The sequence below is a fragment of the Capsicum annuum genome, chromosome 10 (genome assembly GCF_002878395.1).
Source record: "Capsicum annuum cultivar UCD-10X-F1 chromosome 10, UCD10Xv1.1, whole genome shotgun sequence".
Classification (NCBI taxonomy): domain Eukaryota; kingdom Viridiplantae; phylum Streptophyta; class Magnoliopsida; order Solanales; family Solanaceae; genus Capsicum; species Capsicum annuum.
In genome coordinates, this window is record NC_061120.1 from 47,179,882 (window position 1) to 47,251,970 (window position 72,089).

At 35.3% G+C, this 72,089-nt stretch overlaps 1 long non-coding RNA gene across 1 annotated transcript; it reads right to left on the reverse strand.

Annotated features, from left to right (window-relative positions):
• Window positions 1-39,525: 39,525 nt before the first annotated feature.
• Window positions 39,526-41,990, reverse strand: LOC124887968. The gene is made up of 2 exons (XR_007045634.1): window positions 41,824-41,990; window positions 39,526-39,986 (listed from the first exon to the last, which is right to left on the reverse strand). It is a non-coding gene; the product is annotated as an uncharacterized LOC124887968 (long non-coding RNA).
• Window positions 41,991-72,089: the final 30,099 nt, after the last annotated feature.

The window sequence follows — 72,089 nt, forward strand, 5'->3', positions numbered from 1 at the left end:
ACCATAGTCATTCATATAAGCTCGATGTATGTCCTCTAACGTCTGAATAGGTCTCTCTGCTTTCCCATCCAATTGCAGGTTAAAAGTAATACTAAGACTCATCCTGGTCCCTAAACATTCTAAAATGACTGCCAAAAGTGGGATAAAAACTGCATACCACATTTGAGATAATAGAAATTGGTACCCCATGAAACTTCACAATCTCATGGAGATATAATGTCGCATAATCCTCAGCCGAGAAGTTTGTCCTTACTAGCAAAAAGTGAGCAGACTTTGTCATCCTATCATGATGACCTAAATTGAAAACTGATTTCGATACCGAGGAAGTCCGGTAACGAAATCCACATTGATCACTTTCCACTTCCATATAGGAAACTCAATTTCTTGATACAATCTTCCAGGCCTTATGAGTTCAACTTTCACTTGTTGACACACCATGCACATGGCCACAAAATTACACACATCCCACTTCATATTGTTCTATCAATACATCTCCTTAAGGTCATGATACATCTTTGTTAAACCAAAATAAACAACATAGCACTACCCATGCTCCTCAGCCAATATCTTTGATAACGCTCAACTTACATGATAATTTAAGTGCAAGGCAGTCGTTGTCAATATATTTACCCAACTAGGAGTCAGGGCCAAATCCACGAGGAACAATGTTAGTGGCGATTGACTAAGTTTGAAATAATAGTTTTTTGCTAAATTCAAACCTAGGGTACAAGATGGTTTGGGGGTTTTCAATGTTTTCTAATGTGAAGGTAATTTTTGGGATTCTAAGGGACTAATTCGAGACTAAGAATAATTAGAGTATAATCAATTAAAATGGATCTTGGGACTATGCTAGGGGAAATTTATTCATGGTAATATGATAATTCATTGCAAATTCTAATCGTTGATGATGTGGTAGGCTAGGCTTAAGGTCTTTGAGGCTAGTTTTTTAACAAAACCTCAAAGATGTCACTCATTGACCTTTTCGAGCACCTAACGAGTGAGTCAATTAAAGCCACCCAATATCTCAACTAGGTATCCCTATTTCTAGGATGCTCGTACTATAGTCAACCTCCTAATCAACCTTATGTATAAGATAGTGAAAAGTTGGCAAGACATACCCATAAATTGTCTACTATTTCTTTAGTTCCCACATCCCTCTTTCAAGGATGATGAGGGTTCCTAAGGTTCACCCAAACCCCTTATCCAAGGATGGTTTGAGCTTTCAAGAGCTTAGGATTTTCAGCCATCAAACCCATTTTAGTATTTGGGCCTTTCACCTACAAATTCCATTCACTTCAACTAAAGAAATAGTAGAACCCATCATCAACCAACTAGAATCTACACAAATATATCACAGACCACATACAATTCTATCCTATTCTAGCATAATCCTAAGAGGTAGATCTAGTAAATCATAATAATAATAAACACAAATAAACCAATATTCCCATCAAAGTTATCCATAGGAAAATAAAGAGAGGGAAAACCACATTTTAGAATCCAATGAATTCTATAATGGGTGATGCCAAATTTACACTTAAAAGTCACTCTAGTGTCTTCTTAGCTCAAGATTAGTACATGTTTTGCTCCAAGCTCCAAGAAATTACAAAAACCCTAAACTAAGGATGGGAGGTAGGGTTGTGGAATGTTGATTTACAGTCAATGATGGAATAAGGGTTTTGAGATCTTTTTATGAGAATTTGGGGTCGGCTATGTGCTTTAACAACTTTGCCCCTTGCTGAAAATTCTGCTATCCCTCGATCGCATGTCGATCTTCTATGATCGCGACTCCGCGATCGCTGAATTCCTCAAGCGATCTCAGGCTGCTGACTTTTTAACTCTCCGCGATCGTGATGGACAATCCGCGATCGAAGTACTTGAGGCCCAATCTGCATAGGTTTTCCAAATTTTGCACTTCTCTTCTCACTTTGATCATCTTTCAGCTCATTTTTCCTCTTTACATCTCAATATTTGTGTACCTATAACACATGGAAATTTGTGCAATTTCATGATATTTTTTCCTCATTCATACCTTCAAAACATATTAATGTATGTACAAATCAAATGTTAGTGAGTGGTAAATTCAACACTCATCAACACCCCCAACTTAAATCTTTGCTTGTCCTTAAGCAACACCACTTCTTACTTTATGAGACTATACAATTGTGAGCCCAGTTGCGCCACCGGATTATCACAATGACTTTGAATTTGATTTGCACCCAATATTTGCACTCATGCATGGGTGAATCTATTTCCACCACTCCCCTTGGTATGAAACACAATTTTAAAGGTGCAAAAGACTTGAAAGGACAACAATGCCACAATTACCCACTCTTTAAAGGAGACTCTCTATCAATAGCACTCTACTAGACTCCTTTAGCCTCTTTGTTCAGAAGATAACACTGTCACCACCTTGAATTACTTACATGTCTCCTTACAAGAAGGAAATCCCACTCACCAATTTGTCTATTAAGAAACAAGGGATATAAGTACAAAACTCACGCTCACAAAGAATCTCTCCATGCGATGAGTATCATAAGATATGCTTGCCCTTATTTTCCATCGCTACTACTATGAACATGCTTGGTCAGAGATCCCGAAGGGCTTTTCAAGCTTATAACATAGATTGGCGGAGGACGGGTGTGGAATTATTTAGGAATGGAGTGAATACACCCTCCTTGACCATCTATATCACTATCACATTATTTAACCAATCTTTTGACCATAGTCCACTATTTTTGTTTGACAAATTGACGCATACCTGCTTTTGTCATCGTTTTCACCCAACTCTTTGAAGGCATGTTCATTTCATTTGTTTCTTAGTCATGCCTTAGCTTCCTTTACTTATTCCTTTCTTTTTTTTACTCTCTTTTTGCTTTATTTGCTTAGCACTTTGGCATCCAATTATTTTCCATGGCCCAAGATTACCTCTTCTAATCAATACTACCCCCAACTTAGGCTTTTGGCCACAAGTAATATTTTATTTAATTTCAATGAGGGTTAGGTTTAAAAGAGGGATAACTTTTGAATAGGCTAAGGTTTCTAATATGGTTGCCAAAGAAAGGTTTGAAGGCTCAAAATGGGTGACTAGGGATACAATTTATGCACGAGAAGGCTATTTAGGCTAAAGTGGGATCCTATATTAACAAAGACGGCCTACGGTCATTTAACCAACCAAGAAATGATCAATATTAGCTTTGAAATACTAACCGAGCAAGTTCTAGATGATATAAGCAAACATGGGATTCAAACAATTACTCTCACTACACACATGACATACAAACTTCTCAAGGAGGTTCAATTGTGCATCTCACTAGAGACAAAAGGGAGTATTAACCAACTTTCATAAGCTAAAGACTCCGGAGTCATAAAAAGAGGTAAAGCATTATCACAAATTTATTCAAGTCCATACCCCTTGATTTTCAAAAAAAATTTATATGGAGGGGGTGTTTATTTTGCATTTACACCATACAAGATTTGCTAATGTTAGGTCAATATCAATCCTTCATCTCATATCTTGGATATTGAAAAGGCAAACCATATGGTTACTCTGACTTCACCATAGGTACAAGGACTATCCCAAATTCTAAAGTACCATAGGAACTTAAATTTCCCTTGCATTTGTAGTTCTGATGCTACGGGTACTCAGACTTCCCTTGCATCTATGACTCAAAACCTAATCATGGCACTTTCCCCTTAAGAATGTCATCACTCAATCTATCATAGGGAAAAGCCCATCATGCATCACCATAATTAAAATAAAACTAAGTAAAACAAGAATCTAAAAATCAAAACAACATGACTAATCCATGAAAATATGGGCACCATTAGAGTGCCCAAGTGTAACATCCCAAAAACAAAATAAAACATCATCCAAACAACATGAAAATCAAAACAACAATATATCAACATAATACAAATCTAGAAACAAACACCCCCGACTGAAGAGATAGCAGTGTCCTCACTCGATAAGCAATAAAGCAAGGGAAAAAGGATGCTCTATGAATCTGTCTCAAGAAGCGCTCTTCTAAAGATTCTGCATTACCTCTACCAGTCTTAGCAACCGACCAATTAGTAGGTCCTCATCATCACTCTCAACCCGAGGAGAAGGAAATCTATTGTAGGGTTTCAGGACCTTCCACAGGCCCTTAACTCCCTTTATATTTTGGTGAAGAAATTATCCCTCTTCTTTATCTTGTCATGAAACTTCTTGAGGCCCCTATGTTATTTTTCCAAGGCTGAATAGGCTCTCTCCAATTTGGAAATTGTGGATTCTTACTTCTTCTACTCTTTCCAGTATATTTCATAGTCCGACCGAGATATATATGAGTGGCGAGCAGTCGAGGACTCTCCTGGTCCCTGAGGCAAACTGGAAACTAGGTGTTTCATCACCCGTAGTTGTCCTGATATCTCATCAAAAGGGTTTGCTGAGGAAGTTCTACAAGAATCTATATCCTCCTGGGTTCCCTTGACCAAGTCTACCTTTATTTTCTTGCTCTGAACAGGGGCACCATCACCCCAAAATTTTAGTGGGAAGATGCGGAGGCCTAGGTGTACCAAGGTATCTATAGCATATTCCTCCACTTCTGCCCTCTTGAATAGCTCAGTGATAAAGGAGAGAAAGAGAAGAAGTGTATATCCATGATTTTTGAAATGACTCAACTCTAAGATCACAATTTTTCCCACATTCAGAGAAATGCCAGATAGGATGAAAGCCACCATCCGAGCTCAAATATCTGCGACTGTAGTCATGTGTGTTCACGGCGATACTTTGCTATGGATAATATTTAGCCAAAGCTTGGCCTCTGCTGTAAAGTCATTTATGAAAATATCTCTTTTGGTGGAAGCCTAGGAAATTTCTTTGCCAGGACATAATATGTTTGCCATCTAGGTCCCTGACTCGCAGACTTTTGCTTGAAACTGAGCCTTGGCTTCATCCGAGAGCCTATATATCCCAATTATCCACTCAGCTCCAAAATGCACTTCCTTTCCCCAAATTGTCATCACTAGGTTTTTGAGAGAAACTACTCTAAGGTTAGCATAAAACTCATGCACCCAACAATCATTAGCATAACAAGGGTCTGGGGAAAAGCATATCCACCCAGTAGTAGTGAGTCTAGCATGGAAACCCAAGAGTTTCTCCTTTACTTTATCTAGGCAAATATACTTTTCGAGGAGTAATTTCATCCTAGTCAAGTCACTATTGACATTTAGTGGTCATGAACCTGGTATTGTCAAAGTCTCCCATTTTCGCGACCTGGTACCTATAAGTAATATAATCTGGACCATCATTAGCATTATCTCACAAAAATCATGCTAGATTAATTAGATAAACTCATGTGGTATTGTTATAGAGGGTTTTGGGGTGATGAATGGGTGTGTAAAAATTTTGGTTTCAGCAGAAAACTGCTCTCAAGTATTGTGATTACGGAGCCTTGGCCGTGATTGCAACGCCGCGAGTGCGGTCATTGAGGCTATGATCACGGTACCTGAGACCATTGTCGACTATTCTGTAACATCAGTCCAAATACCAAATTTTAACCAAAATTTGTGTTCCAAGTCATATAATCATCACGCTTAAGGAACTTACTTAGAATGAGTAATTATACCCTAAAAAGTCAAATTGATTGACAAGAAATTCATTAGGACATTAAATCAAACACATGGTATACACATTTATTTTAATATGTTTAGGCCTAAATTTGGGTTCTCAAGAATTCCCCATTAGTGTGTACACCAACTACAACTGCTAATCACGACAATACTCATAAACAGGCATGGATTTCGTGTTGAAAATATTATTTTAGCCATTTGCCTAACCTAAAAGCTCTAAGCCAATAACAACATTGAAAATAATGCAGTTGAGGCAACATACCGAGTTAGATGATGCGAATGGATTGAAAGGCACACTTGGATACTCAACACAAAGCCAAAATTTGGAGAAAATTTGAGAAATTTTGAAAAGGGTGGGTGTGGGGAGAATGGCAGTCGGATGGTCATTTAAATTGATTCAGCCATGATTTCGGACATGCGGTGATCTGGATCGCGGTAATATGGACCACGATCATGATACTTGAGACCAAATTTTAGGCTCTCTGCACTCACTTGTTCAATTTAAAACATGGTATTTTCACTCTATCCCCTTTTTCGATTTCAATCAACACTGCTCATAAGACCGTAATTGCATGGATTATGCAAAAACAAAAATAAAATATATTCTATCATTCATAAATAAAAGTATACGGGCCACTTTAATGGCATGATGGGTTGCTTCCCATTTTTTGTGGCAAACCACCCCTCCCGTGATCGTTTGTGTTTCCACTTAGAAGATTTGAATCTCTGTCCCAACTTTTGTTCACTATGAGTTGAGCGGCTAAGAGACAAAAGATTCAAACCTTCCAAGGTTAAACTAGATAGGGGTGGGGACATAAAAATGAAACTTCTATCCAGCCACTTTGAAGACTTGAATGTTTACCCAACTTCACACCAAATTTTTGTTTTGGCTCCTTGGGTAAAGGTGGGAACATCAATAGACCACTAGTTGTACATTGGAAATTGAGTTTCTTGGGCTTTGATGGTGGGGTACTCATGTGCTCATTCGCAACATCAAACTCAATATGTAGGGGCGGTGCTCCTTCTCCCCAAAATCTACCATTTGCTCTGGTGGATAGACTTACATCAAATCCACCAAGAATAATGTTGAAAAATAGTTCGAATGAGGTCTGTTCCTTAACTCTGGAGTTGCATCCCTTTTGGCATCCTCACTCTGAGATAGGCTAGAGTCTTCGCAAGATATTTGCTTGCCTTCTTCATTTGGCCCTAGCACCATTTTGTCACTTTTGGAATCTTCCACAAAATGTTGTTTGGTTGGTTGGGAAATCACAGAGGATTCTTCGCTACCATGCTCATCATTGAACACATAACTTGATTTCTCTTCTTGATTCTTCTCCTCTTGGGAAGTAGGCAAGGAGATGGAATTTTCTTCCTTTCCCATTTCCTCTATCTTGGAGATCTCATCTATACATTCCCCCATGGATTGATGTATGTCTTGCATATTCTACCTTTTTGTGGTTACCCGGTCGAAAATAGTTTGAAGCATTGCTTCAAAACTATCAGATTTGGGTTGTTGTTCTTCCCTTATTAGATCATGATACCTGTCAAACTCATATGAAGAACTAGAAATTGGGTTAGCATGACGGGGGGAGGGGAAATTTCGACAATCATTCCAATGTCCATCTCGACCACCACATAAAGAATAACCATACTCCCAATAAGATCGAGATGGTGATTCCATCTCTCTCCAGGGAGCATATCCATAATCTCCTGGAAAGTGGGGTCCATCATATGAACATGGATCGTCAAGATAGGACTTTCACCTACCAAAATCATAGTAGTCCCGAGATGCCATAGAAAAAAGTAAATAAAAACAAAAATCTACCTAACACAAAAAACAAAAGAAAATGACAAACAAATATTTACAAGTTTGAACCAAAGCAAATAAGCTAAAGTTCCAAACTAACTCAATAAGCCAAATTGCTCCCCAGCAACGGCGCCATTTTTTATAACGCTCAACTTACATGTCAATTTAAGTGCAAGCCAATTATTGTCAATATATTTACCCAACTAGGAGTTGGGGTCGAATCCACAAGGAACAATGTGAGTGGCGATTCAGTAAGTCCAAAATAGTAGTTTCTCGCTAAGTTCAAACCTATGGTACAAGATGGTTTGGAGGTTTTCAATGTTTTCTAATATGAAGGTAATTTTGGGGTTTATAAGGGACTAATTCGAGACTAAGAATAATTAGAGTATAATCAATTAAAATGGATCTTGGGACTATGATTTCCAAGGGGCAAGTTATGCATGGGAATATGATAATTCGATGCAAATTCTAATCATTGATGATGTGGTAGGCTAGGTTTAAGGTCCTTGAGGCTAGTTTTTCAACAAAACCTCAAAGATGGAACTCATTGACCCTTTCGAGCACCTACCGAGTGTGTCAGTTAAAGCTACCCAATACCTCAATTGGGCATCCCTATTTCTAGGATGCACGTGTACAGCCAACCTCCTAATCACCCTTATGTCTAAGATAGTGAAAAGTTGGCCAGACATACCCATAAATTGTCTACTATTACATCCCTCTTTCAAGGATAATGAGGGTTCCTAAAGTTCACCCAGACCCCTCTTTTAAGAATGGTTTGAGCATTCAAGAGTTTGGGATTTTCATCCATCAAACCCATTTGAGTGTTTGCAAATTTCACCCACAAAACCCAACTATTTCAACCAAGCGACAGTAGAACCTATCATTAACCAACTAGAATCTACACAAATATATCACAACCCACACATAATTGCATCCTATTCTAGTATAATCCCAAATGGTAGATCTAGCAAATCATAATAATAATAAACACAAATAAACCAATATTCCTATCAAAGTTATCCATAAGAAGATAAAAAGAGGGAAAACCACCCTTTAGAATCCAAAAAATTCATCAATGAGTGATGCCAAATTTATACTTAAAAGTCACTCTAATGTCTTCGTAGCTCAAGATTAGTACATGTCTTTCTCCAAGCTCCAAGAAATTACAAAAATCCTAATTTAAGGATGGGAGGTAGGGTTGTGGAATGTTTATTTACAATCAATGATAGCATAAGGGGTTTGAGCTCTTTTTATGAGAATTTGGGGTCGTGTATATGCTTTTACTACTTTTCCCCAGGCTAAATATCCCGCTGTCCCCCTATCGCGTGTCGATCTGCCGTAATTGTGACTCCGCAATTGCTGAATTCTTCAAGAGATCACAGCCTGCTGACTTCTTAACTTTTCTTGATCACGATGGAAAATCCACGATCGCGGTGCCTGAGGCCCAGTTTGCATAGGTTTTTCAACTTTTGCATGTCTCTTCCCACTTTGATCCTCTTTCAGCTCATTTTGCCTTTTTTTTGTCTCAATATTTGTGTACCTGCAATTTTATGACATTTCGCCTCATTCATACCTTCAAAACATAGTTATAGACAAATCGGATGCTAGTGAGTGGTAATTTCACCACTCATCAATCCTCTCTAGCAAACCATTGACATCGAAAACACATAACCTTCTTTGGTACTACAAGGTACCATCACCACTAATCTCGGTGGCCATTACCTTCTTCCCACCTACATCACCCTTACTCCTCATCAAGATGGGATCTAACATCTGCTTCTCTCTGATTTCAGCACTAAGAGACGACTACATCATCTCCTATACAAATACACCACCATTCTCAGAGTCCAAGAGATGAGCTACAAGGTTAGCCAAATGGTGAATATCCTTCACCAACTCCTGCTTCTCCTTATCCACATGAGTTAGAATTCTCATAGATAACCTGCTAAGAGAATCAACAACCACATTAGATTTACTTGGATGGTAGTGAACACTCATGTCATAATCCTTGAGCAGCTCGAGTCATCTCCTTTGCTTGATATTAAGCTCTTTATGAGCGAACACATATTGCATGGTCTTATGATTAGAAAAGATATCCATATGCCCTCCATACAAATAGTGATGCCAGATTTTCAACATAAACACCGCAGCTAGTAAGTTTAAATCATGAGTTGGATAATTCCCCTCATGCACCTTCAACTACATAGAGGCATAAGCTATCACCTGCCATACTGCATCTTAACAAACCCAAGCCCCACACAGGACACATCATAATAAACAAAAAACCCATCAGTGCCTTCAGGTAAAGTCAAAACTAAAGCCAAAGTTAGCTTATCCTTCAGCTTCTTGAAACTACCCTCACAAGCATCAAACTACAAGAACCTCACCTTCTTTTTAGTCAACTTAGTCAACAGGACAACTATGGGAGAAAAATACTTTACGAACCTCCTGTAGTAACCAGCTAAACCCTAGAAGCTCCAAATGTCAAATGGAGAGAAAAATACTTTACGAACCTCCTGTAGTAACCAGCTAAACCCTAGAAGCTCCAAATGTCAAATGGAGTCGAGGGTCTAGGCCACTTCTTAACCACTGCAACCTTTTGTGGATCTACCATGATCCCTTTAATAGAAATGATATGACCCATAAAAGTGACAAAGTTCAACATAATTCACATTTTGAAATTTGGAATGCTGATTTTTCGGGTCTACAACACCACACAAAGGTGATTGGCATGATCCTCCTCACTCTTAGAGTACACAGGATATCGTCTATGAATACAATGATGAACAAGTCCAGAAACTAATGGAAGACCATATTCATCAAATCCATAAATGTCGTAGGGGCATTATTCAATCCAAAAGACATAACCAGAAACTCAAAATGACCATATCAGGTACGAAAGGTACTCTTAGGGATATCCACCTCCCTAATCTTTAACTGATGATATCTTGATGGGAGATCAGTCTTGGGTAAAAACTTAGTACCCTGCAACTGATCAAACAAATCATCTATCCTTGGAAGAGGGTACTTATTATTTATGATCAAAAAAAATACTAGTGCACCCTATGGAAACAATCTACTAGGACAGATGAAACCCTTATCTAAAAGATTATTTAGTTGTTTCTTAAGATCCTTCAACTCAGCTGGAGCCATCCTATATGAAGGAATAGTAATCGGATGAGTGTTCGAAATAATATCAATTCCAAACTCAATATCTCTACTAAGAGAAACACCACGAAGGTCATCAAGGAACACCTCAAGAAATTCATTCACCACCGGAATAGAATGCAAAAAAGGACCCTCCGAGTTAGAATCTTTAACCCGAGGTAGATAACTGAGACCCCTCTTGGAGATTAATAGCCAATCTCTAAGATACAATATGAACTTTCACTTAGGATCTAAGGAACTCCTCCTAATCAATAACCGGCTCATTAGGGAATTCAAAGAGAACCTTATGGGTTCGATAATCTAGAGACGCATTGCATGAGTGCAACCAATCTATCCCCAATATAACATAAATATCAACCATATCTAATTCAAATAGATCCACCATAGTTTCTTTAATACCTACAGATACCACCCCCTATAGACTCTTCTAGAAATCACAGAGTCACTTACCGAGGATGGAAAAAAAGGTCCAAAACACACTTGAGACCAAAATACACAGCCATAAATGGTGTCACATGTAATGCCCCAAAAGAACCCCATGGATGTCACACGATTCTTAAGACCAAAAATAGCCGTAAGTCAACCCATGATATCTATTTAGCTTGAAACAAACATAAGAAGTGAACTAAAATATATAGGAACTAGAATTTAAATGATTTCATATATTAATAAAAGTTTTTAACTTGGAAATATTTAAACAACTCTTTGAACTTAAAACATAAATAGCCTGACTAGCCTCTACTCATGACTAGAGAGCCATTGGGAATGGCCCCAGTTGACCCGAACACAACTAGAAATCACATAGCTAAAACTCTTCTACTGACGAACAAATATCTTTAAAAACTAGGTCCTTGGACTATGAGGACTCACCAAAAGTCAGGATGTAGGTGATGATACCCGTAGTAAATTGTGTTGCTGGAAACGTGAACCAAAGCCTACATTATAAGATAATATAGCATATAGACATATATGTAAGTCAGTATTTCTAGAATGTACTGAGTATGTGGGGTTGAATGCATAAGTAAAACAATAACTGAATATACATACAATCTTCCACATGATGCATGCTAAGTGTAAATGACTCAACTTGAACTTGAAATAAACAAGAGACTATAAGATCATAAATTTGAATAATGAAACATATGAGTAAACTTTGTGAGTCATAACACTTTGTTTCTAAAAGATTTACTTTTGCTCTATATTATGGGAGATTCTTCTAACCGACATAAGCTATGTGAGCTACCATGGATTCCAATGTCTTACCCATATTGGAAAGAGCTATTTTATCCTTTCCATTAGAATAGAACCTTAATTTAAGTGATCAATGAAATTCATCCATATTGGAAAAAAGCTTAACCTATAGTGGCTTGTAGTATCTAGGAATTTAGGATACACCCATCCGCACTTCTTTCTAGGTGTTAAATACTACTCCCAAAATACTTATATGCTCATACTTTAAGAAATCCACCTTAAAATAGCATAAGGATTTATAGAATGGAAACCAGTTATGTCTTTTTTTACTTTAAATCATAATTAAGATGAACAATTGTATATTTCATATCTTATCTTAGGATCAAAAGATCAAGCTTCTCTATAAATCATGTTATAAAACTTATCAATGGAGCTTAAGAGCAATCTTATTGTAAACTCAGTACTTGTACTTAGGACTTAGAATTCATGATTTATTTCATAGATATTCAAAATAAAATATCATGCTCAATAATCACCTTGAAATCATGCAACAATATCTTGTAAGGATAATGAAATTCAAATCATAATCAGACCTTACAAACATAAATATATGTAAACTTTGATGAACTTAAAGCTTTCAATCACATAGTAGTATCATATTCAAGAACATGGCTATTTAGGTGAACCATAATTCAAAATATGTAAATTAAATCTCAAAACCAGGAACTTTGGGCACAAGGGTGAATGAATAACCTTGTTCATAAACCCCACATACCTGAATTTTCTTGACTTGGGAAGAGAGTTTGAACCTTGACACTAGAAGGATAAATTTGTGTGAAGAACCCTAATCTTGATGTTCTTGAATATGGATGGAGGTAAGTGTTGTCAATTGATTAGAAAGGGGAGGAAAATAATGCCTCTTTGAGGGTTATAGATCGTGGATTGGAGTTATAAGAGGGAAAAAGATTAAAAATCCCTTTAACTGAACATTATAAAAATTGATCGCCAGTCCTCATGACTTAACCATATGACTCATATGGTGAAGGTACGACTATGCCCATCAACTCATAAACTTGGAAGAATCAAGGATGTTATACACTAGTCCACATACAAGTGGTAACATATGACTCGTTGCTTGTCTATATGACTTGGAAACAACCAATTATATCTTGGAAAGAAACTTAGGGAACCTATTTTATTGAACTCATGACTTCACTTCATACGACTCGTATCATGATCACATGAATTATAGGTTCAACTAGAATCTACAACAGACTTCATCTACTCTACACCTCCCTAGGTGCAATTTACCTTACAAGACTTGTATGGAGTGTGTACGACTCAACGAAGTGAGTTGTATGATGAATAGTAGCTTCTAAACACAGGGTATTACAATATCTCCCCTTGGAAACATTCATCCTTGAATATGATTCATCTAGAATTAGGATTTTGACAAGAATCAACACATTCGTACTGAATTTACAATAAAGCTTACAACTACCACAAGGATTCAGTTTCTCACAACATAAAATAAATCATAAAAGCACTTTAATGGACTTAAGGATAAGGAATTTCCTGCAAATAACACTTTACCTTAGGTAGGAATTGAAGTGAAGGAAAAGAGATAAGGATACTTGGTCAGTGTGTATGCTTCAACTTCCCAAGTGGCCTCTTCAACCAGGCGGTTTCTCCAAAGAACTTTTAATGATGCTACTTCCTTATTTCTTAGCCTTTGACCTTACCTATCAAGTATCTCCACAGGAATCTCCTCATGAATCAAGTTATATTTGACCCCAATATTCTCAAGGGGAACTACTAAGGATAGATTTCAAATACACTTCTTAAGCATTAAAACATGAAACACTAGGTGAACTGCAGCTAACTCTGATGAAAGATTTAATTTGTAAGAAACCTCTCTTATACACTTCACTATCTCTTATGGACTAATAAATTGGGGACTAAACTTTCCCTTCTTTCCAAATCTCATAATTCTCTTCATAGTTGACACCTTCAAGAATACCCAATGCCTACTTCAAACTTGAGCTCTCTCCTTCTTACATCAGTATACGATTTATGATGGCTCTGAGTAGGTTTCAGTCTCTCACGAATCCATAACTTCAAGAATAGAGTTAGGCCCAATCAAAGATACTTCATTGACCTCAAACCATCCTATGGGAGACCTGTACCTACGCGTTATCATTATAACTATTATTATAAGCGTACTTAATCAAAGGTAAATAGTCATCCAAACTTTTTTTAAAGTATAAAACACCCGCCCTCAATATGTATTCTGGTGTCTGAATTATCCGTTCAGCCTGACATCGGTCTACGGCTGAAATACAATACTAAGCTTAACATTTGTACCAAGGCCCTTCTGGAAAGACTGCCAAAACTATGAAGTAAACTCTGTTCCTCTGTCTGAAATAATGGATAAGGGTATTCTATGAAGCCTTAATAACTCATGGACATACATTTTGGCATAATCCTCCACGGTATCTAAAGTCTTAGCAGGTAGAAAATGGGTTGATTTAGTTATTCGACCCAAATTGAATCATGTTGATGTCTTGTACGAGCCAACCCTATTATGAAATCCATATTCACTAGTTTCCATTTCCAAGTAGGGATACTAATCTTTTACAACATACCACCCGGCCTCTGGTGTTCAACCTTGACTTACTAACAATTGGGACATTTGGCTACAAACTCGGCTATGTCCCTCTTAATACCATTCCACCAATAAATCTCCCATAAGTCATGGTAAATCTTAGTAGCACTCGAATGAATGGAATACCTCAAACCATGAGCCTCATCTAGTATCCTTTCCCTCAACCCGTATACATTCAAAACACAAAGTCTACCTTGATAGCGAAGTACACTATCTCCCCCTTGGGAGATAACCTCAACCTTTTGTTGCTGGACTACTTCCAATAGTTGATTATGTATTGGATCATTTTGCTGTTTCTCCTTTACTTCAACTACTAAAGATAACTCTGAACCTTTTTGAACTATTACTCTCCCATCATTAGTGTCGAGCAAACATACTCCTAAATAAGTCAACCTATGAACTTTATTTACTAACTCCCATTTTTCTTTCTTCACATGAGACACACTACCCATAGATAGCCTACTCAATGCGTCTGCCACTGCATTAGTCTTGCCCGAATAATTGAGCACATTATGTTGTAATCCTTTAACAACTCCAACCACCTCCTTTAACGATGATTCAACTCCCTTTGAGAAAATATGTACTGAATACTTATGGTCAGTGAAAACATCAACGTGCACACCATAAAAGTAGTGCCTCAAAATTTTCAAGGGAAAAATCACAGCAGCTAACTCCGAGTCATAAGTTGGGTAACCCTTCAAAAAATCTTCTATAATACCAAGTCACGCCCAAAAAACTTTGGATATCAAAATGAGTGATGGGACTAGGCCACTGCTTGATGGCATTAGTCTTTTGAGGATCTACATGAATACCAGTCACTGAAATGACATGTCCAAAGAAGGTAACAAATTCCAACCAAAACTCACATTTACCAAACTTTGCATATAATTGACGGTACTTAAGGGTCTACAGAACTATCCTCAAATGGTCTGCATGTTCTTACTCACTCCTGGAATACACCAATATGTCATCTATAAAGATAATGACAAACATTTCCAAGTACTGATTGAAGACCATGTTCATCAAATCCATGAAAGCTACAGGAGTATTTGTCAGTCCAAACGACATAACCACAAACTCAAAATGGTCATACCTTGTTTGAAAAGCTATTTTTGGAATGTCTTACTCCCTAACTTTCAACTGATGCTATCCTGACCTAATGTCAATCTTGGAGAACCATCGGGCACCCTGAAGCTGATCAAACAAATCATCGATTCTAGGAATGGAATACTTGTTCTTGATGGTAACCTTATTTAGCTGTCTATAATCTATACACATTCTGAGTGTCATGTTTTTGCGCACAAAAAAGACTGGAGCACCCCACAGAGAAATACTGGATTTTATGAAACCTTTTTCTAAGAGGTCCTTAAGTTTCTCCTTTAACTCCTTACGTGTGGCCAGTGCCAAGCGATATGGAGCGATAGAAATGGGATGAGTATCAGGAATAAGATCAATACCGAGTTCTATTTCTCTGTCTAAAGGTATCCCTAGAAAAACTTTGGGGTAAACCCAAGAAACTCGTTAACTATATGGACTGATTGAACTGTTGGGGCTTCAGACTTAGTTTCTTGTACTCAAACTAAATAATAGATACATCCATTTGATACTAAATTTCTGGGCTTAACATAAGAGATGAAATGACCTTTGGGAGATGAAGAACTACCTCCCACTCAAAAACTGCCTTATCAAGTAATCGATACTTCACCACTCGAGTGCAACAATCTATTGATGCATAGCATAAATGGTTCCAATCCATGCCCAGAATGATATCAAAATATACCATATTTAACTCTATTAAGTCCACTAGTGTGACTTTATGGAGGACGATGACAGGACACTTCTTATAGACTAATCTGGAAACAATTGACTCACCCACTGGGGTAGAAATTGAGAAGGGCTTACGGAGATTTTCAGGACCTTCCCTAAAATTTATAGCAACCAATGGAGTTACATAAGAGAGATTTGATCCTTGGTTTAAGAACACATATACATCAAGGTGAAAGGCTCAAAGCATACCCGTGACAATATCTGGTGAACTCTCCTGCTCCTGATGGCATGGTAAAGCATAGAATCAATCATGGCATTAACCCCCACCGATACTAGATAATGCACTCTGTGGATGGACTTGGTGACCTAGCTGAGCTGGTGCATCAGTAACCTAAGTATATGGACGAATATCCCTACTTCCTTGCTTAGTATATAGACACTCCTTGATTCTGTGGCCCAGCTTGCCATAACCATGGCAACCCTATTTTCCAATTAAATACTCACATGGATGGATCGTGCCATACTTTGCACAAGTCGGGTAAGTAGGCCTCCCGACTATACCGTTTTGAGACCTGTAATTTGAATTCCTACCCCACTACTCCTGCCTGGTCCTGGGTGCAGGGGCACTTGCTGAAGATAGCTTGGGCACTGATGAATGACCCTAAAATTGCAAATAGCTTCCCCCTCTAGACTTTTGATGACTATACTCAAAATGTCCAGTTCTAGCCCTCTTGTTTCTCCTTTCTCTTTCCATCAACTTTTCTCCCTCAATTTATTTAGCATGAGTCATCAACTGAGCGATATTCATATCCCCAATCAACATGGAAGTCCTACACTTTTTTACCACCAAATCAGACACCCTAGTAACAAACTTACTCATAAGAGCTCTAGAGTCAGATAACAACTCGGAGCATACTTAGACAACTGAGTGAACTTAAGGTAGTACTCTTTCACTGTCATAGAGCCCTACCCCAGATTCATGCACTCCTCCACTTTAGCCTCATTCATCTTACGTGAAAAGAACCTTTCTAAAAAATCACTCTAGAATACCTGCCAACTCATAGGAACTGCATTCTCAACCCTACCTTCCTTTCACATATTAACTCAATCATAAGCGACATCCTTTAGCCTATACAATTCCAACTCTACACTCTCCTCTTCAGTAACATGCATAATCTGAGTAATCTTTCTTACCTCATCAATAAAGAGTTGAGGATCCTCATCAACCTTTGACCCATGGAACTCAGGTGGATTCATCCTCAAAAAGTCCCAAATACTGCCTGCAACTAAATTACCATTCTAGTGGAGTGAAACTGCTGCCTGTTGGTTTCCAGCAACATTGGCATTCACATCTAGAGAAAATGCTTGAAAGACAGCCTAAAATTCAGCGTGAGACATATTCTCCTTTAGAGGGTCGGCAAGTAAGGGTGGTTTATCACCATTTCTGTAGGCATTGGCTCGGTGAGAAGGAGTATTCTATCATGTAAAAGAACGAGTTAAGGCAGGTAAAGACAACTATAAGCATGATAGATCATGAAAGGAATGATTATTCCTAACTCATTCCATAGCTTCTTGCTCATAAATGTGGTGGGCTTCATATTCATGATCAAGACTCTATGTAACATGGCTCGTCTAACTCTCTAGGACTCTTCAAAATCTTACTCTTTGATACCAAGTTTGTAATGGCCCAAAAGAAGCCCTTGGATGTCACACGGTGCTTAAAACTACAAATAGCCCTAAGCCAACCCATTATATCTATTTAGCTTGAAAAACATATGAGAAGTGAACTAACATGTATGGGAACTTGAAGGTAAATAATTTCATATATTAATAAAAGTTTTTAATTTGGAAATCTATAAACAACTCTTTGAACTTAAAACCTAAACAGTCTGACAAGCCTCTACTCATGACTAGAGAGCCACTAGATAGGCCCCAGCTAACTCGAACACAACTAGAAATTACATAGATAAAATACTTTCACCAACGAACAAATATCTGAGAAACTGGGTCCTCGGACTATGAGGACTCACCAAAAGTCAGGATGTAGGTGATGATGCCCATAGTCATTTATGTTGCTGGAAACGAGCACTTGAACCTACATTATAAGTTAATGTAACACAGACATATATGCAGGTCAGTACTTCTGGAATGTATTGAGTATATGGGGGTGAATGCATCAGTAAAACAATAACTGAATATACCTATAAACATCCAAATAATGCATGTTAACTGTAAAAGAGTCACCTTGAACTTGAAATAAACAAGAGACTACAAGATCATAAATTTGAATAATGAAGCATATGAGTAAACTTTGTGAGTCATAACACTTTGTTTCTAAAAGCATTACTTTTACTCTTTCTTATGGGAGATTTTTCTAACCGGCATAAACCATGTAAGCTACTATGGAGTCCAATGTCTTATCCACGTTGGGGAGAGTTGTTCTATTTTTGCCATCAAAATAGAACCTTAACTTTAGTGATCACTAAACTTCATCCGTATTGGGAAAAATCTTAACCTATGATGACTTGTAGTTTCTAGGAATTTAGGATACACTCATCCGCATTCCTTTCTCGGTGCTAAATACTACACCCAAAATACTTATATGCTCATACTTTAAGAAATCCACCTTAAAATAGCATAAGGGTTTATAGAATGGAAAACAGTTCTACCTCTCTTTACTTTAAACCATAATCAAGATGAATAATTGTAGATTTCATATCTTATCTTAGGATCAAAAGATCAGCTTCTCTTTAAATCATGTTATAAAACTTATCAATAGAGCTTAAGAGCATAATTTTCTTATAAACTCATTAGTTGTACTTAGGACTTAGACTTCATGCTTTATTTCATAGAAATTCATAATAAAAAAATCATGCTCAATAATCACCTTAAAATCTTTAAAAAATATCCAGTCAAAATAATAAAATTCAATCTTAATACAGATCTTACAAGTAAAAACATGAATATATGTAAACCTTGATGCACTTAAAACTTTCAATCACATAGTAGTATCATAACATGGATATTTGGGTATGCACCCTAATTAAAAATAAGTAAATTAAATCTCAAAACCAGGAACTTTGGGCACAAGGCTGAGAGAATAACCTTGTTCATAAACCCCACATACCTAAATTTTCTCGACTTGGGAAAAGAGTCTGAACCTCGAGACTTGAAGGATGAATTTGTGTGAAGAACCCTAATCTTGATGTTCTTGAAGATAGAAGGAGGTAAGTGTTGTTAGTTGATTGAAAAGGGGAGGAAAATAACATTTCTTTGAGTGTTATAGGTCGTGGGTTGGAGGTATAAGAGGGAAAAAGACCAAAAGGTCCTTTAACTAAACATTACAGAAATTAATTGTCAGTTTTCACGGATAAACCATACGACTCGTATGGTGAGGGTACGACTATGCCCATCAACTCATAAGTTTGGCAGAATCAAGGATGGTATACACTGGTTAACATACGAGTGGTAACATTCAACTCGTTACTTGTCTATACGACTTAGAAACAACCAATCGTATCTTGGACATAATCTTAGGGAACCTATTTTGCTGAACTCATGACTTCACTTTATATGACTTATACCATGTTTATATGACTTATAGGGTCAAATCGTATCTACAATAAACTTCATATACTCCATACTACCCTAGGTATGATTTACCTTACATGACTCATATGAAGTGTGTACAACTCAAGAGAGTGAGTCGTATAATGCACAGTAGCTTCCAAACACAGGGTAAAAAATATCACATAAGAGAGAGTAGACCTCGGATCAAGTAAATAGTATACATCATGGGAAAAGAGTTTCAACATACCAGTCACAACATCAGGAGATGCCTTGGACTTCTATTGGGTAGTGAGAAAATAGAGGCGATTTTGACCAGTGTCGGAACTAGATAGTGCACCCTTTGGTGCTGGAGCTGAAGAGGAGGCAATTGGAAACTTGTGTACCCCCGAAGCAACCTTACCTATAGAATAATTTTGGAGCATGAGCCCTGTATGACCACAGTTGAAGCACATGTCCCTTACCTCATCATAAAAACCCCAATACAAACGACCACAAAATATGCAAGAAGGATATGATGGAGCTTACTGAGCCCCACTTGCCTGATATTGGGCACCCTGTGCCTTAAAGTTGTTGCCACTATAGAAACTCTTATCACCCGACAACTTTAGGTAGAGAGCACTAGTCATCGAGTAGGACACAGAATTGCCCCACTTTTTCTTAAACCACTTTCCACCATACCTGCCACTCTGTTGTTGGCCACCACCCTGCTCAAAAAGTCTAGATTTTTTGCCCTGTCTCTCTACTATCTTAGTTTGCTTCCTCTTTTCTTCCTCTACCTGTTGCATGTATACCACTAACCTGAAGATATTTGTGTCCTTGTTCAATAAGGCAACCTTACTCTCCAAATGAAGTCTTAAGACAAATTAAAAGCGAACTTCGTCATTCTATCCCTCATGATAAGAACTAACTCGAGAGCATACCGTGATAACTAGTGAAACTTCAAGGAGTATTCCTTGACTGACATCTAACCTTGTTTCAGATTAACAAACTCTTCCGTTTTTGCCTCCATCAACTCCGAAAAAAGAAGTAGTCTAGAAAAGAATTAGAAAAATCCTACCACAAAGATAACTCAACATTGTTACCCCTTGCCTAATCCCACTCCTCATACTATTGGGATGCCACATATTTCAGCTAATAGGTGGAAAACTCTACATCCTCCACATTAGTAGAATGCATAATACAGAAAATTCTCTCCATCTCATCCTGAAAACCATTAGGATCCACCTCATGAACTGGCCAACCCTTGTGGCCTCAGAAGATGGAGTAACAAGAATATCCCCCTTAGATTGATAATTTACCAACACTGCCAACAAATAAATAGACTGATAAAACTCAGCGTTCGTCATTTCAGCCTAAGGAGATAGAGAGGGACTAGAGGGAATCGGTAGAAATCTATGACAATCAAGAACTGGACCCCTAAATCGGGTATGGACTCCATAAGTAGAGCATGTCTGGACTCCATAAGTAGAGTATGTTCCACTAATATTGCCCTCAGTTGGGGCAGAAGAGTTTGCTTGAGCTTCAGATCATCAAGGAGGCATGATCAAAAAAGCAAACAAATAGGAATTAGAGGAGAATTCAAGACCTTATACCTAAAGCTCAAAAATAGAACACAAGAAAGAGAAACATTCCTAAATGCCTTCTAGCCTCTCCATTATGAGTGTGGCGTGCTACATATCCTAAATAGAGACTCTACTCGACACGGCTTTGTGGAATCACAATTGACCATGAACCTAGGGCTCTAATACCAATCTAACCCAACCCGAACTGAGGCCTAGTCGTGTTGGGTGCCTCAAGCCCAACCAGGACCAGAGACTACCCCAAATACCCAACCATAACCGCCCTACACCCTATGTCGAGTGAATTCCGAACATATAACAAGATAGAACAAGAATAAATTAGAGACATTAATAAAATCCATAACTATAACCAACCAAACATCCAACCAGTATCAACCCCAATGCCAAGGCTAACACTAATACCGACACCTCCCATACCTAAAGTACTGCCATAAAGCCTCTAACCAAAAACAAAGAACATCCGATTAGGATATGCCCCCGACAATAGACAAAACAATAATTCCAAGAAACAAAAAACAATGTAAAGAAGTCCATAGTATGAAATAGAGTCTTCAAGAGTATAGAAGCTCACTATTTCAGTCTGACTCTAAGCTATCCCTGAATCCAAGTTATTGAGCAAGAGGAGTAGTATGGACAGTTCCTGCATCGCGTGGGGATACAATACCTGAAGACAGTTAGTGGAATAAGCGCTAGTATGTACTCAGGAATACAACAACAACAACAACAACAAACCCAGTGTATTCCCGCATAGTAGGGTCCACGGAGAGTAGAGTATACCACTACCTCAGGTGAAGTAGAGAGGCTATTTCTGATAGACCCTCGGCTTAGGACCGACAATAGTATAACAAACACAAAATATATATGCCTATAAACTCGTACAGTATATAAAATTAAACTAACACTGCTAGACACAGGATAATACAAAAAACTATCTATCCTAAACCAAAGACAACACTCAACACCACGAACAAGAAATATCAGACATAAATCTATCAAGGATCCTCTACCCTCTACCCTAATCAGCCCCGTATCCCTCCACCCTAGTCCGTATCCTCCAAACCTTCCTATCAAAGGTTATGTCCTTTGTAAGTTGTACCTTTTACACATCATGCCTATTCACCTCTCTCTAATATTTCTTTGCCCTACCTATACCCCACTTATAACCATCTATAGCCAGTGTCTCACACCTCTGCACTAAAGCATTAGAGCCCCTCCTCATCACGTGACTAAACAAACGTAACCTCACTTTTCGTTTCTTGTTCGCCACCAAAGTCACTCCTACCTTCTCCCAAATAATATCATTCCTCACTCTATCTTTCTTGGTATGTCCACATATCCATCACAGCATCCTCATCTCTGCTACCTTCAATTTTTGGATGTGGGAGTTCTTAACTGGCTAACACTCTGATTCATACAACATAGCCGATTGGACTGCCACTTTGTAGGACTTACCTGTAAGCTGTAGGGGTACCTTCTTATCAAATATAACTCCTAAAGTAAACCTCCATTTAAACCACACTGCCCTAATACGATGCATGACATCCTCATCAATCTCGCCATTGCCCTGAATCATAGGCCCTAGATACTTGAAACTCTCCCTCTTCTGAATGGCCAGAGAGTCCAGCTTTACAACCACATTAGCCTCTTGTGACACATCACTAAACTTACATTCGTGTACTACGTCTTGGTCCTGCTCAACCAAAATCCTTTAGACTCCAAAGTCTATCTCTAAATCTCCAACTTATCATTGACTTCTCTCCGATTATCATCAATCAGACCATATCATCAGCAAATAACATACACCAAGGCACCTCCACTTGAATATGTCCCATCAAAACATCCATCACCAAGGTAAATAAAAAAGGGCTAAGATTCGATCCTAGGTGCAAACCTATCAAAACTAAAAAAGGCTTTGAATCTCTACCTACTATCCTTATACGAGTCTTCGCACCATCATATATGTCCTGAATCAACCTAGTGTATGCCACAGGCACACCTCTAGCCTCCAATCACCTCCACGGAATCTCCCTGGGTACTCTGTCATATTTCTTCTCAAGATCAATAAACACTATGTACAAATTCTTCTCTCTTTCCAAAAATTACTCCACTAATCTCCTCACAGGGTGAATGGCCTCAATAGCCGAGCGACCAGGCCTGAAACTGAACTGATTCTCAGAGATAGTCATGATCCTTCTTAGCCTCAACTCAACCATATTTTCCCAAATCTTCATAATATGACTCAACAGCTTAATACCTCTATAGTTATTGCAACTCCTAATGTCTCTCTTGTTCTTATATAAAGGAATCATCGTACTCTACCTCCAAGCTTCAGGCATCCTCGCCCCCTAAAAATGATGTTAAAAAACCTTGCCAACCACTCCAAACCTACCTCACTGGTGCACTTCCAAAAATCCACTGGAATTTTGTCAGGCCCCATCGCACTGCCCCAACGCATCTTGTGAATAGCCTCCTTGACCTTCTAAACCTTGATTCTCTTACAATACCCATAATTGCAACACTCTTTATATTTCTCCAAGTCCCCTAACACAAAACCTTTGTCCCCTTTATCGTTCAAATAACACACACCAAGGCACCTCCACTTGAATATGTCGCATCAAAACATCCATCACCAAGGCAAATAAAACCCTGGTGCAAGCCTTCAAAACCAAAAAAGGCTATGAATATCCATCTACCATCCTCATACGAGTCTTTGCACCATCATACATGTTCTAAATCAACCTAGTGTACACCACAGGCACACCTCTAACCTCCAATCACCTCCAAAGAATCTCCCTGGGTACTCTGTCATATGCCTTCTCAAGATCAATAAACACCATGTGTAAATCCTTCTTCCTCTCCCAAAGCTACTCTACTAATCTGGTTACAAGGTAAATTGCCTCAGTAGTCGAGCGACCAGGCATGAAACCGAACTGATTCTCAAAGATAGTCAAGATTCTTCTCAGCCTCAACTCAACTACCCTTTCCCAAACCTTCATAGTATGACTCAATAGCTTAATACCTCTATAGTTGTTGCAACTCTCGATTTCTTCGTTGTTCTTATATAGTGCAATCATCGTACTCTACCTCCAAGCTTCAGGTATCCTGGCCCCTAAAATGATATTAAATAACCTTGCCAACCATTCCAAACCTGCCCCACCAGTGCACTTCCAAAAATCTACTGGGATATCATCAGGCATCGTTGCATATCTATGATGTATCCTGCGAATAGCCTACTTGACCTTTTTGACCTCGATTCGCCTACAATAACCATAATTGAGACATTTTTCATATTTCTCCAAGTCCCTCAACACAAAAACTTTGTCCCCCTTCATCGTTCAAATAACATAAACCAAGGCGGCTCCACTTGAATATGTCATATCAAAACATCCATCACCAAGGAAAATAAAAAGGGTTAAGAATTGATCCCTATGCAAGCCTATCAAAACTGGAAAAGGCTCCGAATCTCTACCTATCATCCTCATACGAGTCTTCGCGCCATCATACATGTCCTGAATTGACCTAGTGTTCACCACGGGCACACCTCTAGCCTCCAATCACCTCAACACAATCTCTCTGGATACTCTGTCATATGCCTTCTCAAGATCAATAAACACCATGTGTAAATTCTTCTTCCTCTCCTAAAACTGATCCACTAATCTCCTCACAAGGTGAATGGCCTTAGTATTCGAGCAACCAGGCATAAAACCAAATTGATTCTCAAATATAGTCATGATCCTTCTCAGCCTCAACTCAACCACCCTTTCCCAAATCTTCATAGTATGACTCAACATCTTAATACCTCTATAGTTGTTGCAACTCTGGATGTCTCCCTTATTCTTATATAATGGAATCATCGTACTCTACCTCCAAGATTCAGGCATCCTCGCCCCTCAGAAAAATGATGTTAAACAACCTTGCCAACCACTCTAAACCTGTCCCGCCGATGCACTTCCAAAAATCTAATGGAATTTGGCCAGGCCCCATCGCCCTACCCCGATGCATCCTTTGAATAGCCTTCTTGACCTTCTCAACCTAGATTCGGCTACAATAACTATAATTGCAACATTCTTCATATTTCTCTAAGTCCCCCAACACAAAACCTTCATCCCTCTCATCGTTCAAAAATTTATAAAAATAGGACTGCCACCTCTTCCTAATGAGGGCATCCTCAACCAACACTGTACCATCCTCTCCCTTGATGAACTTCACTTGGTCAAGTTCATGAGCCCTCTGCTCCCTGGCCTTGTCAAGCCTAAACAACTTTTTATCCCTATTTTTATTCTCTAAAGTCGCATACAAGCTCTCATAAGTTGTTGTCTTAGCCGTCATTACCTCTAACTTAGCCTCTCTTCTAGCTAACTTATACTTCTTATTCATCAGTCTCTCATCATCATCCTTTCTCTCAAAAAACTTAGCATACGCCACCTTCTTCAACTTCACCTTCCTTTTAACCTCTTTATTCTATCACTAGTCCCTTTGATGCGTGCTAAATTGACCTCTCGATATACCTAGCACCTCTCTAGCGGTCTCCCTAATGTAATTAGCAGTCGTTTCCTACATACAATCCATATACCCTATACCCTCCTAAGCCCCCATACTTTCAAATTCCCTCCCAACTCTAAAGCACTAGCCAAAGTCAAGATACCCCGCTTAATTCTGGATCGAGCCTCCAAACTTTTTTTTACCTTGATTGATTACCAAGTCCATTACCAACAACCTATGTTTAGTTGAAATATTCTTGCTAGGTATGACTTTACAGTCCTTACATAGTGCTCTATCACCCTTTCTAAGGAGCAAAAATTCTATCTGAGTCATGACCATCGAACTATGAAAAGTAATAAGGTGATTCTCCTACTTTAAAAAGTTTGAATTTGCTATCCACAACCCAAAAACCCTAGAAAAATCCAAAAGAAAAGCTTCTCTTTTATTCCTCTCCTCAAAACAAAAATTGTTTTACACATCATCATAGCCTCTCGACAAAGACCCAATATGCTCATTGAAATCTCCACCCAAGAAAAGTTTCTCAGAGCTCAGAACGGCCCTCACCATCTCATCCAAAACCTCCTAAAAGCCATTATTCAAAATGAAAGTAAATAACCAGATGCAATTACATTCATATATACATATATACCATTCCGAAAAAGAGAACCAGGTTTAGCATGCTTTTAAGACCTTAACCTGGGTTGTGTAACTTGATCATCCTAAAACCTCCATGAGTTATATGGGTCTAGTATTATCCCTTGAATGGACCCTAGTACGTGTAGCCGAACAAACTGGAGATATCATAGGGGTCGGGAATTCTCGTGTACCCTTTGCCCTCTATGATACATAAATACAAGTATAAACTTAGGGGATTTCCATGTACCCTACAAGTATATAGTAACCATGACCAACACTCATGTCAGCAAATATGAGTTTATAGTGTCCGTCCATCAAACTCACACCTTCACGATTAGATATCACAACCCGCCATTATTGCCCAATTAAAACCTTAGCACATAATCAAACCACCAATTCTAGAAATTAATTACCAATACATTATGAAGTGGTTTTGTCATAGCGACTATAGATTGCAAGCAATGTCATTGGCCAACACTTAGGGGATTCCCATGTACGCCACAAGGTTTCTAATTGAATCACAACCATGGCCACCAAGGCCTTTCCAATTCATTTAAAATCAACCAAACTAATTTCAGTTCTATTACCATATTATGAAATGCAAAGATTTCAAGAATAGTCAAACTATGCGACAAAATCATTCTCATTAGCATTTTAACAAATATGTTGAGGGCATATAGTTTCCAAAACCAAAATCAAGTATAAATTGACCATTCCTATGTAACCACATATTCAAACCATGATTATAACATGAAAAACCATAAGAAAATCATGGGAAAACATTATCCAACTGTTGACACCCAATTTTGGCTCGCTCTTTTTCTTTTAATTATATTTTCGATGCTTCTTGGCCTTAAATAATATCTAAAATAAATTTATATTTTTATTTTTATGAAATTTTAAAATTAAAAAAAGAAGATTTATTTTCCTATAATATGGTAAAATATTTTAATTAAATATAAATAATTATTTTAAAATCAAAATTTCAAAAAAAAAAGTCTTTTTAATAATCGCATTCGCATTTTCTATTTTTTTTTCTCATATGATATATTGCGACTATATATTCTCATAATATATATGTCCTTATTATATGTGTATGGGTATATTTTATTATAATCTTATACATAAATTAATGTATATATTATTATCTAATTATATATGTATATTGTTAATATTATAAAAAAATAAAGTTACCAATTATGAAATCAGATACGTATACTAAATTATGTATATAATTTGCATACATTAAATCAAGCATAATTTTTTAGGGTAATAAGAAGTGTCGATAAAATTACTTTTGAAATAAAAAGAGCGTTTGGGTCAGTAATAACTTAGTTTCAATTCTTTATTTTACTCAAACTCAATTTTTATTCACAAATTTCAGTCTAAGAAACACAAATTCTATTAAAAAACACAATCCATCTGATCCATTAATTTATTTAAATCCGAGGGCCATTTTTTTAAAATCACCTTTTTCATAATATATACTCGCTCTGTTTCAAAAAGAATGACCTACTTTGACTTGGCACAAAGTTTAAGAAAATAAAGAAGACTTTTGAATCTTGTGGCCTTAAATTAAAGTTGTGTCAAATGTACCAAAATGCCCTTTAATCTTGTGGTCCTAAACATGCCATGTGGAAAGTTAAAATTAAAGTATTACCAAAAAGGAAAAGAGGTCATTCTTTTTGCAACGGACTAAAAAGAAAAGTAGATCATTCTTTTTTAAACGGAGGGAGTATATATGATTTATTATTTTTTTAATGATCTAATTTAATTTAGACCGTCCGATCTTTTGATCGGACAGATCAAAACCATTCAAAGAACATCTGAGAAAAACATGCTCTTCTCCCTTCCCCAAGAACCAAACACTCTTTCTTTTCTCTTTCTCTCTTACTCCTCTATCCTCCATACCCAAAATAAAAACCTAAACCCTAACAGACCCCTACCAAGACAATCTCCAACTACTTCCGTGCATAACCCATCTCCCCCACCCTAAAAATTTATTGAACTCTCCTTTCTCCTTCTCTTTCCTAATATTTCTCCCTCAAGTTGGAAGCCCTAACATTGCATCACCGCCGTCCCTAGTATGAGCTTGCAATATTCCATCAAATCCATCATCCATCATCCATCAACCTGTGACTACACTCTGAGCAAAATCAAGCATCGTTTTAGTGCAAAAAATTCAAAATTTTCATTCAAATCCACCATGACGGCTCTGAAAAGGTTGAAAACCCAGAGATTTGGGTTTCAAATATGGATCTCTATCGATTCTCATTCTCTTTCTAAAATTTTTATTTCAAATTTGGACTTTCAAGTCTAAATTTTGCCAATAAAGAGGGGTGTTCTTCATCCCCCAAAGAGGAAATAAAGAGAATTGGGGAAAAGCTTGGAAGTAGAGGAAAAAGGCATCAACAAGTCAAAAAGAGAGAAAAATAACAAAAAAAGGGTGAGTTAAAAGGAGTTGAAAGTCGTGAGTTTCAATTGTTGTTTTTAGTCTAAGTTTGAATTTTGGGGTTTGAGTTTGGTGGATGAAATACTTGATGGAAAGCTCTGGTTCGCGGCACAAAATAAGATAGGAACCAATCCTTTCATTTGTTTTTATCTGTCCTTTTTTTGCCTACTCTTGACTGTGTAAATATATGGCTTGATTCAGTTCAATTTTGGATGTGGTGTTGCTGATTATTTTTCACCGATTAAGTTCAAATTTTATTTAGATTTGGGGACTGTTGGAGCAAAATAGATTTAAAACTGTTATTTTTTCTTGTATTCCCCTATTTGGATGTGCATATGTGTATATATGTGTATGTGTTGCTTATCTCATTTGGGTATTATTGTTGACTACCTATAAATCAGATATGGGTTCACTTTAAGTTAATTTGATTTCAATGTAGTTGAATGCTTCTTGTAACGCCAAACATGAGAATTTACAGAAGACTATGTCACCCGTTCGAATTCTATTTTCTCCTTCGGTACTTTTTTTTAGTGTCTTCTTGTTATATTTTGTTAATTAAGGAGTATATGAGCCACCTAGTTTTGTTTTGTATGTGACTAATGGGGATGCCCATCTTTCAAGTTTCTTCAAAGTATGCTTTGCTATAGGTTGACCCAAAAAATGTTTAGGGGTTGATTTAGCTGAGTCACGTGAATTTCCTTTGGTTGGTTATGTTTTAAGGGCATATCGACTATCATTGTACAAATTTTAAATTTTTCTTACTTCATAAAACTTGAGCTTTATAAGTGAGAAAGTTATAGTTTATTTTGCAATACATATATCGAATAAATAACTTTGAATTCCTCGTTGTTTGATGCATTCCAAGTATTGCCGCTCTGTATAGTGCTCTGTATTTTTCCAAAATGATAAATTTCAGGATCATTGATTAAGATTGGGCTATATAAAAATACAAAACTCAAAGTTTGTTCTAATCTCTTTTGGGTTATACCCCGTCTTTGGATAAACTGGGGGGTTATCCTTGTGAGCTTAGCTTGGACCTTTATTGTCATTGTTATCACTTGTGTGTGATGTATTATTGGGGTTTTTGTTCATTATTGGTAGATCAGATAAACGATTTTCATTCCGTTTTCTATTTTTTATTTTCAAATAGGAATCTTCATGTTTAGAAGCCACGTGAAATGAAAGAAAAATCAGTCTTTTAGTTTCACCTTCGGTTACTTCTTTCGTAATCTGTTCTTGATTTTGAAAAGATGAAATTAGATTTGTTTTAAGTAGTGTTACTGATTCTTAATCCCAAAATTAGTTTCTATAATATGGTTTTGTCTTCACTTGCTTTGGTTATTCTTCTAACATTAAGCACATAAATGCATAACCTTGATCTTATATAAAATTGTAAGAAATAAAAAAGAATAAAGGCTTCATACATTAACTGGAAACAAGACAATTAAGAATAATATTTTCCTTTTATATTTTAATCAAACAACAACAACAACAACAACAACAACAACAACAACAACCTCAACAACCACCACAACAACAACAACCACAACCACAACCACAATAACAACAACCACAATAACAACAACAACAACAACTATAACAACAACAACAACAACAACAACCACAACCACAACAGTAACAACAACAACCACAACAACAATAACAACCACAATCACAATAACAACAACAACAACAATCACAACAACCACAACAACAACAACCACAACAACGACAAAAACAATAACCACAATAACAACCACAACAACAAAAACCACAACAACAACCACAATAACAACAACAATAATCACAATAACAACAACAATAACCACAACCACTACAACTATAACAACAACCATAACAACAACCACAATAACAACAACAACCAGCAGCAGCAACAATAACAACAACAACAGATTAATTATATTTAAGTTATATTATTTATTTATTGTTCTTAAAATAATTTAATGTCTTCGAAATTTCTTTAAAAATAGATTAATATCCTTATGTTTTTGCAATTAACATTTTATGACTAACTCATAAAGATAGATTTTTCTTTTGAAAGGGCTTTGGCAATTTTAATATTCAACTATCTTTTTTTTTACTAATTATTCGCCATGAAATATTTTTTTTCTTAATAAAATAAATGTCACAATCCTTTAGGACGAATGAGAATTTTAATACTATTGTGGGATGACGATAAATAGATAAGTTAATATTTAAAAAAAAAAGAGCCTATTCATCAATTTTTGCTTAATCGTCCTAACGTTTTACTTTTATACGTCTTGTCAACACTAATTTTAAGCTCTCAAATTTTGAAGCCCTCCAAAATGCAAGGTATATTCATGTACTTACGCTACCATATAAAAGGTATACTCTACAATTATTATTATTATTTTTATTATCATTACTTTACCATAACTACTATTGATATTATTACTACTATGCTCCATATGGAATTAAAGATCCATCATGTACTACTACATTTAATTTTATCTATTGAAGCCTCACAAGTCAAATAAGTTTTCAAATCTTTTCCATACTTTTCTAAATATATACATATATTCATGATCATTTTAAATAAATTCTTACACCCTTTAAAAGTATATTTTCCTTCGCTTTATTCATGCATTTAGCGTCATATATTCATAAACATGCTTTCTTATATAACTGTAAACTGAATGATATTTAAATACACTTAAAACATACTAATCAACTTTTTACACATGTATTTTGAAGACATATATATTTTGCAATAACTGCGTTACGTTCTTATAAATTGTAGTGACACATTTATATACCTTGGATTTATTTTTCTCAAAATAAAAGAAGGAATTTCTATCACCATTTTATCAAATAACGAAGCAATAATTTTATTTCAAATATTTTTTTAAACTGATTTTAAGGACTATCTTTGGATAGGCTCTGAGGAGTGCCTAACACCTTCCCCCCGAATAATCAAAATCCTTACTCAGAATCTCAAAATATTTTGATAGACCTAAATAGAGTTTTACATAAAAATAATTTCTCCTAATTTTCTTAAAAATTTAGGTGGCGACTCTAAAAAAAATTTTCAAAACCCAAGAGTCACAACATAGCCACCACATGTTGTATGTTATTTTGATTAGTTCGGAATAGGGCGCGACAGAATGACGAATATGTTGGGGATGTATGAACTTAAATTTATACCTTAACATGCTTAGTTTATGATTTTCATGCTCTTATTGTGTTATTTGCTTTACATGTGTTAATATCCTGCTTTGTGTGAAAGGATGCAAACTAAATCCAAACTTGCATTCCTTATTTGTCTGAATAACACTACTTGTTATATCACTTCCAATTTTTCTAGAGAGTCTTGGTCACATATAATTCACACACTGAATACGTGAGGGGTGTACTGTACTCCTCCGAACCTTCTTTAGATTCCTTAGTTTCAGAGTTGGTGCAAATAGGTTGGTGTAACTTCTCGCAGTTATTCAATCCCATTCTCAAAGATTTAGGAAAAATCTTACTCTAGAAATAGGTCATATCGCATACACCTTAAGCGAGACGGTCCAAGGCATGGTCATCACAATTAGGAAACCACCCTTTTGTCAAAGGTTACAAACCTGTTGACATATTTTTGTGTAAAGATTAGTGTGAACGGTCCAAACTAAAACACATAACAGATTTGATATAAATGACATATCATATCCTTTATCCTTTCTTTCAGATGGATACCAACCAAATCATACCAAACATACAAATGATTGCCTCAGTCCCCCAAAGCTTAAAACTCTAGTGGCAAAATATTCGAGTTGTGCATGGAGCTAAAGTCAGAGAACACTTAGGCTCTTTGGTGTTCCTCATAGATATTCAAGCTAACGAAGTGCTCGTAAAGATATTGTTTAAGTTCTGGGATCGGACCACCATGAAACTTGAGTTTACGGACTTCAAAATCACTCCAACTTTGGAAGACAGCAACAACCTCACAAATTCGCCTCTTGAAGAGAGAATACCATTGGCCCCGTCAGCCATGACCGGCAATTGTTTTTTTATACTTTAGGTTTAAGGGCAGACCATGCACCAAGGAGCATAATAGATAGTTGGGTTAACTTGGTCTACTTATTTCAGAAATTTAGATATAAAATGAGCTATGACCATCACCGAGAGGACTTTTCCTATAACAGAGCAAGGTGGGAGAGTGTTCGCCCTATGGCTTTCATACTTGCCTTCGTAGAGATTATGGTCTTCCCTAAAAGAAGGGGATACATCAACATTAACTTGATGCCTTTGGTTTTCACTATGTTAACTAGTTTTAAGAAACATACATTAGTTCTTATGCTACTGGCAAAATTATTTTGGAGCTTTGTTTGATTGCTCAAGAGGGGATGATTTCTTTGGTGGATGCAACTTGTTGCTTCAAGTTTGGTCTGTGGAATATTTTTATCATAGGGCGCAAAATAGAGGCAACTCAGAGAAAGTCCCCGGCATGATACAAAGTCATGAGTAGAGATTGAGATTTTGGGAGGCACCACTAGGACCAGACGAATGGTGGGCTTATCTGACGTACCTCGCAGGAGAATCCATCCAATAGAAGCTTCATTGGATCACAGGAAGAACATTTCTAAGGAGGTACACTAGTTATTTTATTGAGTTTATCGGGTTGGAAGGAATCCAACCATACACTCTATTTAGAGTTCTACATCAATTCAGCAAAGAATAAAACATCCCTTTAAGGTCACACACGGCTCCAGCGGAAGTTACTTATGGAAGACAAGTGACTTGGGACAGAATTAGAAAATAGTAAATGTGGATGAACATAATTTCAGTAGAAATTGGACAAACACTCGGTGCACCTTGAGGTATTACACATGGAAAGTAGAAGGATACCCCATAACGCAACCAAGCTGGGAAAGGATTCCTAGGCTAGTGGACTATGACATAATGTATAGATGGCAAGTGAAATACTACCACATATGTATATCACCACCTCCATGTATTGATAAGTAATTCAAAGATCATTGGATGACATGATTTCTCCAGATGATAATGAGAAAGTTTGTGAAGGCACAAAAGAGGAATCCAGAGACCAATTCGTGAGGAATGAAGATAATCCAGACTTCCCAGATTGGCTGATAAATAAGGAAGATTTCATGGATTACCACTTGGAATTTTTTATGGACCTAGGTGATGATGATGAAGACGGCCCTACATGGCCTTGTATCCCCTTTCTTTGTTGTATTTTCACATTCCTTAAAGAGCCGCATGGCCAGCCCTATTGTATGCTCTTGTGTTCATCCATGTACTTTTCTTTTAAGATTTCGTTGATATATTTTAATGTAACCACTTGAATCCCTTTGTTTAATATAAGTCTCATTAATTCTCAAATCCAAATATGTTCAAATGGATCATTTATTTTCAAATTGATTGCAATGTAGGCCTACCTTTGGCGAAAGGGGCTCTCTATTAGGACACATTTTAGATGCCTCCAACTTAGAGTATATATGTTACATACTTATTACATTTTTCAATATCTCCCAAAATAACATAGTTTCCCTTTTTCTTTTCCTTTCTTTCTTTTCATTTATTTATCCCTCGAAAAAGAAAGTTGATTTATGTCGACTGATAAACTGGCGAAATCCTAATATACCCTTGGTCTAAAGACAAAATGACTAACAAGGATAAGGTCGTGATGATACCAGTTGATGATGCTGAAAGATCTCAAAGGCTACCAGACACCCATAACGACAAGCAGATGGCTAACATGGCATAAGAAATTAAAGTCTTAAAAGAAGAAATACGTCAAATATGGGATCTGACCAAGCTTACAATGGCTAGTTTTCCCACTCAATTTCAGGCTCCAAATGTTGAACTACCCCCGATCTCCCCCGCTAACCTAGTAAATCCACCTTCATATATTCAAGCCTCACTTTCTTCTCAACCTACTGCCGGAGCTGCACCTGATTTTTCATTTCCTACTCAGAGCTTTACCATTCCAGTCCATCCAATAATGCAGCACATACCTGAGGCACATGTCACTTATGAGATACCTATGCCACCTGTATATGCTATTGAAGCTCCTATGTTCCCAACATTTGTCGCTATTAATATTCCATATGAGGTTAATTGGTTTGTGGGATTAGGAAAGTATATCCAATCGAATAAAGAAAGGTCAATAGTAGCCCAGCTCAAAAGTCTAAAGAGGGCATTTAGAAACACACAAGTCACCAGAGGAACTAAAATCTTGAATTATGATGATTTATGCATTCATCCAAACATCGAGACCAATAAGGTAAAAACCACTAAAGTTTGATGTGTTTGATGGAAAGAGTGACCCACATGCACACCTGAGGTCTATTGCAAAAAATTGGTCGGCGTAGGAAGGAATGAGAAGTTAAAAATAAAGTTGTTCATTCAGAGTTTGTCAGGAGAAGGTTTAACTTGGTACACCCGATAAGACCCTCATAAGTGGTGTGAATAGCGGGAAATGGTTAAAGACTTCATGATTAGTTTTAGGTTTAACACCGACATTACCCCAGATAGGTTCTCATTGGCTAACATACAGAAAAAGCCATCACAATTATTTTAAGAATATGCATGGCATTGAAGGACCGAGGCTGCTAGGATCCAGCCTCCACTAGATGAAAGTGAGCTCTCTAAGTATTTTATTTGAGCTCAAGAAGATGTTTATTATAATAAGATGATGTCAATGATGGTTTAAAAGTTTACAGAATTAGTCAAGATGGGGGATTTCATAAAAGAAGGCATCAAGTCAAGAAAGATACAGTCTATGGTTGCACTGCAAGCCATAAGTAAGGCTATATAGTCTAGTTCCATTAGTGGTAATACGAAGAAGAAAGAAGATGTCTCAACCATCACACCATACTACCAACCTAGAAATTCTTCCTACTCTTACCCTAACAACCCCCAAATTATTACTCACATCTCAGTGTATAATACCCAACCATATTACAATCCACCTTGAGCTCCAGTATACCAGAATCTAGCAACATCATATGCCCCATCCAAGCACCAGCTCACCTACTAGACCAGCTTATTTGCCAAGACCACATCCAAATCTTGAAGCCATAAATACCCGCACCTACACACCAATTGTTGAACCTTTGGCCCAGCTATTTGAAAGATTGAGGGCAGTAGGATTTTTGTATCCAATCGAAAGAAAAAACCCTAATACTAACCTCTCAAAATTTTTATGGAAATAAGCAATGCGCTTATCACTTGGGAGTCTAGGGACATGACACAAAAGAGTGCTATAGTTTAAAGAATCAAATTGAGTCTCTACTAAGGAAAGGAGTAATCAAATGCACTGCCGCAACTTTAAATGTGAACAATAACCCCTTGCCAAATCATGGAAATTGAGAAGTCAACATGATTACTCTAGAGGGAGAATATGACTTGGAAGAAACCATTGTTCCCGCATAGAATGCAGAAGAAGTCGCCACTACATCCCATCACAGTCTTTTATCACAGTTCAGTTGAGAGAGCCTATAACTATTTAGACTTACCTGGAAAGAGTCGTAGTGACCACTATATCCACTGGGAGGACCGATTATGACACTAAAGCAGTCCTATGGGATTATCAAGCTAAAGCCAAGGTAAAAATAATAGACACTGCTGCAGCTCAGGGGATGACCAGGTCAGAAAGATGTTACACTCCAGAAGATCTGAATCGAGGAGTTCTCATGAAAGAGTAGAACTCAAAAAGGAATATTATTGATGCTGAAGTTGCAGAATTTTGGAAAAAAATGCAACCCAAGGACTATTTGGTTGAACAACAACTAAGGAAGACACCGACCCATATATCCATTATATCTTTGCTTATAAGTTCTGAAGCCCATAAAAATATTTTGATAGAAGTGTTATGTGGGGTTATCATACCGAAGGAAACCACAAGCGAGACTTTGGCTACAATAATTGAATGAATGGTGGAAGCAAATAAGGTCTTTTTCCATGATGATGAGCTACCATTGAAGAGGTTGCGCACAACAAAGTACTTTATATCGCAGTCAGATATCATGATAAGATTGTTAATAAGTTTTTGATCAGTGGTGGTTTCGGTTGTAATATTTTTCCCTTCTCTACCCTAAGGTAATTAGGTGTAAACATAAAAAATATAAGGAAGAGTCGAAGGTCAGAGCCTTTGATGGATCGCAAAAGAGTGTCATCAGAGAAACTTACTTGACATTGCAGATAGGACCAGCTGAATTTCCCATATTAGTTTAAGTAATGGATGTATCATCTAGTTACAACCTATTTTTGGGAAGGCCATGGGTCTATATGGCAAGAGCTATTCCTTCCACTCTCTATTAGTGAGTAAAGTTTGAGTGGGGTCACACAGAAGTTACTGTCCATGAGGAGCTCAGTCACTCCATCTATTCTTTCAACTCAGTTTTAGTTAATAAGGAATTAAATGAGCAATTTTCCATACTCTGGAGATCATGCAAGCTGCAAAGACCAATGAGAAAATAGAGCCAGTAGAAGCAAAAATGTCGAGTGCTGCAAAGATAGTTGTGTCAGAGATGCTGAAATATGGGTATTAGCCTAAGACAAGACTAGGAGAACCAAAAAACGATGGTATAATTAAGCCAATCCAGTTGAAACATAAGAGAGGTACTACATGGATTGGATATAAGCCCACTTCTGGAGGATCCTGCTTTGAAGGATCAAGAGTGATAGTATTTGTGTCAGCCCAAGTCCAAGTTTCAAAATAAAAAGTTTATGAGGATATCATAGAAGAAATAGGAAATCTATTTGTGGTCGTGATCAAAGGAGAACCAGAGATGGATTTCAAGAAGCTTACCATCCATGATGCTGAACTTGGAGAAGTCTTGTAGAATTAGACTATTAGCCCATCCCTATTTCGACAATTCTTGGTAGTATGGAGTTGTAGTCTTTTTAAAAATTTATTTTGTTTTCATGATCAATTGAGGCTTAAATCATGCCAAAGCTTTTATTGCTACTTACCTCTTGCCAAAGCCCAGTGCTTTTCAATTAATAAAAGTTTTTATTTTCAAAACTTATTTTTGTATCTTTAATATCTATTTACTTTACTCACTTTTTATACATTTCAGTACAATAATTAATAAAAATCCTCGTTCCACGATTATGACATGTAACAAATTCGTTGAGCAAAATACAAGTGATGAGCAAGATTATGAGGAGTGCGATGAAAGCATGATGCCTAAAAACCTACCATAGGAGATCAAGTAACTTGAGAGTCAAAAAAGACTAATATGGATGAAACTGAAGTCATAAATTTGGGTGATGAAGAAACGGTAATGGAAACTTAGGCCAGCATACACTTGGAGGTTGAAAAGAAACATGAATTGATAATCCTACTCAAGTAATACATCAATGTGTTTTCTTGGTCTTACGATGAAATGCCAGGTTTGAGCATTGATATCGTCTCACGTCGACTGCCAATTAACCCCGCATGTCCGCCAGTGAAGCAAAAGACAAGGAAATTCAAATCTGATTTGAGCTTAAGGGTCAAAGAGGAGGTGACCAAGCAGATAAAAGCCAACGTCATGAGGGTCAAAAATTATTCCATATGGTTGGCCAACATTGTTCCAGTGCCAAAGAAAAATGGGAAGATAAGAATATGCGTAGATTGTTGGGATCTCAACAAGGCTAGCCCAACAGATGATTTTCCTCTCCCAAATATTCACATTCTCATTGATAACTGCGTGAAACATGAGTTGTAATCATTTGACAATTGTTTTGCAGGATATCATCAAATCTTAATGGATGAGAATACCGTAGACAAGACACGCTTTATCACTTCGTAAGGAGTATACTGCTATAGGGTAATGCCATTTGGACTTAAGAACGTTAGTGCAACTTATATGAGGGCTATGACGTTTTGTTTTCATGATATGATTCACAAAGAGACTAAGGTGTATGAGGATGATGTCATTATCAAGTCTAAAAAGAGTTCAGACCACCTGGATGATTTACAAAAATTCTTTAAGAGGTTGTGAAGGTATGGCCTAAAGTTGAATCTGGCCAAATATGCCTTTGGAGTTCCCTTGGGCACATTATTTATGATTCTTGGGAAGACTCGATTACATCATTTGGTTCATAGCCCAGTCCATGATAATTTGTGAACTAATATTTAAGTTATTGGAGAAAGATGTTGCCACTTGATGGACTGAAGAATGTCAGAAGGTTTTCGATAAAATCAAGGAGTACTTGTCCAACCCACCAGTATTGGTTCCATCAGATCCTAGAAAGCCACTGCTATTGTATCTATCTGTTATGGATAATGCATTTGGGTGTGTGTTAGGGCATCATGATAAGATGGGAAAGAAAGAACAAGCCATTTATTACCTGAGTAAGAAGTTTAAACCGTATGAGGTAAGTTATACATTATTAGAGCAGACATCTTGTGCGTTGACTTGGGTTGTGCAAAAGTTAAGGTACTACCTATCCGCAAATACCCCGTACTTAATCTCAAGAATGGATCCACTCAAGTACATTTTTCAGAAACCAATGCCTACTGGGAAATTGGTAAAATGGCAAATTTTGTTGAGCGAGTTTGATATTGTGTACATGAAATAAAAAAACCATTAAAAGACAGCTTTAACTAATCATATCACAGAAAATCTAGTGTATCAAGATTACAAGCCACCTAAGACCTACTTTCCTAATAAAGAGGTGTTTTTTACAGTAGAAGACATCTCAGAGACATATAATGGATGAAGAATGTTCTTTGATGGAGAGTCAAACTTCAAAGGAGTCAAAATTACAGCAGCCCTAGATTTAGAAATAGGTCAATATTATATGATCTCGGCTAAGATTAAGTTTCCTTGTACGAACTACATGGCAGAATATGAAGCTTGCATTCTCGAACTAAGGATGGCAGTAAACATGAATATCAAAGAGTTCTTGGTGATAGGAGATTCATATTTGTTGATCTATCAGGTGCAAGGAGAATGGACCACCGAGAATGTCAAAATCCTTCCTCATGTGCAATGTGTTAAGAAGCTCAGTAAAAGGTTCACAAAGATTGAGTTCAAACATGTCCCTCGAATTCAAAATGAGTTCGTCGATGCCCTGCAATACTATTTTCAATGATTAAACATCCAGATAAGAATTACATTGATTCCATAAAGGTGGAGGTACACAAGTAACATGCATACTGTTTCCAAGTTGATAAAGAACCAAATGTAAAGTCGTAGTACTGTGACATCAAGAGGTTACTCAAAGGAGGAGAATATCCAGAAAGCACTACTAGAGAGTCGAAGAGGACTTTAAGAATGATGGCCAATCACTTCTTTCTCAATGGGGAGATCCTGTATAGGAGGACTCCATACTTGGGATTATTGTGATATGTTGATGCGTAGAAAGTCATGAGGTTGTTGGAAGAGATACATGCAGGAACTTATGCCTCGCATTCATTCTTGGAAGAAAATTTTAAAGGCTAGATACTTTTGGATAACCATGGAGAGAGATAGCATTCGATAAGTGGAGAAGTGTCACCAATGTTAAGTTCATGGGAATTTTATATGGGTTCCACCAAATAAGCTTAATGTGATGGGTTCTCCTTGGCCATTTTCTTCTTTGGGCATGGATGTTATTGGGTCGTAGAGCCTGCTACATCCAATGGACACCGTTTTATCTTGGTTGCTGTCGAATACTTCATGAAATTAGTTAAAGCTTTAACAGACAAGGCAGTGACTAAGAAAGTCATAGCAGATTTCATCTGCAATAACTTGGTTTGTCGGTTTGGAATTCTAGAGTCAATCATAAAAGATAATGGGGCCAATCTCAATAGTGACCTTGAGAGAAATTTATGAAAGGTATAAGATCTCTCATTAGAACTTCATAGCATATTGACCACAAATGAATGGAGCAGTAGAGGCAGCAAATAAGAATAGCAAGAGGATCTTGAGGAAAATAGTGGGCTGCAGTAGGGAATGACATGAGAAGATACTATATGCTTTGCTCGGTTATCACACCACGATTAGAACATCCATTGGGGAAAATCCCTATATGTTAGTTTACGGTTCAAAAGCAGTGATACCTGCAGAGTTAGAGATGTTTTTATTAAGAATTATCCAGGAGGTCGGTTTAGATGTTGTTGAATCGATTCGTAGTAGGATCGAACAATTGATTCTTATTGATAAGAAAAGACTGGACGCAGTTTACCATGGGCAACTTTATCAAAATAGAATGATCAAGGTGTTTAACAAGAAAATCAAGCCTCGCCAATTCACACCGGGATAGTTGGTATTGAAGAAGATATTCTTCAATACCAAGTGTCCAAATTGGCAAGGTCCATACATAGTTCACCGAGTACTCTCAGGAGGAGCAGTAATCCTTGTTGAGATGGAACGCATAGTAAGTACGAAGCCGATCAATTCAGACGCCATCAAAAAGTACTATATTTGAAGACATTAGAAATAGTCGTTATTTTCTTGTACTTTTGCATTTTTCTCTAATGTAATGAACTAAGTATTATCTTGACTTCCCATGGTGGGATATAGAGGCAACCCACATCGATTTCAGTTTCCCTTAGAAAATCTAAAAACATCATCCTTTCATATATTCAGAACTATGCTCAACCTGACTTTCCATGGTAGGATGCGTGGGCAATCCTCATCGAATTTTGTCCCTTCATATTTTATTCTCTTATTGTACTAAACTACTGCCTAACCTAATTCTACTTGGATACGTAGGCAACCTGAGTCAGGCTCGGCCATTGCATTCCATATTTTTATTTCTCCCATTGTATTTGAACTATGTCATGACCTGATTCTATTTGGATATGTAGGTAGTCTGAGTAAGACTCGTTCGTTACATTTTATATTTCTTTTTCTACCCCTGAACTACGTACAGACCTGATACCTATTTCCAGGATACGTAGGCAACCTAAAAAGTTTGGTTTTACCTTTAGGAAAATCCTCTTTTGCTCATAGTATAGCCCCAGAATATAAGCAATCTAGCTGCTAGAATCATCGTAGCATTAATAAAGACATAGCAGCTCCACCTAAAGGATAAAACTACGTGGGTCACGATCGACAAATGGAGGCTTAACAGATTTCCGAATGTGTCATAATCTAAAAATGATAGAGGATTACTATATATACTTACACTACAACAAAATGTATTTATAACTACGAAATTTAAGCTATGAATGTAGAAATTATGGCTATTACTAAGTAATAGCCACGAAAAATCGAATGTCATAGCTGTCTTTAAATTTATAAAATTTCTTAATCACAAAAATCTAATTGACAAAGCTAATCCCTCATTTTTCCTACAATTGCTAACAATCGTGGAAATAATGGTCTAAATATCTACAACTTTATTGCTACAATAAAATTTTGTAGCAAATAATATATTTTTTTAAGCTATATAAGTTATTGTAGAAATAGTAACCTTTTAGTCACAGTAAATAATTTGAAACAAAATATTGTAGCTAAATATATATTTTTTCTTTAACTTATAAAAAACTATAGTAATTGTTAGATGATATAGCCACGTCTTTTTGCAATAGTAAAATTTTGTAGAAAACTATTAATTTTTGTCACGAATTTAAATTTATCGTAGTAATAATAAATTTTTAACCATAATAAATTATCTTAAATAAAATATTGTAGCTAAATTGATATTTTTGTTTCAAGTTACAAAATTATTGTGGCAATAGTTAACTGAAATAGCCATGTATTTTTGCTATAATAAAATTTCATAGCTAATTATTAATTTTTGCCATAAGTTTAAATTTATTATAGTAATAGTAAAGTTTTAGCCACAATAGATTATTTGAAATAAAAAATTATAGCTAAATAAATAATTTTTGCTTCAAGTTGCAAAATAATGGTAGTATAATTTTTTTTAAAAAATGGGGGTAGGGGAAGGGGAATGGGGGAGGGATTATAATATGGGGAATCGAACCCTCAGTAACAAGGTGAAAGTTCAGGTAGCTAACCAACTAAGCCACTAAGATTTCCCAATGGTAGTATAATTAACTAACAATTCAATAAATTTTTTTGGTACAAATAAATTTTGTAGCTAATTATTAATTCTTACCACATGTTAAAATTTGTTGTAGCAATAGTAATCTTTTAGTCATAAAATGATTCTTTAAAATAAAATATAATAGTTAAACATTTTTTTTTGCTTCAACTACTAACTTAATAGCTTTAATTATTTGATATTACAAAATGAGGTATGAACAAATTTATTATCGCGATCACATTTTTGTAGCTAATAATTATTTTTACCATGAGTTAAAAGTTATCATATCAATACTAATCTAGTGCTGTTAGAGGTGTTGATCATTCAATTTGATTGCAAATTTTACAAGCTTAATTTGTATATTTCAAATGTAATTTCAATAAGTAGGTGATTATATTTGATTAACTGGTCTTCGAGTGCTTTCTAAATTGTATTTGACTCAAACTTGTTTAATTGGAATAATATTTTTATTAATTTATTGTAATTGGAGGAGTTAATCATTCAATTCGACTTAATTTTACGGGCTATTTAGTAATTTTAAATATAATTTCAATAAATAGGTGATTATATCTAAATAATGTTAATTAACTAAATTGTATCAAACTTAAACATAACTTCACAGACTTATTGTAACTTTATTCTAATCAAGTGCTTTCAAAATCGTTATTTAACTGAAATTTGTTTCACCACAATAATATCTTTATCGATCTAATGTAATTAGGAGTGTTAATCTTTAAATTCAATTTACATGCCTATTTGTAAATTAAATTTCAAAAAAGAGGTGCTCATATCTATATAATTTTGATTAAGTAATTGTATCGAACTGATGCGTAACTTTATTGAGATCACTGAAGCTTCATCTTGATCAAGTACTTTCATAATTGTTATTACTCAAAACTTATTTCATCAGAATAATTTCTTTATCGATCTAGTGTAATTGAAGGTATTAATTGTTCAATTACAAATATATTTATAAATTTTAATAAATATATAATTACATTTACTTAAATTAACAAGTTATACTAGATTTTAGCAAAATCTTAATAAATCTCATTCAAATGTCATCCTAAATAAGTGTTTGAAGAATTGTTTTTTAATCTTATATGATCTTTGGAAATAATATATTTATTAATTTTATCATATTATATCTCCACTAATCAACTATTATATTCAATTTAATTAGTATTAAAGGTATTCATACTATGATCTAGTATTATTTTAATAACCTAATAATCGTCAAAAATTTAGCTGAACACTATTATTTAATAATTTATCAGAATAAGGAAGTAAATAACAATACTAATAAATATGATAGATGACAAAAACAAAAGTTGAAAAGAAATATACATATATTGAAATAATATTTGTTATACAAAATGATTGATTTTTATAATTAACTTAACGTAAAATATATTTATTATTATTACTATTATTTTTATTATATAATTTCCTTTGTTATATTTATTAGTTACATAATTATAGTATTTATTTTTATATATAAAGAAATTAAAGAAAGCAAATATATATATATATATATATCTTCAGCTGCCACTCCCTCTCTCCTTTACCCAAAGCCCAAAAATTCACCCTAAAATTAAAAACTACAACCTAAAAACTCCCCTCAAAATTTTAAAACCCATTAAATAACCTACTTCCCCTTCCCACATACTAACAAACTATACCTAATCCCCCTCTCCAGTCGCCTCCCTCCCCTCCAATTTTTTATCTCACTTTTTTATTCGATTTATAATTTTCTTGTATATGATATTTTGCTAATTAATATTTATTTTTAGGTTCTAACTTCCATATTTAAGGTATGTTCATATCTTCATATTTTAATATTTTAGAATTTTAGAATTTTAGAATTTTAGAATTTTAGAATTTGTCTTACACCTTTTTGACTTATATTTTTGAATTTAGAATTATTCTGATAAGTTTACAAATATTGTGCTTTATGAATAAATTTTGAGGACTTTAATGTTTTGAATAGTGTTGGCAAGTGCAATTGTTTCGCGAGAGCAATACAAAACAATGTCGAAATATTAGGATGAAGTTTTTTTTAAGAAGTTTTAAGGCCTGCATGTTCGTTAACGTTTTTTATTACTTTAATTTTTTTGGTTTTTATCTATTAAATACTTTAGTAAAAATATTATCTAAGAAAACATTTTTTCTTCATATATATATATATATACTAATTTAATGAGTTCAAACATTAGACTAAATAGGATATTTGTTTCAATAATAAAGATGAAAATAATAATTAAATTTGATATCTTTTGAATATGTAAAGATGGAGAATATATTTATTAAACCTAACCTTTACCAAAAATATTTTTAAAAGTCGATCGATATTCATCTACCATCTGTAAATTGCTACAAAATAATATAATGATAGAGACATCAAAATAATATAATTAAATCTAATTTTTACACACAAAAAATTTCACAATGTCATGCAACACTCATCTACCACTATAAATAATAATGATTGAGACATCAAAATAATATAATTAAATCTAATTTTTACAAACAAAATTTTTTTCAATGTCGTCCAACACTCATCTACCACTGTAAACAATAACAAAATAATAGCATAATAGAGATATCAAAATAATAAAACTAAACCTAACCTTTACATAAAAAAAATTCTCAAAGCCGATCAACATTTATCTATTACCTATAAACTGCAACAAAATAATACGATAAAAGTGACATCATTAAACTTAAAATTTACACACAAAAATTTCTCAAAGCCGATCGAGATTCATCTATGAACTGTAAACTACCAGAAAATAACAAACTAATAGAGATATTAGGATAACACAATTAAACCTAACCTTTATCTAAAAAAAATTTTCAAAGCTGATCGACATTCATCTAGGATCTGTAAATTAAAATAAAACAATAAGATGATAAAGATATCAAAACAATACAATTAAACCTAACCTTCACACAAGAAATTTTTCAAAGCCAAACGACATTCATCTACGACCTGTAAACTATAAAAAATAATTTAATAATGATCACAAAGCTTCAATTTTGAACCAACTAATTCTTGTCTGAATGAAAATTTTAATCCTAAAGAGTGATTTTGAATGAAAATAAAGAAGATATATATATACACACACATGTTGAATTCTATTATGATGACCAAAACAGCGAAGAAGTTGAGGGTTAGAAAATCAAGCATTCACCAATCTAGACATGAAATCGAATCAAGTTAGATGAGTATCAATCATATTCTCCCAATAGGCAAACCGGTTTGTACTCTAGTTTAACGTACATCTCAATATTTATAGAAGTATTTTCTTAATAGAGTCCTATTTTAAGAGTATTTTTCTAATTGAAAAGTAGAAAGAAAAATATTAATTAATCTTCCTACCATATATTTTTGGAAGTCTTGTAGAAAGAAAAATATTAATTAATTCTCCTACTATATATTTTAGAAATCTCATATATTTTAGGTAGTCTAGTTAATATAATAAAAATAATTAAATAATAAATTAATTATATGGATGGATGGATAGATAGATAGATGAATTGAACTTGAGTATAGATGATGAATTGAACTTGAGTATAGATCAATTGAAGTTGATTATAGATCAATTGAACTTGATTTTTGGTGCAAATATACTTTAGTGACAGACAATAGTATCAATTTTTAATTTTTGCGCTAATTTACTTTATCATTATTGACACTCATGTCTATTTCTCTTCTCCCTCCTCTTCCCTCCTATGTGCCTCATATTTTCTCATCTCAATTTGTGATTTGATTAAAAAGTTTATGATGTTTTGCTAATTAATTTTTTCTTTCTTTTTTGTAGGTTTTACAATATGAAATTTCTCTTAAGTATATGAGATAAGTTTTACAATATGAGTACTTTATTGAATATATATTTTTGTTAATGTAAAGGTAACATTCTATCCTTATGGGTTTTAAAATTTATATTGAAATTTGAGATTTTTCATTGATGAAATTATACTGAGTATGTTATTTATGTTATATTGAAATTTAAAATTTATATCTACATGTTTTAAGAAGTTTAAAAAATCTACATGTTTACTTCTTTACTTTGCATTTTTTCTTATTTTTACATATATTGTTTCTCCTTGAACATTTATATACACACATTATTTATATAATTTATATACGTTATATTAAAGAAAGTTACCAATTATTAAATCAGATGCATATACTAAATTATTTATATAATTTATATACGTTATATCAAAGATAATTTTTTAGGGTAATAAGAAGCGTCGATGAAATTACTTTTGAAAGAAAAAGAGTGTTAGGGGCAGGAATAACTCAGTTTCAATTCTTTATTTTACTCAAATTCAATTTTTATTCATAAATTTCAGTCTAAGAAACACAAATTCTATTTTAAATAAATCACTAGTCATCCAATCCATTAACTAGAACAACGGAAGATAGAATATTAGAATTAGAAGAAAGACTAAAAAGATTAGAGATAAGAGTGTACAGTAAAGAGATAATTAGAGAAGAAGATTTTGTAGAGGTAGAATTATTAAATACATGAGGTGAAAATAATAAAGTTAAACAGAAAAAGTCATTGAATTTACCATTTGAAGGAATGGTATGTAGTGAAGAAAAAAAGATAAGTGCAGTCAAAGTTTTAGCAAGAATAAAAATTCAGTGGTTTCTTACTATGAAAGTTGTTGATCTATGTCTTGATTTGGATCTTCTAAGTATTCCTAATTCTAGTAGCTATTTTATTTGTATTTCAAAATCTTTAAGGTCTTCATTTGTAGCTTCTATAGATGTTGTTCTTATAGTATATTCTGGATTAATTATTTCTAATTTGCAGGTAATTTGATTGGAGTCCCACGGTCTTTTTAATTTTAGATTTTCCAACATTGTTAGTGGCTTGTATCGAGTGTTGCTTAATAATTTATTTAAGTATTCTTAAGAGGATGAGGCTTCTTCCTTTCCTTTATCTTTGCCTGTATTCATATTAAAACAAAAATTGTTAGTTGTCTTCTATTATTAGTCTACTTAGTTGATCTGCTAGATTATTATCTTTTCCTTTAATATGTTTTAAAACAATGTTGTAAATAGAAGTGGCATCTATGAAATTTATCCACCTTCTTTTATTACTATTCTTTTCTTTATTTTCTGATAGAATTTTACTATAGCCTCGCAATCTGTTCTTACTAATATTTCGGGTATAAAAGAGAAACTGAGGAAGAGATTGAAGAATGTGAGAACACTAATTTTATGAATATAGAAATAATGGAAGAAGATGGTTTCGAAGTAAATAAGGCCATAATGAAAGCAGAAGCCCTATACGAAATAAATAGCAATACCATATTTAAATGCACAGGTTGTAAACGATTATTTTTATTATTGCACAATTAGTGAGAACTCGTTTGATCAGACTTTAGGAGCTAGATTATTTAATAAAGAGAAAATGATCAAAAGCCCCCCCCCCCCAACCTTTTCCCCAAATTCCAACTACCCACACGCTTTTTGAGGGGGGGCGACCCCCCCCCCCCCTTTATTATTTTAAAGTGGAATTCCCCCCCCCCCCCCCGAAAGATGACTTGGTGAAAGAGTGTCTTTCACACTCTTTAAAGAGAGTGAAAACATAAATTATTTATTAAAAAATTATTTTTAATATTTATGTACTTTTTTTATTCATTTTTAATTATTCTTTTTCTTTATTCATTTTCTTTCGTCTTCTTCTTCTTCTTCTTCTTCTTCTTCTTTCTCACAAACAAAAAACTTCAAGAACTAATCAATGGCAACCAAGATTAATATGTTATCTTCCTTATCTCCAAGCACAAAATCAATTGGTTTCGACTCCAAGTTCGTCGAAAATTTTAAAATGGGTATTGTTCCTTATTTTCAACTTCAAGGTCGTCGAAAATTTCAAAATCGATGTTGTCCATTATTTTTGAATTAAAGGTCGTTGTAAAATTTAAAATGGGTAGTAATGTCCCGCAAAGTCCTCTTCTAGTCTGAGCCTTAGAGTATATTCAGCGAAGTGAAAATCTGAGTTCAAAAATTTCAGAAGTGTCTTTTCAAATGTGAAATACTTTGAATCGTGTGGAATTTCCTTAATTTTTACTTTTTGTCATGTAGAACATTGAATAAGCTTTCCATCGATATCAAATTCGCCTAAATTGGACACTCAGGTGAAGAGTTAGAGCCATTTTAGTGAGACATTGTGCCACCTGGCACCTTAGCGCGTCGCGGAGCCAGCCAAAATGGCAATTGTCAAAAACCAGTGAACCTCCGTGATTCCACCGTGTCACGGTATAGTTCCAGTCCCCAACAAAGATAGCAACGCAATTTCCACCGTATCGTGTCGTTATGCAGTTTCCTAATTGTTCAATTTTCAGTGAACTGGTGCGATTATAGCATGTCGTGCTAGCATGTAAAATCGGGATTTTTTTAAGTTTAATTCCAAGGGAGAAAAGGAGTTTTTCCCAACCCCTATATATACCCCCCTTTTACATGGGAATTGGTTTCATTTTCTCTTCTTCCACCCAAAAACTAGGGTTTCCAAAATTAAAATCCCCCATTCTTCTTCAACAAAAAATCAAGAGAATCAAGAGAAACCAAGAAAAATCCTTCCAAAAACCTTCAAGAAAAGAGTCTTCCCAAGGTATGTAGATGTTGATTCTTGGATCCTTTTCATCCAAGAAACTCAAGCACCCTTTTTAAAACTTAAAGATTTTATGTTTGTGAGATTCCATGATTTGTATGAGTTGAAATTGATGTTACATGTATTATTGAGTCTCGATTCATGTTTGTTTACAAAATTTATGGGTTTTGATCCTAGTATGTGGGATTTATATGATGTTTGTGATGAGCCCTCTTGAAGTTATTTTCTATGTGATGTGTTCATGATATTTGAGTGTAGAAATGGTGGAATCGGAGCATGTACCCTATAGATTTGATGAACGCTTAGGTGAAGCATAAGGGCCATTATAGTATGTTGAATAGAAAACCCCAAATGGTGGAATAAGCGGAGCATGTACCCCATAGGTTTGATGAAAGTTTAGGTGAAGCATAAGGACCATTATAGTATGTTGAATAGAAAACCCCAAATGTCGTGGTAAATTCTCCAATTTTGTACTCTTTGATATATGCTAAGATTTTAATACATGCCAAGTGGTTAGCAAGTAAGTTGTGACGTGATAGTATGAAGTTTCCCCGAACCATGTGATATCCGAATACATGTCAAGATTGATATAAGTATGAAGTACCGGGGTAAGACTTTGTTGAATAAAGTATGATCTAGTAGCATGTTTTCCCCTACGCTATTATGTGATTATGATTCCGAAAATCTTTAAGTGGCTCTTTGGTGATTTGGGATGATGAATAGATGTTTGTGATCCTTATATGCTTGAAGTGATGTCCTAGTGATTATGAGGATGAACATGTGATATGATTCCTAATTAATTGAAGAGATGCTTGAATGATTGTGATGATGCATGAATGATTGTGATGATGCATGAATGATTGTGATGATGAATGGATGATTGTGGTGATGACTAGTCAAGAATGACTATGCTTTACTTTAATGTTATCGAGTCCTGAGGGTATTTATACCCGACAATAGAGCTGTTGTCTAGAGCCCGTGTCAATTTCTCAATAATTCCAGTCGGGCCATGATTCTCAGAACTCAGTGAACTATAGAACTCTGTATCCTCAGACAGTTGCAGAAAGTAAGAAAGCTCAGTAATCTCAATTATCTCTATAATTTTTGTATCGCTAGTAATCTAGCCTCAGTCCTGTAATCAGCTCAGATCTAAAAGTATTCAAGTGTTCAATTCCAATATCAGAAGCATTTGAGTAATCATCCAAGCTTTGTATCGTCAGTCAGATACATGATTTAATACCATTTTCGTCAGATACGGAACTAAGTGATCCCAGCGTAACTCAGTCAAATCCTTTAAGAAACATGATCAGTATTAGATTCAGTTCAGTTTTTGTTTAGTTAAGAATTCAGTCAGAGTCTTTCAGTTGGGAGTAGAAACTAGCACCGAGTGAAGAAAGGGATGGCGACTCCTTCCATCAGTAAGAGAGAGAGGTCGAAGTCGTTAGTAGCAATCCCTGACCTTCAGAACTACGTAGCCAGCGCAGGATACATGAGTCACCATCAAGAAAAAGCTGTCACCTCTAGAGAGAAAGTATTTGACTATTATATTACCTTAGGTCGACTGCCTGGTAAGGGTCATCCGTCGGAGAGGATTGACCAGAAAGAGGTTTTTACCCATGGCACGGTATTGACACCCTTTCAACTAGGGTTACAGGTTGGACCTCACCTGTGGTAGGTCGGGGCATGTCGGCTAAGTAACTACTTCCCACAGTTTCAGTTTTAGTTTCAGATCCAGTCTCAGTTCTAGTATAAATCTTTAGAAATCAGGACTGTCAAATACAGTCATCTATCCTTATGAGGAACTCAGCTAGTTTCATTGATTCATGGACCATCCCGACAGATAGTCTTGGTCTCACATACATTTATTTGATATCATATTCAGAGATATGTCGTCAGACAGGCTTGATCACACTATCAGATTTCTATTAAGTATTCTTGTTGTCAGATTCAGATATAATCATACTTCTTATCATTGATAATCTCTTTTGGAATAATCTGTTAGAAAAGTTGATCTCTAAATCTTGTCAGTCGAGAGCAGTAAGCTCAGGATTCAGTTATTGACGTAAGTACATCCAAATTCTCAGTTATCAGTATCAGATGAGTCAGTAATTTACTATCTCAGTGTCAATAGTGAGTTCAATCTGCAGTAAAATGGTATCCGAGTTCTAGTATCTAAAGTTGTGATGATTGTGTTTATGGTCTATGGATTCATGTATGTGTTCTCGTGCGATATTTTCATGATTATTCAGTTTAGATATTGTGCATGCATGAGCCCATGCATTTAGCCTTACACAGTCTACATACTCAGTACATTCCTATACTGACGCATTTGCGTTATGGTGTTTTATTTGGCACTATAAGTTCATAGGCACAGGACCCAGAGTTTCCTCACCAGTTCAGTCCCAATCAGCAGCAGTAGTCGTAGCAGTGAGTCCTCTTCTTTCGAGGACGAATCTCAGTTTACTATTATGGCATCAGACTTTGTGTATATTTTCATTAGACGGAGTTAGTTGGGGAAATGACCCATCCACTCCACAGTTCAGATAGTTTAGAGGCTTTTCAGACGGCTGTATTAGTATTCAGTTTTCAGTTTTGTGTATTCTTAGATGTGTTGAACCTTATGGTTAGTTTCCGCATTTATTCTAAATATTATGCAGTGCACAGGTACAAATATTAGTATAGGATTAGCTTGTGGTCCTTCGAGGTCATAAGAACTGTGTGACTTCCCGGGATGGGATCTCGAGGCGTTACATGGGTATTGTCTATTGTTTTCGACTTCAAGGTCGTTGAAAATTTTAAAATTCTTTATTGTTTCAGACTTTAAGGTCCTCAAAAATTTTAAATTTGGTATTGTTCATTATTTTCGGCTTCAAGGTCATTAAAAATTTTAAAATTGATATTGTTCGTTGTTTTCTGATTTAAAATCGTCGAAAATTTAATAATTGATATTGTTCATTGTTTCCCACTTCAAGGTTGTGAAAAATTTTAAATTCGATGTCGTTTATTATTTTCGACTTCAAAATCGTCGGAATTTTCAAAGTTGATATTTTCCATTATTTCCAACTTCAAGGTCGTCATAAATTTTAAATTGAGTATTGCCCATAGTTTCCGACTTCAAGGTCGTAAAAGATTTTAAAATTTCTCTATTGTTTCTGACTTTAAGGTCATCAAAAAATTTTAATTCGGTATTGTTCATTATTTTCGGCTTCAAGGTCGACAAAAATTTTGAAATTGGTATTGTTCGTTGTTTCCGAATTTAAGATCATCAGAAATTTAATAATGATATTGTTTATTATTTTCCACTTCAAGGTTGTCGAAAATTTTAAATTTGATGTTGTTTATTATTTTCGACTATAAAATAATTGAAAATTTTCAAATTCGGTATTGTCCATTATTTTGCACTTCATGTTCATCGAAAAATTATTTAAGTTTGAAAAGAAAAAGAGATGAAAAGTAATGGTGAAAAAATGATGAAAAGTGATAAAAAGTGACAAAAATGGAGAATAAAGTAAATAAAAATTAATTTTAAATTAAAAAAATATGTGTAAAAAGGTTGTTGGTACGTGCATCACACCACATTCTAAATGACTAGTTATCAGTTTTCGGGGAGTAATAATTCTATTTTAAAATAGTTCAGGGGGTCATAGGACCCCCGCAAAGTATAAGTGTGTAGTTGGGATTGGAGTAAAGGTTGGAGGACTTTTGGCCATTTTCTCTTTAATAAATTACTAGGGGCTCTAGGAAGAGAGATAGAAGAAAAATGGTCCAGAGACTAAATCACGCCAATGAGATTTTAAGACAAGATAATGAAAACTTTGTAAATAAAAAAGGACAAATGTTAGAACATATAGGTATTTTACAAGATCGTATTAAGATTCTTTATTTTGAACTATCACAACAGACTCAGCAGATTTATGAGACTCAGAAACCTCACTTCTTTCATAACACATGCAAGTAGTCATTACATAGATCTTTGTATATATATATATATTATTTATTATTTTTAAATTATCTACTTTAATTTTAGACCGTCCGATCTTTTCATCGGACGGATCAAAATTAGTCAAAGAACATTTGAGAAGAGCATGCTATTCTCCCTTCCCTCAAAACCAAAGACTCTCATCTTTCCCCTTTCTCCCTTCTCCTCTATCCACCATATCCAAAATTAAAACCTAAACCCTAGCAGACCCCTACCCAGACAAACTTTAACTACTCCCCTGTGCAACCCATCTCCCCCGCCCCAAAAATTCACTGAACCTCTCCTCTTCCCTTCTCTTTTCTCATCTTTCTCCCCCAAGTTAGAAGCCCTAGTGTCGCGTCACCGCCATCCCTAGTCATAGTATCCAAAATTTCATCAAATCCATCATCCATCAACCTGTGACTCCACTGTGACAGGAAAATCAGGCGTCATTTTGGTGCAAAAAATTCAAAATTTTGTTCAAATCCATCATGATAGCTCTAAAAAGGTTAAAAACTCAGAGATTCGGGTTTCAAATCTGGATCTCTCTTCATTCTCATTCTCTTTCTAAAATTTTTGTTTCAAGGTGTTCTTCAGCCCCCAAATGGGGAAAAAGAGAATTGGGGAAAAAGCCTGGAAGTGGAGGAAAAAGGCATCAACAAGTCAAAAAGAGAGAAAAATAGCGAAAACAAGGGCAAGTCGGAAGGGGTCATGAAAGTTACGAGTTTCTGTTGTTGTTTTCAGTCTAAGTTTGAATTTTGGAGTTTGAGTTTGGTGGCCGGAACACTCGACGAAAAGCTTCGATTTGCTGCCCAAAACAACGTAGGAACCAATTCTTTCATTCGCTTTCATCTCTCTTCTTTTTGCCTACTCTTAACTGTATGAATATATGGCCTGCTTCGGTTCAAGTTTGGATGTGGTTTTTCTGATCGTTTTTCACCAATCGTGTTTAAATTTTATTTGGATTTGGGGACTGTTGGAAGCAAAATAGATTGAAAATTGCCATGTTTTCTTGTATTCCCCTGTTTGGATGTGTGTATGTGTATATATATGTGTATGTGTTGCTTATCTCATTTTGATATTATTGTTGACTACCCCGAATCAAATATGGGTTTGTTTTAAGTTTATGTGGTTTCAATGCATGTGAATACTTTGTGTAACGCTAGACATGAGAATTTACAGAAGACTATGTCGCTCGTTAGATTTTGTTTTCCCTTCGGTACTTTTTTTTGAGTGCCTTCTTGTTATATTATGTTTATTAAGAAGTATATGAGCCACCTAGTATTGTTTTGAACGTGACTAAAGGGGCTACCTATCTTTCAAGTTTCTTCAAAGTATTGTTTACTATAGGTTGACCTAAAAAATATTTAGGAGTTGATTTAGCCGAGTCGCGTGAATTTTCTTTGGTTGGTTATGTTTTAAGGGAATATCGACTATCATTGTTTAAATTTTAAATTTCTCTTACTTCATAGAACTTGAGCTTCACAAGTGAGAAAGTTGTAGTTTGTTTTGCAATACAGATGTCGTATAAATAACTTTGAATTCCTCGTTGTTTGATGCATTCCAAGGATTGCCCCTATGTATATTGCTCTGTATTTTTCAAATATGATAAATTTTAGGATCTTTGATTAAGTTTGAGTTACATAAAAACACAAAACTCAAAGTTTGTTCTAAACTCTTTTGGGTTATACCTCATCTTTGGATAAATCAAGGGGTTATCCTCGTGACCTTAGCTTGGATCTTTGTTGCCATTGTAATTACTTATATGTGTTGTATTATTGGGGTTGTTGTTCATTATCGGTAGATCAGATTCAAGATTTTGGTTTTGTTTTCAATTTTTTATTTTCAAATAGGGATCTTCATGTTTAGAAGCTATGTGAATTGAAAGGAAAATCAGTCCTTTGGTTCACCTTCGGTTACTTCTTTCGCCATCTGTTCTTGATTTCGAAAAGATGAAATTAACTTTGTTTTAAGTGGTGTTACTGTTTCTTAATCCCAAAATTAGTTTTCGTATTATGGTTTTGTCTTCACTTGCTTTGGTTATTCTTCTAATATTGAGTAAGTTTGATTGAAATATAAAAGGAAAATGTTATTCTTAATTGTCTTGTTTTCAGTTAATGTATGAAGCCTTTATGCTTTTTTATTTCTTATAATTTGAAATAAATATCAAGGTTATGCATTTATGTGCTTAATGTTATGTAGTACTTAAAGTTAAATATTCGTGTGTTTCGGTGGTATATATTTTCTTTAGCTTACATTCTTATACAATAAATTAGCTTGGTTCCTAATCTTTTCCTTTTTTTTGTCTCATGTGAACTCGGGAGTTGGAGTTTTAATTGAAACTCCATTTCGATACAAATATCAGGCCAACCTGTACTAGGATCGCAACAGTTCGTGGTCTTGTAGATTAAACGTTCAAACTCTATTAGGAGTCTAGTATCTCTTAGCCATCCTTCTCTTTTATTTTATTATTCTTTTTATGTTGTTAGTCTTTTTGGAACTTGAATTGGTAATTAGTTGTTGTTGTTATTATTACCGTATTTAAGTTATATTATTTACTTATTGTACTTATATCGCTTTAATGTCTGCAAAATTTCTTTAAAAAATAGATTAATATACTCATGTTTTCGAAATTAACACATTATGACTAACTCGTAAAGATAGATTTTACTTTCAAAAGGGCTTTGGCAATTTTAGTGTTTAACTAACTTTTTTTCACTAATTATTTACCATGGAATATTTTTTTCTTAATAAAATAAATGTCACAATCCTTTAGGACAATGAGAATCTTAATACTATTGTGGAATGACGACAAGAAAGGAGCCTATTCATCAATTTCGGCTTAATCGTCCTAACATTTTACTTTTATACGTCTTGTCAACATTAAATTTAATCTCTCAAATTTTGAAGCCCTCTAAAACGCAAGGTATATCATGTACTTACGCTACCACATGCAAGGTATACTCTACAATTATCATTATTATTTTTATTATCATTACTTTACTGTAACTACTATTGATATTATTATTACTATACTTCATATGGATTCAGATCCCTCACGTACTACTACATTTATTTTTATCTATTGAAGCCTCACAAGTCAAATAAGTTTTCATATCTTTTCCATATATTTCTGAATATATACATATATTCATGATCATTTTAAATAAGTTCTTCCACCTTTTAAAAGTATATTTTCCTTCGCTTTATTCACACATTTAGCATTATATATATATATATATATATATATATATATATATATATATATAAACATGTTTTCTTATATAACTATAAACTCAATGCCTTTTAAATACACTTAAAAAATACTACTCATATTTTTACATATATATTTCGAAGACATATATAGTTTGCAATAGCTACATTACGTCCTTGTAAATTGTAGGGATATATTTATATACCTTGGGTTTATTTTTCTCAAAATAATAAAGGATTTTCTGTCACCAGTTTAGAAAATAACGAAGCAATAATTTTATTCCCAATATTTTTCTAAATTGTGGTTAAGGACTATCTTCAGATAGGCTCTGATGGGTGCCTAACATCTTCCCCCGAGTAACCAAAACTCTACTTAGAATCTCAAAAAATTTCGATAGACCTAAACAGAGTTTTACATAAAAATGTTTTTTCCTAATTTTCCTAAAAAGTTAGGTAGAGACTCTAAAAAATTAATTTTCAAAACCCAAGAATCATGACATAGCCATCTGATGTTGTGTATTGTTTCGACCGGTTCAAAATAGGGCGCGACACCAACCAGGAACAACCAAAACCCCCAACATCTATTTCAAAACCCCAAACAAATCCACAATAATACCATGAAAATGATTTATTAAAATATTCGTTTAGTTGAACTAACAATGAGGGAGGATTAACATGCCTTAGACACCAAGGAAGACGGAGAGAAACCACCCTTGAGAACCTTAATTGGTCACCTTGAAAAAACCCTAGCCTTCTCTTGAACCAAGAGCTTGAGAGAGATTTAAGAGTGTTTAGAGAGCGTTTGATTGAAAATAATAGGTTAAGGAAGTCCTAAAAGGCGTTATATGTCATGAGGTTAAAATGAGTTAAGAGAGGAAATGTCCAGAATACTCCCAACTTAAACTGTAAAAATTCCCGCAGGTGGGTATGACTGGACCCCTCAACTCGTAACCATATCATACAAGTGGTACCCTTCAATCGTATCCAAGGAAAAAATTTGGACTCCATATTCTGTCCTACATATGACTTCCTTGCCTAACTCATATCCTCACCATACGACTAGTACCTTTAAGTCGTACCCTATGTAGAACATCTTAGGATAGATACTGGACAACATACGGTTGGACCTTATACTTATCGTCACTTTAACTTATGACTTGTATGGAATCTTCTCGTACCTTAGACAGAACTTGGCTAATATCACACTGACCAACATACGACTAGGGTCCCTAGACACGTACCCATACCATACAACTAGTATGGTGAGTCATATGATCAACAGAAGGCTCAAAACTCAGGAAATTTCCAAGGCTAAAACCAAGGTGTTTCAAAAGATCAACCCTTTTCTCTTCACCAAATAGATGAGCAAAAATAAGGTCTGAATATGAGGGTATAGGAGAATCAGGTGCTGGTTATGTTTTAGAGGATTCAGCTTTTTTCAGATTTTGTAGATGACCCAAGAAATTGGAAGTTTTAAGGTAGCTTTGAATTCCTTGTAGAAAAAAGAGTTTCAGATTGATAAATTTTTTGTTTTATTGGTGACCCAAACCTTTTCTTTGGATTATCCATCATGATTAACTAAGCATAAACTTCCAAGGTTAATGAGGGTTCAATGGGAGACTAACTCAACTATGGGTTCTGGACTTTCTAAGGATGATTCAATTAGAGGAATTTACTTAGGTTGTTGTTGGAGACTTGAAGTGATGTTTTCCATGGTTTCAATTTCTAAAAGAATAAAAGTGTTCAACATGGATAAATTTAGTTTGATTTTCTAAAATTTTATCTACTTCAGGATTTTTAGCTGGGTTTGAGGAAGTAGTAAAATCATCCATTTGATTTTGAGAAATAGATAAACCAGTTTAGTTTAGAGACGATTGTTGATTTAGGAAGATAAATTGGATTAGTTGAAGAATAATGACAAGAAGGTCTGATTTAGCAATTTTAAGAGGTGACCAATGTCATAAAAAGATGTTCCTTTTGAACTGACAGCTCTAAACCTAATAAGTGTGACTCTTCATTTTGCAAATGAACTGACTGATTGTTGCAGAGAAAGAAATACACATGGCCCTTTTCAGACAACATTTTATGATTATTAAGGCATCCTATATAGGTACTAACCCGAGATAGGACCAGGGCCCTCTCCTTTGGGTGAATTTTCAAATTTCTGTTTGCCACATTTGTCCACTTCCAAAGTTGTTCCCTTGGGTGTATACCTGAAAAGATATGATACTGATTTAGAACAACATGCACCTATTCTACTGAAGATACCTTCCTCTTGAACATAACTAATTTTTGGGAATGACACTGATTCATATGTTATTTATTCTGCTGAAGCTTCTTCTTCTAAAATGAATTTCCTATGGACCAGTTCCCTTAAAATCATCTCTTTCAAAATGAGACACTTTCACCTTGAAGTGTCTTGAGAGAGATAATCTAGTCAAATATTCCAATATCGAGCTTAGAGCACATACTATACACAAATCATTCATAACTGCAATCCCCTTTCTTATACCTAAAATCATTATCACAAGTTGGATTTGGGAACACACTTAAGTTTGAGTTCCCAGTAGGAGGATAATGGTATTATCAAATTCTTCTTGGCCCATCTAAGCAGTGATAGCTTCCTCTTCACCTTTTTTTAGAGACTTGAATCCTTTAGGATGTGCATTCTCCTGCTAAATGTATTCAATACTCCTCAATTTGGCCTTAATCCAGTTCTAATATCTTTCTTTTAAATGTCCATCTCTTCCACAGTGAGTGCACAGAAGTTCCTGCCCTTTTCTTCTAACATAATTAGCAGTTTTTCCATTAGACCCGATAAGTTGGAATTCTCATTGATATCCTAGACCTCTACCATCATTAACACCTTGACTAGTCAAATTAGAAAGGATATGTGAAGAAGTAGTCCATTTAAGAGATTTGTTAAGCTCTTCTTTCAAACGGGTCAGGTCCCTTTCTAACTTTTTATTCCTGTGAAGCGCAGGCATATAGTGTTTTTGTGAATCCTTCAATTTCTCCTCAAGATCAATATGAAGCCTTGAGGATTCCTTATTCCCTTTTCCATCTAAATCATTTACTTTCTTCAGTTAACTTATACAATTCAAATTTTCAGAATTCAATTTAGTAACCAACTCCTTAGTTTCTGATATTTGTAGAGTTAAAGCAATTAACTTAAGCTCTTGACTTTCCACCTTTTCCTCTAGAGTAATTTTTTTCTCAGTCATTTCACACATAGAATCAATTAGCACATTTGTAAGTTTTTTATCCGTCTAGCAGAATAGTTGTCCAAGTTTTCTTTAAGGTCAGAATGTGTTATCTCATTTTCTTTTTCATCTTCAGTGTTTTTCATAAAAGAAAATAAGGAATGAAAGGTCACTTTTTAATCCTCCATGAAAACATGGAAACATCTGCAGACTTCTCAGCTTCATCAGATTCTCTAGAGGAATCTCCCTATGCTACCAGAGCTTACTTTATTGCATACTCAGCTGCAGTTTTCCTTCTTGATTTTTAAGGGACCTGGTCCCAATTCTTTCCCTTGTCACTCCGAGTCTTAAGATACTCTTGAGAATCAAATTTATGCATTGGATAGTCTTTGATAAAATGCTCAGGACTCCTACATTTGTGACACACCTCAATATTGTTTCTCTTTTTACTGTCACTTCCTTTTCTTTGGAACTAACCACTTTTTCTTATGGCTTTGACAATATTTTTTGCCAAATAGGCAATATCAGAATTTTCTTCACTTGAATCATGCTTTGAAGACTTCAATGCCAGAGATTTTTCCTTTTGAACTTTATTCTTCTCCAGCCCTTGTTGCTTCTTGAGCTCATGAGTTTTTAGATTTTTAATTAGTTCATCCATGGTAAGGGTTTTCAGGTTTCTGGCTTCAGTTATGGCATCCACTTTGCTTTCTTAGGACTTAGGAAGAACACCAAGAATCTTTCTCACCTGCTTATACAATGGAATCACTTCTCATAGGCATTGAAGCTCATTAGTGATAGAAGTGAATCTTGTATGCATTTCTTAGATGGTTTCTTCTTCTTTCATGAAGGTTTCATACTGAGTTTTCAGCATGTCAACTTTTGAATCCCTTACATAAATAGTACCTTTATGAGCAGTCCTCAAGTAATCCCAAATCTCTTTTGCATTTTCACAGGCAAAAATTATATTATATTCATCAAGACCTATACCAAAAACTAGCAATTTCTTGGCCTTGTAATTCTTCTCAATTTTCTTTCTATCTTCATCATCACACTCTCTCCTTCTTTTAATAACCATTAGGGTTATTTTTCCTTCTTTGACTTCTTTAACAGGAACATGAGGAATATCAAGGATTATGTCCATAAGTTCACTATCCTCTGCCATAATGAAGTCAAACATCCTGGTTTTCCACCACCCATGATATTGCCCATTAAATCTTGGTGGTCTAGTGGTAGATTGCCCTTCTTCTAGTTTAGGTGGAGCATTCATGCTAACCAAGACACTCTAGGTGTGAACCTTTTAGAGTGAACCTGCTCTGATACTAATTGTTGAAATCCTTGGGGGTTGCACCACACAGTGGGGGACCAAGTCCCTCAAAATCAATCACAAACAAAGACATAGTAAAAGAATTAGGAATTCAACATAGTGCAAGAAACATAAATAACACAAGATTTAACATGAAAACCCCCTTTCTCAAGGAAGGAAAAGCCACGGCTTGCTCTCACAGGCAACCAAAACTCCACTATAATAAAATTCTTGATTACAGACTCCACAGAACCTAACTCTAGGCTCCTCCTGCTTGTTGTAACTCTACTACAATCTCATCTTGACAACTCTTCCGAGAACCCTCAACACGGATTAACTCTAATCAATTTTGGACTTAGGCAACACTACCTAAGCACTCTCAATCAAGAAGAAAAAATCATTACCTTTATAGAATGAGTAATTTGGTTATAATTAGGATTCACTTAAGAAAAATCACTCGTTTAGAGTACAAAAGAATTAAGAACATGAGCAATACTTGAGAAATGTTGTAAACTGAGTTTTTGCCTTTTTCCTCTCTCTCTTTTTAATTTGAAAAAACCACTTGATTAAGAAGCATCCTTTACCTTTTATAGTTGAGTGATGATTAGGGTTGAAATGTTATTGGACCAGGTGTCCTTAATAGTAAAAACACTACCTGCACAGTTTGTTACACAAAAGGACAAAACTATGCAAACGCATGCAAGTTGTACTGTTGCCTTGTAGTCATCTGCTCATCATCAAAACAAGATACAACAATATTTTAAATCAATTGCTCAAGCATCATGCCAGTACATGGGTTAGTTTGGGATCACTTGTGGTTCTAAGCACCGTGTTACGACTAAGGGGTAGCTCGGGTCGTGACAATCCAACTTCATCTTTGATTGTGAACATAATATTTTTACTTAGAAGAACCAGTGATTTAATCTTTCGTGTATAAGCTAAAATCTATACACAAAGTTATCTACTATATAAATAAATTAATACATAGTTGAATATACAATCTATTTAATTATTTATGAAATTTAAACAAATAAATATTCTATAATAAATACTTTATCTAAACGCATGGTTAATAGTATATATCCCCACAGTATTACGTAATCACTGCGAAAACTTCAGGCACGAGCAACTAGAACGTAGGAAGCTAAATAAAAAAAAGGAGAATGACAAAGGGAAACAAGTAGTTAATCCTGTCGAGAAGAAGATACCACTAGAGCATAAGCATTTGGAAGAACCCACTCAAAATTCCATTAGTATTGTACAAATATATAAAAGCCCGATCATAAGAGAAGGGACATACAAACTAAAAATTCATTTGAAACACGGGAGAGATTGAATTGACAGATTGCAGGCAACAAATAACTAGTACCTCATACCTTGAGAAGGTAATAGTTGGGGTATGGTCAGAGGGTGGAAGGGTAGGGGCATCCCTTCCTAATGGATAGTATTGGGTTTGGAATGCTAGAGGCCTGAGTAGAGTAGGAAAGTAGAAGAAAATGAAAATATTCTTGCACAATGGCAAAACTGAAATATTTAGGCTTTTGCAATTAAAGGTTAATAGAGCTAAAGCTACACAAGATTCTCATAACCTATGTAATGGATGGTCCTTTATTACAAACATGGATCAACACCCAGGGGAGGAAATGCTATTGTGGAGGGATTTTATAGTTTTAATACGACTAGAGTGACCTCACACGTGCAACATAGAGGGACCAAAAATAGTATCACATTGAGCATGGTGTATGGGTTTAACGACCAAGCACTTAGGAGTGAACAACATAAGGAACTGGTGGATGTAAAGGGCTTGATATGATAGGCATGGGCTATTATAGGGATTTTAATTATGTAGCCAATAGGGATGAAAGAATAGACAGCCCAGTGACTTGGTCAAAAATGAAAGAATTTAGGAAATATATTGGTGAGTGTGGTCTTCAGGATCTCAAACCTTGGGACGTTCTTTATTTGATAAAATAAGCATGAAGATAATACAAGGTTCTATAGCAGAATAGATCGTGTGTTGGTAATGGAAACTAGGTAACAACACTACTAGACTCAAAGGTGCATTATGGAGTAGAGAGATTGTTTAATCATTCTCCAACACAATACTCAACTGGGTTGGGACCCAAAAAGTAACACACATATTTAAGTACTACAATATGTGGAGTTTGGCCTTGATTTCTAAAGAGAGAGTATAAAGCAACTGGGTGAGACCTTTAAGAGGGACCAAAATGTATCAACTAATGGGAAGCTAAAAAGATTAAAATCCACCTTAAAGGAGCTGAGTAGGAAAAGATTCAAAAATTTGAAGTACAGGATGATTTGACACTGCAAAAACTCATAGAGTACCAGATACAACTACAGAGGGATCCTATAAACATAGCATTGATCACTGAAAAAAACAAGAAAGGCAAAGGAGTATATGGAAGGAAGCCAGAGAAAAATTTCTGCAACAGAAGGGTAAAATCCAATGGCTAGTAGAGGGAGATATTAATACTTAACTCTTTCACAGTATGCTTAAGGCCATAAGAAATATGAACAAGATCTTTACAAAGGGAATCAACGAAACTTTTATTGAATTTTACATTGAGTTACTAAGAATTACTACAGCTGGGCAAGAGCATGTATCCAGCAACATAATACAACAAGGACCAATGCTGACTAAAGAGCAAAGAACTATGTTTGTGTCTGGATTCACTAAGAAAAAGGTGAAAGAGGCTTTGTGGGCAATCCAAGAGGATAAGGCTCCAGGACTGGATGGCTATAAAGTCCATGTTTTAAAGGTAGTTGAAAACAATTAAAGATGATTTAGTAGCAACTATAAAGGAATTTGAAAATGCGTGAACACTACTAAATCTTGGAATCGAAAAGTGATCACGTTGGTTCCAAAAGCTGAGGGGGTGGATGATTATCAGCCAATTGCATGTTGGAATACCATCAACAAGGTAATTTCTAATGTAATTTGTAATAGATTTAAGAGACTGTTGCCAGACATCATATCTGACAACCAAATTGCCTTTGTGGTTGGACGAAGTATTTCCCAAAATATGCTCATTTGTCTGGATCTTGTGAGACTATAAAACAGGAAGGAGACTACAAAGAGTTGTCTAATTGTATCGGCCTGAATTTTGATGAAATATGTGAAATATGTGTTTCTGTATGATTTGACCATTTTAACCCTCATCATGGTTGGTTATAGAATTTTTGAGGTGTGGAGATGATTGGCACGGTTTTCGGTGTGATTTATGTGATATTGTTGTTTTTGGTGGCTTCGAGAGCCTTATAGTTGACTTCAATCGACATCTTTTGATCCGTCATCTTTTGATCCATGCGCTGGATGGCAAAATAGACTGTGCTAGCAGATTCGGAATATTTATTCTAGGGTGGTAACATAATTGGTGTGGTTTTATGGTTTTTAACTATCATTTTGACCCTCGGTTTAGAAAGTTGTGATTTTGGATTTCTGGGGTCAACTTTGTGAAAAGAACGTCTTTTCAAGAATCCAATTAAGCCATTGAGTCTGAAGCATCGAATTTGATAGGATAAGATACTTCGTTTGCCTTCATGGGATTTCGAATGAATCCCAATGGGGCCTGCGGAGAATTGTAATGCACTAAGTCCCCAGCTGGTGCACCACTCAGTCGATGTACCAGCGAACACGATGCTCCTGTCATGATCGTGATTGAGGACTCAAGACATATGTCTCGATACCGTAATTGTGATACCCTTGATAGGTAGGTACCGCGATCGTGACACCTGATCCGCGATCATGATCCCTAGGTGTATAAATATATGATTTTCACTATTTTTCACCATTTTTTGAGACTTGGAGCTTAGAGTTTTGTAATTTTTAGCTATTTCTTCCACTTCTAAGCTTGGGTAAGCTTCTTAACATCTATTTCAGTTATTTTCTTCAATCTTTATCGTCTAATTCTTATTTTAAACTTGAATGAAGTATAGAATTTGGGGATTTGACTCATAAAGACAAAATTGTAATTCTTGAATTTAAACTCCAATTTCTACACTTTTCACTGGGATGAGTTTCTATCCTTATAATTATCAGTTTTTCCTCAATTTCATCTTCGGAACAACTTGAATTCTTTATTTTAAAATAGATTTTGATAACTTTTACTCGGTAAACCTTGCAAATGATTTTTCTTCAATTTGGACCTTGTTTTTAACTTATTTTTGCTTTGGTTTTCAGCCGTAGACTCCTAAAAATATGAAAAAACATATTTTTGAAACAAAGTTATGATTTTGCCCTTCTTTTTTAAAAACACACTTTGGGAGTCCATTTTGATTCTGACTTGAAAATAAGTAATATGGGTATTGTTGTCTTTATTTTAATGTATAGATTCTATAATTTCATGTTTTAGTTGATTTTGAGTCCGTTCATAAGGAGTAAGTCCTTGAAATTGAATTGTTGCGGATCGATTTTCGACATTCGAGGTAGATTTTGGCTTAACTTCTTTCAGACTAGGATGAGCAGTTAATGTTGATACAAAAATATGTCAAGGGTGTGGGAACTAATCATGAAAATGGATATCTTAATGTGTTCTGCCCTTGTGGGGGCCTATATATGATGTTATATAGTGGTTTTGGAACATTATGTGTTATGTGTGACCGTGTGGGGTCCTATGAGATATTGATAGCCTTGTATACATAATGATAATTGTATCTTGTTTGATGAAAAAGTGTGTTGTGGTACCAATTATTTGTTGCGACGTATTCATACTATATTGACATATGAATTATGTTGGATTTTATGGGTGATTGGAAATAATGAATAGATATTTAGCTCACGTGATGGTACATTGGTTGGTTGTGAAAATACTTATTATGGTTGATTTTGAAAATACTCCTTACGGTTGGTTGTTAGAATTATATCCTCATACTCATTCATGAAATATTTGTACCATCATGAAAATATTGAGAAACACTGGCAACATTTTTTTCTAATAGAAAAATATGGTATCTTATAAAACCCTCCTCTAGGAATGTGTCGGGGAGGAGATATGGATATATATTGAGTTGTATATGGGTTGAAAAACCCTCTATAGGTCCTACAACTTGTAACTTTATCTCTTTAGGTGTATACGAAGACTATGCGATGCTCCCAGAGGTTGTACAATAGCCTCAAAGGTTTTACGAAAACCCGTGCATTACATCATCATCATCATCATCATCATCATCATCATCATCATCATTATCATAATCATTCTTATTGTATTTACTTTATTGTTCTTGTGATATGATTGTATATTCTGTTTGACTTGTTACCTATCCATTGTTCTATTTTCCCTTACTTGTACTTGATCTTCCCATATATGTTGTCTCTTTTCCTTGCTAATATATGGTATAAATGTATACTTTTATTCCTTTATACTATTTTATTGTGTTATATATGGATATTATAGAACTACTAGTGCAAGAGGTGTCGGCTATCATTGTGGGACATTTTTTGATTGCAGGTGACGTTCCCTTAGTGTGTATTTTGTATGTTTTATTTTTTAATTTGCTCGGTCGGTCTATGATACCTACTGAGCACAAGTGGACCGTACTCACTCCTATTGTACCCTTTCAGTGCAGATTCAGGTTCGGGTGTGTCATTATCCGAGATTACCCCCTAATCGTAATGCAGTGCTTAAGGCCACAAATGACCATAAGGTAACCCATGACCTAATATCTGCTATGAACACTAAATAAAGTAATAATAAAACATCATATGCAAAAGCTAAACTAGGGAGAAATTTTGTTAAAAATATAGTATTGAAACAATACCCAACATGTATGAACTGCTGATAAAACTAAAAACAAGTCTAAATATCTGAAAGCCTTTAAAAATACGGGGAGTTGATGGGACAGACCCCTAACTAACTTCGACTGACTAAAATAAAGAAAGTGCTAAAAATAACTTCTCCTGGATGAAAACTCACCACAACGACTGTTGAGTGGTACTGAACTGACAAAGGGAGATCGAGGAACTGAGCATCCGAACCTATGTTATAAGACAACATAGTAAAAAAAAGTATGCGATTAGTAATTTAAATGTACTTGTACGTGAGATAAGGACTAACTGAAAAGCATACAGATACTGAGCATAAATGTATGAACATGTAAAACGAATGCAAGACCAAGTAAAGTATGTACTGAAATAATCTGTAAAACTAAATACTGAATAACTGATAAACTAAACACTTGGCCATGTAAACCTAAACTAATAAAATATGAATACTGACTGAAACTATGGGAGTCATCTTGTAACCAACATGCCCCAATCTGAGCTAAACGGAGTCCAACCTATAACCCTAACTGGAAAGGTGCCAGTACCTTGCCATGGATACTAACACTGGCTGTGTGGATCCAGTAAAATGGTGTCCCGAAGGACAAGGGTGTCAGTCCTCTACTAGCGGGTGACCCCTAAGAGAGTGTCAATCTTCTACTTGTGGGTGATATCTCATAATCTACGTTGGCTATGTAGTTCTGGAACTTAGGAACTGCTGTTAAAGGTCTCAGTCCTCTACTAGTGAGTGAGCCTTCATCCCTAGTTTCGTTCTTTGTTAAATCCTACTTCCAACTGAATTGACACAGGTACTAATCAAAGTTAACAGGATCCACAACTAACAATTACTCAATGTGAACATGAAATCTGAATATGATGGTAAAATCATGATCTGAAAGACTTGTTAGTTAAAATTGAAAACGTTCATAAATATCTAGGTATTAGGTGTTCATAACCCACCAGTACTGAATAATACATTAAATACTATAGCATCATTACAATACTATAAGGAAATTTATGATTCATAGACCAAAAATATAGTATATGTCTCTAAGCTGACGAAATCCATGATTATGAAGTATGGAAATATGTTAAAGTTATAAGGACATCATGCTCACATGGTTCAATTCATAAATTGATAAATTAACATGGTGTCAACTAAACATGATATGTGTGACTGAGTTTATAAAGCATGTAAGAATATAATTCACATGGGAAAACACATTGTCATGGTTTGATTTCCAAACTATTAAGAGAAAAGTGAGTAACTTCATACTTGACATTAAAATCTTCAAAAAAAGGGGGAAAGGGTTATACTTAAAAACTAAGGGATTCTTGGGACTCAATGGGCGGAAGGAATCCACTGATAAATACCCCACATACCTGAGTTTCTTGGACTCTTGAAGGAAACTTGGATTTGAAACCCTGGATGATGAATTCTTGAAAGAAGGTTTTGATTTTTATGTTCTTGAGACTGGGAGAAAGGGGAACGTCGTTTACCGATGATGAATGGGGAAAATAATTCTGCTCTTGGGTTTCAAGTCATAAATTGGGTGCTTAGGAAAAGGGAAAGGACTAAAATACCTTTTTTAACTTTAACAAACTGGCCAAAATTACATTGTCTCCATGCCACGGAGGTTAACGCAGAGGCCAACCTCTATGACACACTATGTATTGCGGAGGCTAACCTTCACGGCACGCTATGTATCGCGAAGACTATCCTTTGTGACATGCTACAATCGTAGAGGCTTACTGCCTCTATGGTCCAAAACCACTCGAAAACTCTTCTAAATATTCTGAAACTCTCTCGGGTGATCCATTTAACACTCCTAAACATATTTTAACTCATAAATCAGCGTTTGGAACTTGAAAAGGTCAAAAATAAAATGTTTGAAATCTTGGTGTGTTAAAAATACCATGTCACTTGCACTTGGTGTGAACTAATGACTTTGGGACTTCTAAACATGTGACAAATAGCTGGAATTCGTTAAAAATCTTATGGGGTATTATGATATCTCCCCCTTGGGATCATTCGTCCCCAAATAAAATTGTTTGAGCTGAGACATTAAGAAGACTGAGATCATGTGTCTAATACTTATGAGCGAAACCATAATTTAGTAAATGAATTTGAAACATGATGCATAGATGAGCTGAATTCATGAATATATGTATGACATGAGGATGGTTGAATAGTTGAGATAGAAAACCAAAGGATTAATTTAAGGGAAACCATTACCTCAAGCTGAACTTAAATTCACAGTGAAAGATGGGGCTACTTGGCTTGCATATCGACTTCTGCTTCCCAAGTAGCTTCCTCAACTGACTGATTTCTTCATAGTTACTTAACCAAGGGAACTTCTTAATTTCTTAAACTACAATCTAACGATCAAGGATCTCAACTGGGACTCCATCGTAGAAAAGAATATCTTGTACGTTTACACTTTTAAAGGAATGATAGAAGCTGGGTCACCAATGTATTTCTTTAGCAAAGAAACATGAAACACTGAATGCACTGATGCCAAATCTGCAGGACACTCTAACTGATAAGCTACCTTCCTAAAACAACTAAAAATCTTATATGGGCCAACATAGCTGGGATTGAGCTACCCTTTCTTACCAAACCTCTTCACCCCAACATGGGTGACATTTCAAATACACCAGGTTACCAACATCAAACTCAAAATCTCTTTTTCTGACATCAACATAGGATTTTTATTGGCTCTAGGCTATCTTCAGACTTTCTTGAACCAACTGAACTTTCTCCATCGCCTCATACACTGAATCTGGACCTATTAAAGCAACCTCACCTACTTTAAGCCAGCCAATAGGAGATTTATACCTCCTTCTGTAGAGAGACTCAAACGAAGCCATCAGAATGATAGAGTGATAGCTATTATTGTAGGCAAACTCAATCAAAGATAAGTGGTCATCCCAACTACCCTTGAAGTCAAGAACACAAGCCCTTAACATGCCCTCTAATGTCTGAATGGTCTGCTTTGTCTGGCCAATTGTATAAGGATGAAAAGCTATACTGAGATTGTCACACCCCTCTTTTAACCCAAAAGATTCAATTTTAAGTTTCGAAAGGGTTTTTATTATTAAGTGACAAAATATGAAAATTGTTTCGAAAGGGATTGATTTTATAACTAAATCAGATTCTCCATATGACATAATCGGGTGTGCCAAGTCACCTTTGAAAATTCTTTTCAAAACTTTTTGACTCTTTAAAACTGGTTTGCAAACAGAGATTCAATTTTAGGAATTTTGTTGACCGAGGGGAAGGTGTTAGGCATCCCTCAGTCCTGTGGTTTGACCACGGTCACTTTATGGAGTATATCGGCTATTTTGGCATTACGAATGTATAAACCACACATAAAACAATCAATCAAACAACCAAAATAAGATAAATCCAAAATGTAGTGTCAAGTCCAATTATACAGTCCAAAATAATAAAAAAATACAAAAATATAAATCTTATTCTAAACTAGTCCTAACTAAGCTCCGCCCAAAATTCCGGGCCTTGATCGCACACCATCTTCAAGTACACATTTCTTGGTGCGTTCCCCGAATAAAAATAATGCAGATACCTCGGGGTAAAATACGATAAACTCGAAGACATTTCACGAACGCACATTCAAACGTTCAACAGAAACACCATTCCTAAGTTTTTGCCTACCCAAACCTATGTTTGTCTATCCGTTTCAACATATCATAATTCTATTACGTTCCAACAATATTCATGCTTATTCCAAATTAAACAATAAACCAAAATTAACTTAAATTCACCCTTTTTATTAATCTCTCAATTCCACCCCAAATAATTAATTTTATTTCTTAAATGAGATACCATTCCATCACTAATCCATAATAAGGGGAACCGACCATGATTTAAAACAAGCAAATATTCACCACCGAGACAGATCAAGCAACACATAACATACAATTCAATGCATTCAAATATAATAAATAATAAATAAAAAAATGAAAGAGTATAATTGTGCCTTTGTTTTACTTTTATTCAATCAAATTGAACTGATTTCAACAGCGACGGAAGCCTTTAAAACTAATGAACCTCAAAAAAACTCGATTCAACCATCCTCGACCTGAAACTCGCCAATTGAATAAAATCCCTAAATCTGGACCAAACCCCAATAAACCAACTGACCCATTTCTATTTTTGTCACTTTTTGATTAAATTTTATCTAAATCAGATGAGACGGTCGGATTTCATAGATTTTGTTGCAGATTTTATTAATTCTGTGAGATTCAAACTAAAAAATGGGTTTCAAAGTTGATTGTCGATGCCAGTGTGGTAGAATGAGGTTGGTAGAGCAGTTTTTTCGAATAGTACCACACAGTAGTCACTGGTGCTCTCTTAGTTTTGATTTCGATGAGCTTTTGATGAGACTCACTAAAAATAGTGCAATGATCCCTATTTTCTACCTCTCTCTCTTGATTAATCTTTTTCTCACACCTCTTTGTTTTTCTCCAGTCTCTCTCGATATCTCTCTTACTATGTGTGTGTTGTGATCTTTCCCAAATTAGTGAAGAGTGTGTGTGTGTGTGTGCGTGTCTATGGTGTGACTGAGTGTCATGTATATGTGAGATGTCTGTGTGCTGGTTAATGTGTATGTATCACGAAGATAAAGAAAAGAACAAAAATAGAGTGCTAAAAAATAGTGTGATGTTAATTTTCTATGTTAATGGTGCATATGTATATGTATTGTCTTGTTACTATGTGTATGTATACAATTTTCTGTGGAGAACTAATTTTTCCAGTGGGATCATTTTTTGGTGATTTTTGGTGTCCAGGTGTATGTCTATTCCTTGATGAAAGAGGAGTATGTGTATATAAATATCTTTGAGTGGAGTGGTGATGGTGTTTTACTATGCTTATCTCGATGGCCCCCCTCTAAGTGTGTATTCTTTATTCTATTTTTGTCTATTTTGTTAAAGGGCAGATGGGGGAAAAAATGTGACAAAGGGGGTGGGACTAGGGGTAGGGTAGGTAGGTAGGGGTGGGGTAGTAGCGTAGGGGTTGGGTATGGTGTGAGGTGGTTGGGATAAAGTTTGTTAGGATAAGGGAATATTAGGGATTTAATTTGTTA